This window comes from Juglans regia, chromosome 13 (genome assembly GCF_001411555.2).
Source record: "Juglans regia cultivar Chandler chromosome 13, Walnut 2.0, whole genome shotgun sequence".
Lineage (NCBI taxonomy): Eukaryota > Viridiplantae > Streptophyta > Magnoliopsida > Fagales > Juglandaceae > Juglans > Juglans regia.
Genome location: NC_049913.1, coordinates 36,946,597 through 37,018,685, shown reverse-complemented (window position 1 = coordinate 37,018,685; position 72,089 = coordinate 36,946,597). Strand labels below are relative to the sequence as shown.

Sequence of the window (72,089 nt, the reverse complement as noted above, 5' to 3'; positions counted from 1 at the left end):
GTGGGAAGCTGTGTATGAAACTCCTTATGCATTGAACTCGTTTTGTTGACCAACTTCAATGAGTTCGATTTGCCGTAAATATGGGCCAATTTTGTCTATTTTCAGTGGTAACTTTAATTATCAAATCAACGGATTTCGTTTTGATTTTTATTATGACTGAAGATATTTATGTTATTATCTTATCTCTATGCAATTTTTTTTATAAATAAAAACCAATGCTTTGTATTTAATCAGACTTGAGAATAACAAATATGTAACTCCCATGCATTGGACTCGTTTGCTGGGCAACTCCAATGAGTTCGTTTCCTGTAGATGCGAGCCAAATCACACCAAATCAACGTGTTTATGGGCAACCCAATCTCAATATCACACCCCTTACCAAACTATCCATGGTTTGGTTTTTGTCATTTTCAAGAGTGGAAGACTAGAACCGTCCTCAAAGACGACTGCATCAATAAATAAATGTGGAAGTTCGGAGTCAAGGACTGAAAGTCTTTCTCGTGGATGCTAGTAAATGGCGAAGATGATGAGAAGGAAACTCTCTGTTAAGTCTTTGGGATTGGTAGTATGAAGCGATTTTCCAATGCACAGATCATGTTTCAGATATCATGAGAGGGAAATTCTCTTGGCCTGTTTTTACAGGTCTTCCACATCCAAGTTCTGGGTCATCTACCGTATTAAACTGGAAAAGTTTTCCAATGCACAGATCATGTTCCGAACAAATGCGAATCCTTAACCAATATGAGTACTCCCAGCTAGCTATCCATTCATCTCTCTTGAAATCGTCACACCCATTCGGAATCGGACACTGTTTAAATGCAACCGAACTCTCGATATTTCTCTCCTAAAAATCTTTGATGCAATAATGAGTATGAAAATTACGATGGTCCTCCACACTACAGATTTTTTAAAAAAGTTGTGTGAAAATGGGCTTTGAGACCAACATCGAGGAGAGTAGCCTCTAAGCCCAAAAAGCCCCACTTTCCTCTCTTATTCGATTTTCCTGATGTTGCCTTGTCGTTTAACTTGACAGTCGGATATCTTCGAATTTTGGTACTAATCATCACATTGCTCATAAAAGGAAAGAAAATAACATCAAACAAAAGCATTGATACATGAGAGGGAATTCTTCGACTTCCTTCTTCTATAGAAAAATGATAGTTGTAGTGGTGAGTATATAACTGTTGTGTAATTATTTTAAAAAAAATTAAATAAATATAAAATTCACATAAAAAAAATTAATTTTTTAATAATAAATTTTATTCTTTTTCAAAACGACAGTACGACATTAGCACACGTCATAATTATTTATACGTAGCATTACTCTATTAAATATTCTCCGTCAAATTCTGCCAATGTAATGATCAATGCATAACCACATAAATCCATGTATAATTTACAATTTTTAGCACGTATTATTTACTTACTTTTAATGTCTTACATTTTAGTCATCATCGACTAACTACTCAGTATAATACACTGGCTTATTCGATCATTATCTTCGACTATAATCGAGAACCGCCGTCCGTAATGACATGGTCAACAGATTAATCAACAGGTCGGAAAAATGTCCCTAATAAAAATGTCAGCATATGATTCAAGTGTGATGGGTGGTTTAGATGAAGGGATTTATTATGCATCAATCTTTTTTACTCTCACATCATATATCTATAAATAAGATGTAGAGTTATTTTTTATAAGATATGAAAGATATTTTTAATAAAATGTAAAATATAAAATGATGAATAATGATTAATAAAAAGATTTTTTATTTAGAGTAAAGTCAATAATTTCGACACCAAAGTAAGTACGAAAATCTGTGACCCCTACCCTCCAAAAATGTACATCTCCAAAATTAAAGCTAAAGAAGCAAAAGTAACTGATTTGGAACCTCGAGAAACGAACACGGAAAGATGCACTTTATTCCTGCACCTTCACCATCACACTCCTTTTGCTTCCTAATTACCAATAACCCCCCCATTCCCACTTTCGCCAACTTTCTCTACACGGACCCACCACCGACGGCAATTTAGTCAATTTACTTTCATCTAATCCAAAGCAAATTATACAGTTTAAGAGAAGAGACGACCAGACTTTCGAGTCGTTTTATATTTAGCAAAACAAAAAAAAATGACATGGTAGGGCACGCGTGTCAGGACATCGTTCTATGTGTACGGAACCAATCTTCTACCATCAGACAAATCAGTCCTTTGTCGTGACGGAGGAGCGCTTTTGTCTTCATCCTCCACTCATTAAAATTTCACTTCCAACCCCACTGATTGATGGTCAACATATTGGACGGTCCTGATTTAATTGTTCTAGTAGAAAACAGTTGATCTAACTGCTCCGAACTCAGGGGCATCATGGTCATTCAGCTTACATCACCAGTTAACAGTAAATATGGGAAAGTACCACACGTTACCTGCCTTTCCAGTTCCTCCGTTCGATCAATCTCGGTCAGTCAACAGTATTATAGCAACCTCTTTTATTAACATTAAGGCCCTCAACTTCCCATTAATTACTCATTTAACACTCGCGCTCCCTCCAGGCTCCCTCCGTCTACTACTTTCTTTCCCCACTCGTTCTCTCACTCCCACTCCAGCTAGCCAACCCTTCGCAGCAGTTCATACCTCTGTCTCTGTCTCTGTCTCTGTCTCTCGAGTTGCGGACGACAATGGTGAAACCCGCCCTCTTTGTTCTACATTTCACTGCCTACCTCCTCATCCTTCTTTTCTTTCACTCGCAAGCTTACATGGATTCAGATAGGAAAGCTCTAATGGCATTCAAAGCCGCCTCTGACACTGCCAACAAGCTCACCACCTGGAACTCCACCTCTAGCCTATGCGACTGGTACGGCGTTTCCTGCCTCCACGACCGTGTCTCGAGGCTTGTTCTCGAGAACCTAGATCTCCGTGGTTCCTTTCATCCCCTAACCGCCCTGACTCGGCTCCGGGTTCTAAGCCTCAAGCGAAACCGCCTATCGGGTCCCATTCCCGACCTCTCCAACATCACGGGTCTCAAGCTTCTCTTCCTTTCCTACAATAACTTTTCCGGCGGCTTCCCGCAGTCCGTTCCGTCGCTTTTCCGGCTTTACCGCCTCGATCTATCATACAATAACTTGTCCGGCGACGTTCCGTTGGAGGTCAACGGTTTGACCCACCTTCTCACTCTCCGGCTCGAGGAGAACCAGTTTTCAGGTTCCATTTCCCGTCTGAGCCTCCCTAATCTACAAGACTTAAACGTCTCAGGTAATCACCTCTCCGGTGAAATACCGAAATCCTTCTCGGGTTTCCCAGAATCAGCTTTTTCTCAAAACCACGCTCTCTGTGGGTCACCATTGCTAAACTGCAAGAGCGTCACAACCAACCCGAAGATACCCGGATCCAACGGAGCCATAGCCTCGCCGTTAATGCCGGGTACTAACCCCACCACTGTAGTGGCATCATCGCCGAGTTCACTCCCTTCAAGCGCCACCCCGACCAGATCGGTTAGTATTCACCACTCCGGAACCTCCAAATTAAGCACGGTGGCTTTAATCGCCATAATCCTCGGCGATGTGTTTGTCCTGGCTGTGGTCTCTCTCATCCTCTACTGCTACTTTTGGCGAAGCTACGCGACCAAAATGCGGGAGGGCAAGAGGTCGAAGCTCCTGGAGAGCGAGAAGATCGTTTACTCATCGAGCCCCTACCCGGTACAGAACGGGTTCGACAGGGGTCGAATGGTGTTCTTCGAGGGTGTGAAGCGGTTCGAGCTGGAGGATCTTCTTCGTGCCTCGGCGGAGATGTTGGGGAAAGGTGGGTTCGGGACAGCGTACAAGGCGGTGCTGGATGATGGAAATGTGGTGGCGGTGAAGAGGCTGAAGGATGCAAGCGTGGGAGGGAAGAGAGAGTTTGAGCAGCACATGGAGGTGCTGGGACGGCTGAGGCATCCCAATATTGTTAGTCTGAGGGCTTACTACTTTGCTAGAGAGGAGAAGTTGCTGGTCTATGATTACATGCCTAATGGGAGCTTGTTTTGGCTTCTTCATGGTATGTTTTACTATTTCGCAATGTCATTATTTTTGCTTTGATATTTATTTATTTGTTAGTTCTGTTTGGTTGCCAAGAAAAAGTGAGGAAAATAATAATGGTTTAGAGCATTGTATCTCCCTAAAACAAAAAAATTGGATAGTTGAGCATTGGTTCGATTGAGTTGAGGTATATGATGTGCCTATTCGGTTCCAGCATTTTTGCTCGACATCAGTTTTCCTGCAGTTCTGGGCAACCAAGCATCAGGCTAATTTAGTATTTACTGTCCATCAATAACATCTGGTTCCATAGCAAGCATTAATTTGTCTAACCGTTGGTGATGGCGTGGTGGGTGTAGTTAGTTCGGGACCAGCAGATAATGCACATGTGGGGGCGGCATGGGAATCAAGAAGATCGTAATTGTTGGTCCCGTCTGTGTTTTAAATGGCTCTAATGGTAGAAATGCAAGGTTGGTTTGGGTGTGTTAGCTTGGTTTGGTCTCAACTGTGGGATCCACTCACTCTTTTCACAAAGGAAAAGTTATGCACCACCGCATAAATTACAAAGCTTAAATGCGATTTGGGAATTGGGATTACTGTACCAGCACATTCCGTGCTCTGCTCCTTGTCTTTGAATGGTCGTGTCTATATTTCACTTTTCTCGGCACTCTCGTGTCTTTATCTGCTTTTGCTTTTTGTTCTTATCTTGGCTGGGTTCTGTCACATTTATATGATAAAAAGTGGTGTTATTATATATTTTTACATCGAAATTATTGGCGACAGGTAACAGAGGACCTGGGCGAACCCCACTGGACTGGACCACTAGGCTAAAGATCGCAGCCGGAGCGTCTCGAGGCCTAACCTTTATTCACAACTCATGCAAGTCCCTGAGGCTCACCCACGGCAACGTCAAGTCCACCAACATCCTCCTCGACAGAACCGGCAACGCACGAGTTTCCGACTTCGGGCTCTCTGTCTTCGCCGCCCCCACCGTGGCGACCCCACGTTCCAACGGCTACCGCGCACCGGAATCGTTGGATGTTCGGAAACTCACCCAGAAATCCGACGTCTACTCTTTCGGTGTTCTTCTCCTTGAACTGCTCACCGGGAAGTGCCCTTCCGTGGTGGACAACGGTGGGCCAGGAGGAGGGTACGGAGGTGGGGTCGTTGACCTTCCGAGGTGGGTCCAGTCTGTGGTCAGAGAGGAATGGACGGCTGAGGTTTTCGATTTGGAGCTGATGAGGTACAAGGACATCGAGGAGGAGATGGTGGGGCTGTTGCAAATTGCCATGTCGTGTACCGCTGCTTCCCCCGATCAACGGCCCAAAATGAGCCAAGTCGTCAAGATGATCGAGGAGATACGTGGGGTCGAGATGTCGCCGTGCGACGACAACTTGGACTCTGTTTCGGAGTCCCCTTCAGTGTCCGAGGATGCCTGCGGAGCTAATCATGACTGAGTTTTTCTTTTCTTATAGAGGAAGAGTTAATATGCTATAAATCTACTACGTACCATTGAAGAGGCTGTAAATCATGGGTTTCGTTTTGATTTATTTTTTTTAAAGCTTCTAATTAAAGGAATTGGTAATGATTTCATACTGAGTTTGCGAGTGCTTCGGCTGCATGAAATAGCTCTTTCATCGTCACTGCTTTGATTATTGAAGCTGACGTTGTGTTTAGGAAGTTGTCAACTGCAATTTGTTTAATCATATGATAATGATATGTCTGGAATTCATGATTTGGCCCCAATTAGGAATTGTATGACTAGCTTAATTCTTGAATTATTTGGACGTTATTATGGCTGGGGCACTAATACAGTTACGGCATTGCTTGTTGGCCTGCAAATCTTCCCAGCTGCATTAGTTGTCGGAACTGATTCTCAGGTGTCGGATTGTCAAGTTTGTTGGATTGTTACTAAGGTGTTCTGTTTCTAAGAAAATCAGGATACCATCCTCTTGTTAACAAAAAGAACTGTCTAATTGGTAGGGGGTTTAGAGGAGGTGACCAAGGTAGGAGGTGGAGTACAACGGCACGCCAATTTCTTATTTGAGTGGTCATAAGTGGTATGTGTGGGTACTAGGGGTGTAAATTCAAATTGAAAAATCGGTCCGGACCAGATCGAATCGGATCAATTTTACCAGTTTTGAACCGGTTCGGTCTGGAACTGGATTTTAAAATATAAAAACCGGCCAGTTTTGATCTGGTTCTAGTTTCGAGATTTTTTGGACCGAACCGGATTGGTTGATTAAAAAAAATAAAAAATAATATTTTTATATATAAGTTTTATATAAAATATTTTATATATATTAAATATTAATATATAAAAGTTTTATATATAATGTATAATTATAAATTTTTATGTGAAATTTTATATATAATATATATATTCATATATGAAATAATTTCTTATTATAATTTATAAATTATTACATAAAATGTTAATATTAAATCACTAAAAGTTTATAACTAATACTAATATATAACTTATAACTATACTAATAGTATAATATTAATACTATTATATAGTCTAATATATTAATAAAAGTATAAAACAGTTTTTTTTAAATCAAAAATTTTTTTTAAACAAATTTTTAATAATAAATTGTGAAACTTACATTTTAAAAGAATCGAAAAATCGGACTAGACCGAACCGAAAACCGGAAGTATCGATTTATGAAGGTAACAAGTGCGTAATCAATTTTGAAAAATATAAAACTGGTATATACCGGTTCGGTCCTAAATTTTATCTAAAACCGAATCGAACCGAATCGATTACACCCCTAATGGGCACGGTAAGTTTCATTTGGGGTTGATTTTCTTTCTACTGTATAGATTGGTAAATGAGTTTTCAATTGATGAGGTCAAAAAAGTGAGACAATGCTTGAAAGACGGATTCAAGACAAACCATGGTTGAAAGGCAATGATGAATCCTTTGATAAAGGTGTCATCAAAGAAGGAAATAAAATAACTAGAAGATATTCTACGAAGTTTTTCAAATAAATCTTATATTTATTTATTTTTTTTAACACAATGCTTGTACACTCTGTAAATATCATTTTTCAAATCTATTACATTTGACTCTAATTTATGGAAAAATTTTAGTAGGTAGAGACAATCTATATACATGACACATAATTCCTAAACAAAGAAATTATAATAACGAATCATAAGAGATGTTCAAATCATTATTTCTCTTTTTAATGTACAAGTCATGAATTATGACTATGTAAATGGTGTTCCACCCAAATTGCGCCATTAAATCATTACAGTTGAATAAAGAATGGGTTTCGTAATTTCTAAACCTATTTGTTGAAGTGCATGAGCTTTGGAGCAAACCTCAAGAGCCTTTCGAGAGTACCAGGCAAAAATTTCCTGGCAAACAGAAAGCAAATATTCGTGGTGTTTCCTCTGTACTCGCACTTGCTTCCGCTCCTCAACATCTTCAAGCGCTCGACTGTCACATCTGTTCTATAAAACTTAGCTGGATGGGGGCCACCCTTTGACCAGTCTACCCAAGTCAAACTCCTGTTTGAATTCCTCTCCCAAAACTTGATGCTCACAAAAGTTGGCAAGTAATGTTCATCTGCATAACATGATGAACCGCTGCAAAGCTTCTGAAAAATTGAGAAATATTTTTGGTCTGAGACAACTTCAGTGGCTAGGTCTCGGTCCATCTCGAACCATTGCGACCCTTTTCTCCATTGCCGAAGTGTGATCTCGGGTCTCATACGAGGAATGTAGCGTCCTCGACCAACAATGCTGGGATCATCATAAGCCATGACATAGTTTTGGGTTGAGTTGAGAAGGTAGGAGTAAACAGTGGAGAAGTTGAAGAGAGGAATGCACGACTCCGAGAGAAGTATGAAACGTTGGTTTGAGATATCAAGAAGGGCGTTGGCTAGTAGCCGGCGCTCAGCCTCTATCATGTTCACCTTTCCCCATTGGACTTCCTGCAACGTCATATACAAAATAAGCGGATGAATGAGTTCATCAAGTCCATTTTTTATGTACAGTTCAATTCCATCAAGGATGTTGACAGACGTCGTTCTTAATGCGCACGTGGGTTTCGCCAGGCAAATGATAATGTACCACAGCTGAATAAAAAAGGTAACCCCTGTTCTGGTTGGTCATCACTATAAATCTTCAAGAAATGGATCAAAATGAGCAACTTTGGCCCACAAAGTACTTGGACAGTTTCAAAACCCTTCCCTCATTTTCTGTATCGCATTCTGGTAAATATCCAAACCAAATCGTAAAATCGAAAGAAACCATTTGATTTTATTTTCTATAAGCAAACTTCATTGTTGCTTGCAGGGCCTTAAAATCTGGTGCATGCTTTATCTGCACGAGATCTTCTGTTTTGTCGGCAGTGCCATTGGTTATTCATTAGCTAGCAGCCTAGCTAGGAACTCTAACCAAATAAGCATTCTATAATTTAATTGACACTACACTTCCATTTCTGTCCCTATCATATTTTGTTTAATTTGATATCATCTATCAATTCTCAATTTTGAAAGAAGGATAGAAATATTATGGATTGTAAGATTACATTTTAACTAAGAGTTTTGTTATGGATTAACTATTATTTATTTTCAAACCTCACACATGATAATTTTTTTTTTATAGGATGCGGGGCAGTGAATAGTAATTAGTGAGAAAAATTATTTACTAAACACTGAGTGATTTACTAGGTCAAAGTTGTATTTTGTACTCTTTTACACTTTTTTATAATTAATTAATGTAATTAGGATATTTTATTAAAAATAATTTCAGTTTTACATAACTATCTTCTATTTGAAATAGAATTAATTGTATAATCATCCAATTTTAAAGTTGCAAGTTAATTTCTTACTAAAATAATGCATGCATGTGTGATGTGTTCCTTTCATACACAAGATCAATTATATGGAAATTTTTTTATATATCAAGGCTTCTGAGAAATACTAAATGGCACCTCCACTAATTAATTTCAACTTTAAAATCATACATTTTTTTAATTTTTTATTTTCAGCATCCTAAGGTAAAAAAAAAAAAATCAAAGAAAAACTGTTTGAATTTTGTTTCCATTATATTCACAGCCGATATGCTTAAAATTTGAGAGAGATGGGAAATTGATCAGAGATAGATATAAAATAGGAAACAAATAATAATAAAAGTAAGAAAATAATTACCTTGCTAGGAATTCTTCGGCCATGAAACGCGGGACTTTCAGGATATGATCCGTTATAAGACGGATTTGAGTGCACGTAAATTGTGTAGAATCCTTCGTGCCCCTTGAAGAATTTCTCCCACAGTGGACCCAAAATAACAGGTCCCCTCGTCAAGAACATGAACGCAACCTTTGGAACTCTATCAAACGGATATTCTCGAATCCGAGGAACCATGGAAGCTCTCCAAAGCAGTTCCTCATCATCCATGTCGTGCATAGCACTAGGCGGCTTCAGGTACTCTTTCAGTCCTATGCGACCCGTCGATGTTCCTGCTGTCAAACTCGGCTCCAACAATTGCGATGATGGTAATGATGGCGGTAAATTTGCTGGAAACGACAACTGGAAGAATTGTAGACTAAATGAAACGCTTTGGAGGTAGAAACTGAGTATGACCCCAAACGTTAAACCACAACCAAAGAGGACGAAATAGGAGAGTATATAATGGGGATGTAACTGGGAATTAATTAAGAGCTTGGAAACTGAGTTTATTGGGTTCTGGTTTTGACCCTTCATCTCTGGATCGAGAGACAGTGTATTCTAGTTGTGAGATCAATTCCTTTTCTGATACAGAGTGTTTTTAGAAGCCAATTAACAAAAAATGAAATTCTATGATTGATGGTAAATAACTTCTAAGATCAGATACTATAAAAGATGAACATATATATGCAGAAGGGATCTCAACAAATATCAGCAGAAGAATTAGAAGGAAGAAAACAACCCCAAGAATATGGTAGACACAGTACCGCGCGCTGAATTTGTTGCGCAAGAAGGAAGATAACGTACGTGGTGAGATCAATCACTAGTGATTCAAATTAGATTGATCAGATCAAAAGGGAGAGAGTGAGAAAGAGAGAGGGAGATCAGAGAGATATTGGCGGAGATAGGATGTGGGGCGCCTTAAATCAATGCATGCTGCTGATGGCTTTGTGGTCGGGAGTCGGGACCATGGTTTAAGACCTCTTTTTTTTTTTTTTTGGTTCTCTAGCAATGCCCATTTATGAGCTGAGAATGCCAGTTTTGACAATCTTTTAATTTGCTGCGTTCCTAAATTATTATTTATGTAAAATAATATATACCCTAAGTACTCATATGGTAGTTATAAGTTGACTAATATATATATAAATATATATAAGAAAATATTTTAAGATTATGCGAAAGTAAATTTATAAATTAATTGTAGCTTGATCTAGTATATCAGATTATAAATTTACTTTATTTAAAAAATAGATCTAATAAATTCAATAAAATTACATTAATTTTTAAGTTTAGTTTGAGCATTGCTATTTATAAGTTCATACACCACACACTAAAATTTTTTTATTTTTTTAAAATTTTTTAAAGTTTTTTTAATTTTATTATTCTTAAAATAATTGAATTATTCTACTTAAAATTTATATACTATATATTTAATCAGAGAATAAAATTATAAAAAACATGATACGTGGCGAATGAGATTTAAGAATAAAATTTTTTAAAATGAAAATAAAACCAAACAGCTCGAAGTTATGTTCCTGTTTTGATGGGACCTGAACGGCATAGGCGACGTACGTTTCGTTTTATGTGGACTTTGAAATGTATAAAATCCAGTAAAGTCCGGTGAGTTAAAGAAATATAAGAGCTAGCCGCCACCAACGCTTTTGTTTCCGTGTCAAGTTGTGACATTCAAAATAATTGCAAACGCGGAGAAAAGTCCTACCATGTTGCAACGCAGAAACTGCGTGAATATCTATCTGAAACTGCATGCATGAATGCATGCATGATCTAAAATTCTTTTAATTTCTGTATAATTTTTATTTTTATTTTCTAAACTTCAATATATTCAAACATGATAACTCAATTAATGATTGGAAAAATGAAAGAAATTTCCACGTACGTGATCTTCACGTTAAACAAAGAGAGAATCCTCATCATTAATTACTTTTTGGTTCAAATTTTCCACGTCGAATCTGATTACGTGCATGGTACTCTCAACATAACAAAAGGTAGGTTATCATTTTTGCTGTCAAAGGGCATCCTCCAGAAGTAATTTACACGTGCCATTTAGTTCTAACTGAATTATTATAAGTACATTTCTTCATTTCATTGAAAATAAAACATTACAAAATAATAAGAAAAAGAAATTTAGTTAAAAAAAATATAAAAATACACCTCCATACTGATCACGTAATTTGATGATTAGTCAGATTACAGTACTTCTCTATAAGAGAAAATTAGTAAGAGAATATTTGTGAGTAAGTTCAACCAAGTATGTCTCATGATCATTGGATTAAAATAATAAAATCAAACTAAGTAATAAAAAAAAAAAGAGATATATAATATAGGTTCCAAGCTTAAATATCTTATAGTCAGTCTCCTTTGATGGCTTATTCATCCGGCCTTTTATATAAAGTTATAAATTAGGCTTCCCGTGTTCGTATAATGTTGACCTGCATCTTAACTCGATCAGTACGTAGTCAGTATGTTACAAAGTAAAAAGGTGGCTGCATGACCTGTTTTCTGGAATACTTTTATTAATTTTCTGCAAGCAGCAAGCAGCAAGCCACGTCTGCCTGCATGTTGAGATTTCTTCGTACCTAGGCCAACAGTCCCAAATTACGGACCCATGCCAAACAGTACTTATATATCAATAGAATAATCTATCTTATTTAAATAGTAAGATTTAATTTATAAATTTTAAATTTAAAAATTTATTTTTTAAATTAAATTATATCACATAAATATTTTATTAAGTATGTTCTGCATACCAATTTAATTTAAGCATAATTATTTTTTAGATAGAATATTGGTACTATCCATAAAAAATATTAATTTCTTTTAGTAAATAATTTTTCCACCTAAGTTTAAATTTAAATTTCGTCTAATCACATTTTTTTTCTCAAAAGAATAACTCCAATTTTATTAAAAATACATTTGCTTGTGATGGAGAAATACGTTTTACTACCGTCTTTCATTTCATAGAAGAATGTTAAAAAGAATTATTAATTTTTTTTTATACATATATATGCATAGTTACTCTTTGTTTTCTCTTCTTTAATTCTGTCTCCATTTCTTTCATTCTAACAAGAAGTTAATAGATTTGTTCTCTCGAGAAATTCAAAGAAGCAAACTGAATTAGGACATAGCACAAGAACTATATATATATATATATATATATATATATATATATATATATATATATATATATATATCATTGATAATAATTTCCTTTTTCGTTTTAAAAGCAATCATGGAGCTTCTTATTTTATAGCCAAGAGAACAGTGTCGCCGGTGTCCTCACTGTCGTGTAATATTTTTCCTTCCTTAAATAAGGTGGTGTTTAGAATTAGATTCCACGAATTACCCAAGGAGTAACGCCATTTTTTTTTGTGAGAAAATGACTGATTTTATTAAATTAACTCATCAACCAAAGAATGGATAAGTTCAATACACTCCTCAAAGATTTGAGGTGTAAAGCATCCCTTGCTAAGACATGGGCAACATTCTTATTAATGCCCCTAGGAACATGCCTAATAGACCACTTATGAACACCCTCCAACAAGTTTTTAATATCTCTAGTAATCAAGCCAACTGAGCTCCACTTCTCAATTGTACTATTGATAGCATTAACAACTGAGAGAACATCACCTTCTAGGATAACTTGTTGCATCCAAATTTCAATGATAGTAAAGTGGCTTTGAGTGCTGCTATAGATTCTCCTAACGGCTCATCTGGAAAGATCTCCCTAGATGATCTTAAAGTTGCTATCACTCAGCCTTCATAGTCTCGAACAATAACTTCTACTCCCACTTTGCAATGTATTTTATCAATAGATGCATCCTAGTTGATCTTATGCGTGTCAAGAGTATGAGCTTCCCATTTCTGAGCTTTACTTGTGCCATTCTCTGCTCGAGCCTCACTCTTCTTCATTGAATTTCTATAATCCTCCAATGCTTCATGAGACTAAAGAGCTAGCTTATCAGGGGGTGTGAATTTTCCATCAAAGACAAAGGAATTCCTTCTCCTCCATATCTGTTACGCAGTCACTGCAACTTCATCTAGAACCTCTTTTGACATAATTGAGAAAAAATCACATAGTAGATTCTGAAAAGAAGTCTCATCCACACTGCATTTTTCCTCCTAGAAAATGAACCCGAAAAATCCTGAGCAGATCTACAACTCCACAAAGCATGAATCACAAATTCAGGTTCTGTCAAACATAAAGGGCATTTAGAAGAATCCACCACCTTTCATTTGAAAAGGCTGAGCTTTGTGGGAAGAGACTCAAGACTAGCTCTCTAAAGAAAATTTTTGACAACATTTGGAACTTTATCTTCCATAACTTTGACCATATTTTTGTTTTTAGAATGTTGCTCGATGACTAGCCCTTTCTTCTTGCCATGAGTTCTCCTTGAAGGTGGTAAGCAATTTTAACTAAGAACTTACCATATGCAGTACACCTCCAAGCCAACCTATTTAGACTATTACAAACATTGATGGGAATTCTTGTTATAGTCTCATACTCAGATTCAGAGAATATGTCATTCAGTAAAGTCAGGTTCCAATGCTTGGTGCTGTCATCAATTAAGGCTTTCACCTTTGCATCCTCATCCAATAATCTCATTGGTGTTTGAATCCTGAAAGAGGTTGGTGTAGGGACCCATTTATAATGCCATATCCTCTCAGCTTCTCCATTCCCTGTTTTCCATATCAATCCTTCAGATAATAGATGTTTTCCTGCCATAATGCTCTTCCATATAAATGATGCATTATTACCCAGTTTAGAGTTGAGGAATCAGTCTAAGGGAAATAGTTTGCCTTAAGCACCATTGAGGCCATAGAGTTAGGATGCTGAATAAGTCTCCATCCCTAATTTGCTAATAAGGCCAGATTAGAATTTTCAAAGTCTTGAAAGCTAAAACCACCTATATTCTTAACTTTCCCTAACTGCTGCCACCAACTTAACCAGTGAATCTTTGATCTATCTACCCCTTTCCCCCACTAGAATTTATGCATGACTCCATTGATCTCCCTCAATAAGACTTTAGGAATTTTGAAAAGACTCATGCTATAGTTCAGAATAGCTTGAAACAGATTTGAGAATGATTTCCTTGTCAGCTTGTGATAAGAACTGAACCTTCCAGTTGCTCATTTTGCATTTGATCTTTTCCAAGATTGGCTTGAGAGCTTTGGATCTGTTCCTATCCACATAAAAGGGTAAACCTAGGTATTTCTCATTTGATTATGATGCTCTAACTCTTGTTGTAGCCAATATAAGTGCCTGCATTTCTGGTCTAGTGTTTTTGCTAAAAACAATATTGAGGTTTTCTCCAAATTCAACCTTTGACTTGATGCAGGTTCATATGTTTGAAGGAGCTGGAAGAGCCTAGTCCACTCCAGGGAATTAGCCTTGCAGAAGAGAAGGCTGTCATATGCAAGAAAAAATAAAAAATAAAAAAGATGATGATTAATATGTATTGATCTCCTTGCAATAGGTATCCTTGTGATAAATCCTTTTTCCTCAGCACTATTTAGTATTGAGCTAAGCACTTCATAATAAAGAATAAAAAAATAAGGGGAGAGAAGATTCCCTTGTCTAATTCCTCTTAAAGGCTTGAAGCTGCTTTGTGAAACCCCATTGATAAGAATGGAATAACTGACAGTGGTTACACACTGCATAATGAGTGCAATCCACCTTCTGTCAAAGCCCATCTTTTCCATGACAACTTCCAAAAAAAAAAAACTATTTCACTCTATCATATGTCTTGCTCATCTAGTTTGAGTGCCATATAGCCTTCCTTCCTACTCTCTCATTCGAGTTTGCATAGTGTGCAAGGCTTCACAGGCAACAATTATATTATCATAAATGAGCTTGTCTGGGATGAATGCACTTTGTGTTGGAGCTATCAGATGAGGAAGAATAAGTTTCAGTTTGTTAGCTAAAACATTTACAATAATTTTGTAAAATACATTGCAGAGTCTGATTGGGTGATAATCTGAGATCAACTTAGGCTTTTGCTTCTTGGGGATCAAGGTTATGAATGTCTCATTTAGTTCTTCAATGCCACTGGTTGAATTCAAAATGGCCTTTATTGCCTTAGTCACATCACTGCCAACTATGTTCCAATGGTCCTGATAAAAAGCAGCTGGGAACCCATCAAGTCCTAGGGAACTAAGGGAATTCATCTCAAAAATGGTAGTTGTAATCTCTTCAGTTGAGAATTCTTTAAGCAGTTGCCTATTCATATTATCAGTAACTAGCTTTCCAAGAAAGCAAGGCTGACTATGATTCCAGTAGGTTATGAAGTAGAGAAAAAAGATCCTGATAGAACAAATGGAAAAAGTTACTGATTTCTTCATTACTTCTTGCCCAAGAACCATCTCCATTTGAAATTGAGTGAATGGTATTTGACTACTCTCTCTGGTTAGCACATAGTCGAGATGAGCTTGATCCTTAAAACCTGGAGGTTGAGTTAAGAAAACCTTTTCTTGCATATCCCCCATGCAAGAAAGCGTTATTGACATCGAGCTATTTCAAAGATTGTCCATGAGAGAGGGCCAAAGCGAGAATCAACAGAATTGTTCTAGGTTTGACGATGGGACTAAATGTTTCATCATAATCAAGCCCCTGAAGTTGAATGAAGCCTTGGTCTACAAGGCAGGCCTCGTAACGTTCAATAGAATCGTCGACGTAAGTTTTGACTTTGAAAACCCATTTACAGGTGACAAGGTTCATGTTGGGTGAAGAGGCACAAGGGTCCAAGTTTGATTTGCATGGAGTGCATCGATCTCGTATTTCATGGCCTACTGACATTTGGGATCTTTTTGGGCTTGCTTGTATGTCTTGGGCTCAATTGGAGTGACAGCCATATCAGAAATAAAACACGTAGGTAAAGGATGACGTGTAGAAAAGGAACTTTGGGGCCGCTTGGTACCCTCTTGTGAGTGGATCACCATTGGGTGAGTCTGAAGTGTGCCAAGGCCATGTGTAAAGGAGGAAACATGACCATCTAAGACCAACATCGAATCATGGGGCTAGGTCGCAGGTGCTAAACTCAAGACATTTTGTTCCGCACGGACATGGGTTGGGCTCGAGCAAGTTGAAGCTACAGCAATTGGAGATGAAATTGACAGAAAAGCACCCTCAGACATGGATTGAAGATGATCATGTTGAAGGCCTTTCGAAAGAGGGCAAGTTTTGAACCACTGAAAGTTATATGGAGGATGCCCGGAAGAAAAATGAAATCTTTCTTCATTAAAAACATGTTTGGATATATAAATTGGTGCAATGTCCAAAGCCATGAATCTATAGGCTTTGTGGTGTGGAGAATAACCAATGAAGACACATGGGGTGGATTTAAAATCAAGCTTGGACCAACCAAATGGAGTGAGATATGGGTAACATGTACAACCAAACACTTTCAAAAAGTGTAAGGAGGAGGATGAAAAACCAATTCATATGGGATCGGCCATTGAGGGTGGGAGTGGGCAAAAGATTTATGAGAAACGCTATAGTTTGAAAAGTGGCAAACCAAAATTTATTTGGAAGCGAGGAATGTCATTACGGTAAGAGTAGTGTCAACGATGTGACGATGATGCCTCTTAGCAAAACCATTTTGTTCTAGAGTTTCACGACAAAACAATTGGTGAACAATGCCTTGGGAAACAAACTAATTTTTTAGAGTTTGATTTACAAATTCGCCGCCACCATCACTTTGAAATATTTTGACCTGAGCATGAGATTTGATTTTCCATCAATGTAAGAAATTTGGAAAAATTTTGAATGACATCTAATTTTCTAGCCAAAGGATAGAACCAAATATAGTGCAATTACTCATCAATAATTATTAAATAAAAATGAAATCCATCTTACGAGGAAATAGGCGCTAGGGGTGGGCAGCAGAGCCCCGCACCCCGCTGACCAGCCCCGTTCGCCCCGCCCCCACCCATGTGGGGCGGGGGTTTCGGCCCGCTCAAGCGGGGTTCGGGGGCCCCCGTCCGCACCCCAGGACAGTTGCAGAGGTGGGGGACGGAGGGGGTAAAGCCCAACTCCGCTTTTCCCCTGCCCCGCTAAATATATATATAATTAAAATTATATATATATATATAACCTATAAATAAAGTGAAATGAAGCCGTTTTATCATGGACAAAACATGACAAAACGGTGACGTTTCACTTTTAGTTAAGGTTCCCCCCCCTCCCCGCGTCTTTCTCCTTCAGCCCTTCTCGAACTCTCCTCTCTCGATCTCTCTGAGTCTCTCGCGCTCTCTCAGTCTCTCTTATTCGAACTATTCTCTCTCTTCATCTCGCAGACTGCACAAGTAGTACAAGTACGAGATTTCCACTTTCCAGTCACTCCACCATCAGTCCGTCGTTTACTTGTGCGAACTTAAAGTTATTTTTCACTTCGAATTTGCCGCCACTCAAATGTAAGAAATTCGAAACCGTAGATTTTTTTTTTTTAAGTTTTGGATTGGAGATTGGAGGAAGGTTGGGTTGAATCGGAGATGGAGGATGGGAATAATTGTGAATTTGTGTGCTGTGGAGAAATTTGTGCATGCGTTTCATTCGTGTATTTGTTTGTTTGTTTTTGTTTTTATTTTTTTTGTATAATTCGAATTCCGAAACCCATTCTTGAAATTTAGGGGTTTCAATTGAAACCCCTAAATTTTAGGGTTTCGGATTGAACCCCTAAATTGATTTAGGGGTTCAATCCGAAACCCTAAATTGAGTTAGGGGTTTCAATTGAAACCCCTATTTTTTTTAAAAAAAAAAGAAATAGATAAATTTGAAATTCATATTAAAAATATATATTTTTTAATAATAAATCTCGTTTTTAAATAGGATGTACGAGATTTGCATGTTATCAAACATTTCAAATAGGATGCAGTTTTTTCTTTTAATGAATTACCGTACTGCAATTGCATAATTTGCATGTTATCCAACATGCGTATATAATAAAAGATATTCGTTTGATCTGTTTTTTCATGCTCTACCAACATGAGTTTCTTCATTTTAAATAGCAAGTTAGAAATATTCGGAAAAAACATAATAATACACCCACAACTTTTTTATAATTATTTTACTATTTAAAGATCCATAAACTAATATGATTGTAGCACTTCATTAAAAAGTATTTTCAATCTTACATAATTACTCTTTATTTTAAATAGAATTACAAAATAGTTGTAAACTAGTTATAAGTTTATCTTTAATGGCCCAAAAAATGCATATTATAAAACAGTTATATATGAATATGACTTGTTTACGTGAAGAAAGATAAGTCTATTAAGTTTATTTAGAAACCAATGTTAATGGAAATAATAATGTGATTAAGTGCATGTTTGGAATTACAGTGGAAAATATAACTTATAACTTTGAGACTTATAACTTATTAAAAAATTATTAATTGTTTAGTATATGTTTAAAACACTTTCAAACATGTTACATTTGTTCTATTAAAATTTTTTAAGGTTATTGAAACATTTTTTAAGAGTCATAACACAACCTATGACACACGGTATTTAATTAGTGCACACCACGTGTTCCTGGGTTCCCAACCTATGACACACGGTATTTAATAAAAATGATGCTACTCATCATTCCATACCATACACTTTATATATATATATATATATATATATATATTTGTGCATGTGTTTTTTTAATTTTATTATTTTTAAACTAATTGAGTTGTTCTCATACTTGTTATAAGAAAAATAAAAAAAAAATAAAATAGGTGTAGTGTGTGAGGATGAATGGATGATAAGTGGGATTATTTATTTAATAATAAAGTAATACTACTCATCATCCATTTTAATATCATATTCTCATCATCCCATCTTGTTGTATTAAATTATTGGAAACTATTTATAATGTTTCACTTATAAACCAATCATTTAATGTCATATTAATAAATGTTGAGTAATTGAAACCCCTAAATTGAGTTAGGGGTTTGAGGTTTCGGATTGAATCCCTAAATTGATTTAGGGGTTCAATCTGAAACCCCTAAATTGTGCTTATAATTTTTTTATTGTGCTATGGAATCAGGAATGTCTTCTCAAATGGATTTCACTGATAGCTCTTCTACCCCTACCAGTACCCCTGCCCCTACCAGTACCCCTACCCCAGAACCTAACCCTATTCCAACCCCTAAGAGTGGGAGTACACCTTGCCCAGCCCCCAAGCCCACACAAAGCAAGAAAATTGTTTCTGTAGTTTGGTCTCATTTTACCAAATTAGAGGGTGGTGACCACAATAACCCACAAGCTAAATATAATTATTAAGGAAAATATATGAATGTCACTACAGGAAATATGGTACATCCTAGTTAAAGGTCCATTTAGAAAAACAATGCAAGAAGAGTCTAATATTAAGATCCTTACTGGAGAAGAGTCAATCTAGACTAGAAATTGGACTAAACAAAATGGCGGATAGGAGTAGTGGGGTCCAACGTTGAAGGGGTTTACAAAGTATAATGCTGATGAGTGTAGAAGGAAGTTAACTCGTATGGTTATCATAGACGAGCTACCTTTTCAGTTTGTGGATGGGAGAGGGTTCCAAGAATTGGAACATACGCTTCCTTCTCGCCACACTGTGACAAAGGATATTAAAAAGATGTACTGGAAAGATAAAGATGTTTTGAGGGTCCAATTGGCGAGTTTGGTAGTTTGCCTCACTACCGATACTTGGACTTCTATCCAAAATTTTAATTATATGTCTTTGACTGTCCATTTCATTGATTCTGATTGAATTCTTCATAAAAAGAGTATTAAGTTATGTCAAATAACTGATCACAAGGGTGAGACGATTGGGAAGGCCTTAGAGGCCTCAATAAATGAGTGGGGTTGACACGGGTTTTAACAGTTTCGATTGACAATGCCTCGTCTAATGATGTCAGCTTGGGGTATCTAAAGACTTATTTTAGAGAGACAAATAAGACATTATTGGGTGGTGAATATTTACATGTTAGATGTTATGCACATATCTTGAATCTAATTGTGACAGAGGGATTAAAAGATGTTAATAACTCGGTTGCACAAGTTAGACTGGCTGTGAAATTTGTGAGATCTTCTTCTTCTAGATTGGAGAAATTCAAGATTGCTTCGAAGACTGTGCGCATAACATCAAAGAAGGGTCTTTGTATTGATATTCCTACGAGATGGAACTCAACCTTCTTGATGTTGGAGGCAGCCCAAGAATATAAGGCAGCCTTTCAATTATTGGGTGATGAAGACATTCAATATGTCAAATACTTTGATGAGCACGGGGGTTTAGGAATGCCTAATGATGATGATTGGGAGGTAGTTGCTACATTTGTTGATTTTCTCGGGCTTTTTTACGATGTCACATTGAAGTTATCTGCTTCTTTGCACCCTACATCCCATGAATTTTGTCAACAAATATGTAAGGTGAAAGAAGAATTAGACATGTGTAGAGGTTCCAATCTAAGGATGAGGGGGACGACATTGACCATGAGTGTCAAATATGATAAGTATTGGGGAAATTTGACTAGACTAAATATTTTGTTATATGTGGCTACTATTCTTGATCCCCGTCTAAAAATTTCAGGCATGTTATATGGTTTGAGACTTGCGTATGATCAAGAATGGACTGATCTTATTGGTGAGATGGCCCGAGATACCCTTTATAGATTTTATGATGAGTTTAATACAATTAAGGATGTTACTGCATCAACTACACCTACACCTACACCTACCCTAACACCTCCTCCAGACACCGGGGCAACAAAGAAGTGTAGATTGGCATGGACTAAGACCCTCGCACATAATCTCACACTAGTCCATCAATCTACGGAGGTGGTTTCAGAGTTAAACAATTATTTGTCAACGGATCTTATTCAAAATGATGATGATTTTGACATATTAAGATTGTGAAAGGCATCATCAAAGAAATATCTCATCCTTTTTTAGATTGCCCGTTGTATGTTGGTCATCCCTATTAGCATCGTTGCCTCGGACTTTGCCTTTAGTACTGGAGGGCACATATTAGATCATTTCCATAATTCATTGTCTCATACAACTGTGGAGGCATTGATATGCACATAGAGTTAGACGATGTGAAATGATATTTATGTTCCAGATATTTTAGATCTTAAAGAGACCGACAAAGAGGGTGGGATCAATCTGGATCTGGACCATTTGGTAATTATTGTTTTTATTTTATAATTTTGATTTATTTATATTCATTTCAATTTCATCAGTATTAATTTTAGTATTGATTGTTGTAACAACACATGAGACGACTCAAACAATGTCTACCTCCATTGCGCCTTAAAAGAGTCAAAGACTACCCATCCGATTGCCCCAAATGTCACAGTCAAAGACCCAAACAGCTCGCCTCTTTTTTTAAATTATTAATTTCTTAGAATATTGAAATTTGAATCAGATGTATGTATTATGTATTTGCTTTGTAATTTTGTAATTGTTTAGACTTTCCATTTTATTTTTGTAATAGCTTAGTTATTATTATTATTTATTAGTTTATTAGGTAGTAGACTTGTAGGCTATAGTAGTACTTCATTAGAGTCTTAATTATATAAAATTGTATATGTATATATTATTTTTACAAAAATGCTATATACAACCGTGCAAGGGAACCTCCGCGGCATCGTCTCCCACGTGGCATTATTGGAACGTCGTCGTTTGCCACAAGCTTGAAGATAGAAGGGATCGTACTCTTTTTCTTCAGTCTTTTTTTGTCTTCTTCTTCACTCTCTCTTTCTTACTCCTCTTCTACATCCTCGTGCTCCTCCGAAAATTCGTGGATCAGATTCAAATAATAAGTCACCTTGCCATCTCCCACCACGAAGACCCACGCCTCACGACTTTGCATCATTGGAAGCCAAAAACCGTAGAAACCACTCCTCCTCAACCCACGTGAAAACTACCTTAGAGCTGCCGTACCTTTTCAAGCTCATCACCGCCCCTATGTGGAGTCCAGCAACCCATGTTCAGGGGCTCCAGCAACCAAGTCGCTACTTAGCTCCTCCACACCGTTGCCATCCTGCACCAAGAGCCCTCCATGCACGTATGTGCGCAGCATTCATGGCACCTCACACCACCACCGCACTTGAGAAACCACACAACCACAGGGCACCACAGCAACCCATGTTTCACGGCTCCTCCATGATGTGGTAAGCCTCCACAGCACTAGAGAACCGCTGCCTTTTTCCCCCCACAGAACCCCAACGTCAAGCGGTTGTTGTTGAAACACCAACGTCGAAAGTCAGTTCCTTTGCGTCCAACCGCCAGCCCTTGGCCACCTGGCCGTAACCACCAAACCTCACTGCCCACCCTGCCCCTCAACCACTCATGGTGCCACCATCGTAAACCAGCCGTAAATCCACAAGTAGAGCCACTGTTGATCATCATGCCAAAGGCTCTGTTTTCACCATACTGAAACAGAGCACCCCATTCTCCTAGCTCTTGATTCCGTTAGGTGCCACCAGCCTCGGCAAGATGAAGTCTAGCTCGCTGGCGTATTCACCTCAGCTGCCCAGCTCCACCCGAGTGCCCCCTGCACGCCTCCTTACCTCTCGGTAAGCCCACGTCGAACTCCCCCATTGTCGCTCTTCGTCTCTCCTTCATGCAGTGCTCTCTCTCTAATCACTCTCTCTCCCTCTCCCTCTTAGTGCTCCGTTGTCGCAAGCACCATCGTCCACCGCACCCATCCCTATCGTGGCTCCTTCGCTCTAGGTGAGTGGTGGAGTTTTGGCCCGAGTCGCACGTTGGCTCCTCCCGTAAGCCACATTGAATGGGAAAGGGGGAACAAAGGAAATTAAAATGAAGTAAAAATAAAATGATGCCGTTTTTATTTGCCACGTGGGAGACGATGCCGCGGGGGTTCCCCTGCGCGGTTGTATATAGCATTTCTGTTATTTTTATTCATGTAACTTTTATTCTTTTTTAAACTCTTTTTTTTTTTTTTTGAAAAAAACAATTCTATTTTTATGGTTGTTTCTGGGCCATTCTAGGCCCAATTCAGCGACTTCTAGGCCATTTGGTCAAAAATGGCCCAGAAACCGCTTCTGTGCCTTTGGCCCAGTAGGGTGCAGGAGCGGACAGATGACCCCCTCCACCTGCACCCCGTTATCCGAGACGGGGTCCCCCGCCCCCGCATTCCGGGGCGGGGTGGGGGCTTCCCCGCACCGTAGGGGGCGGGTAGCACCCCTAATAGGCGCAAGGCCCCACACGTCAGTATGGATGGTGTGAAGAAAAGAGGAAGCATGGACATTGCAAGTATGGAAAGGTAATTTAGTTCATTTTCCTAAAATGCACAAAACACACAATTTTTATTAAAAATTGGAAGATATTGCAACAAAGGTTGGAGGACCCGAAAATCTAGGTGCTCGAGTCAAGCATGCTATCAATGTCCTAGCCATAAAACTGACAGGAGATGCAATGGTGGACTTGGAAGGGGTATAAGCTATCCTCAACAAGCCCTTTAAGCAGTACTTGGTTTGTCCTCAGATCCTTGATGAGAAAGCCCCATTGGAACATAATACAATAGTTATTGTCAGTGATAAACTGAGATACCGAAAGTAATTTCTTTTGGATATCAAGAACAACTCATTTGTTTTTGTAAATAAGTTGGGATTAAAGTTAAAAGTTGAATAAAATATTATTATAATATATTTTTTTAATTTTTTAAATTTGAAAAAGTTGATTAGTTTATTTTATTTTGTGTGGAAATTTAGGAAAGTTGTAATGATTAAATGAGATAAGTTAATAAGAGTTGTAAAAACAAACGAGGCCAGTGTATTTTTCAAGACAAGATTTGTATGAGGTACGCAGGAATTTTCAACACTGGAGATAGAAATATGAGAGCCATTGCCGACCATAACCATTTCATTCTCTTTGTAAGGTAGAATACCTTGTTTCTCAGTTTGAGTGGGAGGCATATGTTGATTTGCACTCATGTCTGGGTACCATGCCTCATTAATAGTGTCGCCGACTTGAACTGCTAGAAATGCTTGGTACTGCTCAGCTTCCTCATCAAAAGCACAAGAATTATCCCCTTTACGGTTCAGACCACCGCATCGAAAATAGGTAATGTGAGAAACTTGACCACCATGAGCAGAGCTACGGGCACTGCTACCACGATTTTGAGGTTGCTGACCATGTCCAGCAGAGATCCTATCTTGAGACTTTCCTCCCCAACAAACTCCTTTGAAATGAGAGGAAGGTTGAGAACCACGAGTGCGATATTGTTGTTTGCATCGTGCTTTAGATGCAAAGGCACGATTTGTATAGAGGGCAAGTCACGAGCCAAGGAAATGTGAAGATCAAAATCTTGCAATGTGCTAATAACATTTTCAAGAGATGGGGAATGTGTCTCTGGCATTGATTGGGTCAAATTCAGAACCTAAATCTCGTAGCAAGCAGATTATGAAATCTTCATCCTCTATTGGTTTCCCAGCAACATGAAGGGAAAGGGCGAAAGCTTTGGCCTTGTGTAGATAGTCTTCCATTGAAGACACGCCTTTGGTGAGTGCCTGCAACTCGCTATGCATTTGCTGAACACGATCTCTTGTATGTCGACCATACAAAGTTTCGAGAAACTCTCATGCCTCATAAGCCGTTTCACAATTTATCACTTGAGAGAGTGGAATATCAGAAAGAGAACTATTGATCCATCTGAGAATTAATTGATCAAGACGCAGCCATCTTGCTACCATCGGGTTTGGGCTTAGAACACCATTGTCACCAAGAATGGTGGAGGTGAGGCAAGGCACTTCATTTGTAACATAGTCAAGGAGGCCATGTCCTTGAAAAAGTGGAACCACCCGAGCTTTCCAAAGAAGGTAGTTTGTGGGAGCTAATTTCATGAAAATATCGGGCAGATCAGACTTTGTTGAAAACAAATCTTGGGAAGAGATTTTGTCCACAAGAGGAATCGAAGAGGTAGAAGAAGACGCCATTCAGTCTAAAACCTCATGTTGCTCTTGATACCATGTAAGTGAGAAAAGCCCGCTATGTGCATGGCTGGTATATTGACATTGAAAAAATCTACACAACCTCCTACTATTCACACAACCTTCACACACCACACACTGCATATTTTTTAATTTTTATTATTTTTTTCTTTCATCAAATATTTAATATATGAATAATGAGTAGAAAAATTAAATTAGTTTAAAAAGAATAAGCTCAAAAAAAAATTTTAAATATTAAAAAATTAAAAAAAAATGGTGTGTGGAGGTTGAGGAAGTTGTGTAGCATTGCTAAGACATTATATATAAGATTTACATAGACTTATGGACATTTGTGGTGCTAGCTGACTGAGAAATATACATGGAATGTACAACTACTAGTTATGTATAACGGATATGTAAAATTACAAAAAGTGAGAACAATGGAAAAACATAGACGGAGACGTAGGGCTTGATTCATGGAAATTGTCTCTTCAGGTATTACAGCGAGAGGATAACGGATGATTAAAGGTTTTTTTGTTTAAACCTTATTGTTATTGGCGGGCGTCATTGATTTTAATGGACATTTTGTCCATGATTTTCTTCTTAACCTAGTTGGTACTTGTCACTATACTTCCTATATACTTGGGCTATATCTCACTTTTTTTGAATGAAAGCTTCTACCTACCGAAAAGATTAGTAAATTGAAATCCACTGGAAATAGGATTAAAAACAAGCTCTCAATTTTTCTCTAGTTCTCAGCAACGACTTTCATGGAGATGGCAAAGGAGGTTGAAGAGAAGCTCCCAAGTTCCCTCTGTTGCCTCTCCCCTCAATTCAAATAAACTGTCATTTCCTTAGTTTTAAATCACATCATTGCTTTATGTATCTTCCATGAGAAAGACTGCTCTAGCCCTCTGTTATTCTCAAATTGTTACTACCATCCTATTATCAATAAACCAAACCTACTCCTCAATTGATGCATCCTTAAAGCTGAGACGTGACATTCTCATGGACATATATTCATTGGTTATATCTCTTGCATGAGAGAGACTCCTCTAGTCCTCCATTAGTCTCAAATTGTTAAGTCCCGTCCTATTATCAAATAAACCAAACCTAGTCCTCAATTGATGCATCCAAACAAGAAAAAGAGAACAAAAATTAAAAAAAAAAATCCTTCAAGGGACGTGACATTCTCGTGCACATATTCATTGGTTTGACAATTACAGAATTTGACTGTCATAACTAAGGCTCACACCAGGAAGACCAATTACACTAAGAATTTCAATACAAAATAAAAGGAAAAGGACTAATCACTTGTAGATACTTAACTTATCTTACGTAAGAAATTGTCATGGAGTTCCAAATTGTCTGACCTTCTTCTGGTCTCATTTGGAATTAAATTTATTAGCCGAGTACAACACAGCAAATATAGCAACAATACCAGAAATAAGTAATGTCCATGACCTTAACTTCTGATAATTTAGCCGGAAAATATACCTAATATATTCCCAAACCCATCCGCAAAGGAACCACGGCCAAGTTTTGTGGAACTTCTGGACAGAAAACGCCTACATGGAGCAATGCAGCAGGCTTATTGGCACTAATAGAAATTAACCACCACTAACACAAACAAATATTTGATCAAAGAAAACAAAATGGACATGGATCTACAATGTTCTAAACTACCATTGAAGTATTATTTTCTGGGGTCCATATAGTTCCATATTAATTTGTCTTCCATTTTAACAAGGAATATAAAAAGCTTTATAAATCAAGCGGAATGGTCCAAACCTAAGATAAGGTAGTTGATGAGTGGGCCATAAGAAGCTATCCTCACTTGGGTTCCAATTTACCCACTTTCTCCGCAAATGAAGACAAACTTCCATTAAAAGTTTCTAAAGAGAAGCCCTGCACACTCTCAAATGAATTGTGGAAATTCATTCAAATAGAGAACGTCACAGAAATATATGCATGCTTGCAGGTGTAATCATTTCGAACATTCATTGTGAAAATCCAAAGGGCACTTCAATCAAACTATTCCACCATATGGCTTTTATTATCTAAAAATTGCCTAAGAGACATGGTACAATTGCAACGGAATGGATCAGGGAAAAAATTGGAGAACAATCAACGATGTAGCTAATGCAAAGTTGCAGGCCAGAAAATAAGTTTTTTGTTTTTTTAATTTAAGTAGACTAGGAGGTAGATTAACGAGTTCTGTGCTATTCCCAGATTGCCCAATTAAAAAGTAGGCACGTGTACCATATTGTAATAATTGTATTTGTTCTTTTGCATAAAACCAAACAAAATGAAGGAAATAAAGCAAATGAATGTTACCCATTCTAAGAAAACTAACCAACTGAAACATGTCTGTGCAAGCTAATATGTTGAGATATAGCAATGGAATATGTTACCTCTGGTAACTTATCTTGCTGGGCCAGATGATCCACATGAAGCCTCACATTTGATCCAGCAGCAATCCATGCACTGCGATCAACGTCAGAGTATACATCTGAAATTATGTCGAACAATGTTTCTGCTCCATTTTCAATCGCTTTCAAGATGGAAGTCTCTCTCCTTCTGCGGTTCCTGAATATTGGAAAAAATCATTTTCAGACTTGGTAGACACCATTGCTATGACCAGCTCGTGGCCCCAATGAATAAAAAATAAAGAAATTATTTTTTTATTCATACTTGAGATATCCACAAAGCATGTGCTTTGGCCAAAGGTTAACTCTCCCATGCATGGGAATCAAAGCATGAGGGGAAAGCTCCAAAAAATTGTAAGTTGTCTGGAAGTATTGCTGCATAACAAAGAATTTTCAGCATAAATTGCATTAACCTGAATAGTAACGCCACGAAATTGATTTCCTACCCATGGAATTTGCAATTATATATCCGCTTCATAAGTTTTAGAACAAATAGGAAGGTTGAGGTCAAGGCCTTCACCATTTTTCACAAGCCTTGTCTCAGTGTCAATAAGGAGACGCAAGAGCTGCACTAAAGTGCTGCTGCTTGACGCAGTGTAATCGAAACATATAGAATCTCAGCCATGCTAATTATAATTATGGGCATCACATAACCAAAATGAATGCCAGCAGCTTCCAGAGTGCAAAAGTACAAAGAAATTAAAAGCATAGTTTAAAATATCTCATAAGGAAACATCTAATAAACTCTTCCTTCAAGACTAACATAATCAAACTTGGCAATTGGTTTTCATTCATCATGGCATAATATTTAAATTTGATTGCAAAACGTGCAATTTTAGCCAAATTCACGCCTAGGCAGGCAAGCCACCTCTGGTTGCCTCCTACTACCCTGTTTATCAAGCAAATTAAAAAAAAAAAAGAAACACTGAAAGCCAGTGTATACAAAAAGCATGGCATAATATTTAAATTTGATTGCAAAACGTGCAATTTTAGCCAAATTCCCGCCTAGGCAGGCAAGCCACCTCTGGTTGCCTCCTACTACCCTGTTTATCAAGCAAATAAAAAAAAAACACTAAAAGCCAGTGTATACAAAAAGCATATTAGTAAATATTAGTATTCCATGATTGAAAGAAAAAAGTAATTAAATACCAGCATTAGAAATTTCACATAAACTTACACTCATATTTCCACCAGAAAAAAAGTCCAAGAGAGAACTTCCTTGACTGAAAGAAAGCAAAAATCAATTAACAGAGCAGTTTTTAGTTTTTATAAGAGAAGACCAAAAACAAAACCGAAATCGATGAGTAATGATTGAGTTCAGGAGAGGAAGCTACTACCAAGGCTTCAAGTTTGCCACCAGCCAAGACCAAGGCTTCATTCACAATCCCAACAAACTAAAAACTAAAAACACAGAATGAAAAGAACAAAAAAGTTGTCTATATCCAACAAGCTCCTACTAACAGTTTCCTAGTAAACGTCATACGATATTGGGGCCTTTGAATTGACATGCAGTTCAACTTGACTAATTTGAAAATTTGTCTCAGGATGTAAGAAAACAAAAAATCAAGCATATTTTCTTTGGAATGTAACAGACTAACTAATAAAGCATCTTTTCTTCACACGCAAGAAGTACATATTCCTATGAAAACAGCATTGCATGCATTTGAATGTTCTAAAACCATGTCACAATAGTTCACCTTGTACTAAACCAAACAGATTGTAAATTGGTGGAAAAATCACACATCAGGCATGTGCCAAGATGAATTTAATGTAATTAGCTTAAAAACTATCTGCATTACATGACATGTAATACCCCGCATTTGATTCTGAGTCAGAATGCAATCTGGAAAATAACAATCATGTTAATCCATGAGCCAAACAACCCCCTCCCTCCCAAAGAATAAAACATAGTAATTACAGATCTTAGCATTTTGGTAAATACACACCAAACCATGTTTACCCAGTCAGGCGGATTTCTTTTTAAAACTATTTAGAAAACCTGGATGATAATATAAACGAGATCTTTCATAAAAATATGCCAATCAAATTACATGTAAAGATGCTAGTTCTTACCCAACGCAATGATCACCGACAATCAATGAGTTAGTACTCACATGAAGCAGCCCCATGTGGCCATCTGTATGTCCCTGTAATAAGAAGATTTTTCCTTTTCAGATACAATATAGAATGCTTATTGGATATGGTGAATGAAATTTCTAAATTTTATGTAAATAAACAAGGGGTATAGATTCGCAAAAGAAAAAAAAAATAAAGAGGCGTGAAACTGTAAAAGAAATCTTCATCTTTATTTCTTAGATAACTCTGACTCATAAGTGCGTGATGGCAAGCTCTATCCCCACCCCCATCCCCACCCCTTTTATACATACAGTGCGAACTGTTTTTAGATGTCTCTGGACATGTTTCGGTATTTTTACAATCTGATGTCTTTGCCACCATAACAATTTTCTGCAGTCAAATAACCAGTTGACTGACAATTAGGAACCATTTGAGTTAGAGACAAAAGCAACAGTTTGATCAAGGAGGCACTACCAAGAACATCAACATCAAGAACTGACCAGTCTCCTTATATACCGAGTAAACAACCTAGTAGGCAAGTGGTCCTAATTTTGTGCCTGTAACCTCAAGGACTTTCTGTGCTTAGCGTCATAAGCTCAAATTTACAAGATCTGTGACCAATAATTTTCAAGGTTCTTAACAGTCTGGGAGAGACAATGTAAGATATAGATATCAATCCCTCGTGCCAGCAAGCCCAGCGCGGTGAGGGGTTGGGATCATCCAAGATGGAAATGTCTCCTCTCATTTCCTTCAGACTAGATTTAGACAAGTTAGATGGACATGTGACCTTTCGATCTTGCTCAAACATCATGAATGCTGGATAAAAGGTATGGAGAAAATATTGAAAACCTTTTATATCATTCTCTAAATCATTCATGAGTGAATCATGACCATTCAATGATGATCAATTTCACATGAAATCAATATTTTATTCACAACAATTGAGTCCAAAACTCGCATAACTCAATTAATCTATTCTCAGAAAAGTACAGCTCCAATCAGGGGTTTCTTAGAATTAGAACCTCAACTACAATTATGATTGACACCACAATTAAAAGATTTCACTATTTGTTGGATTATCACGAGGATAAAACTTTCAAGCTTTCTCATGCTAGGAGTAAGTCTGAAAATTTCAATTTTGTTTATTGTGAAAGCGCATGGTGGAATCAAACTTCTTCCATGCAAGGGAAAATTACAAAAATTCATCCATTGATCAGCAGAGAGCTTGAAAGAACATTTGGAGCAAGAACTTGCCAGTTTGTAACAGCTGACACCAAAAAAGACCATTATCAATTAAAAAAATTTGCATATGAGAAATACCGGTGCAAAAACGACACTTAATCGCTGACCACCAATGCAAATGTCTTCTGCTCCAGAAACTGAGGTATAGCCAAGGGACCAGTCACCTGTCATCATAAAGTATTGGTTAAAGTTTCATAGACTTGGCAAAATCAATCTCTAATGATTAACGGGTGAATCAGTTAAGGGTATTAACGCCGAAGACTTTTCAAGAAGTAAAAATCTACAAGATGGGTGGCACTTCTCCCCCTAGGTAGGGATGTACGTCCTTAACCCCTACAAATGTGTATTTGTGGAACTAGGGATTTCTTCTATCATTTCAGAAAGAGAATCGAGTTTACAAATGGACCTTAACGTGAAGGAAACAGAGACTCCAGCATACATTTTCTTACCTAATAGAATGACAACTCATATTTGACATTCTTAAGATTAATAGAAACATCAACAATTTCTAACCAGTATAAACTGCATCCAGGTTGTAATGCAAAAGAGCAAAAGAACATGAAGATAAGTTGGTTAAATACAGCATTTTCAAGCTAGTCACATACAGTCATAAAATACAAGGATTACAAGAGCTATGAAATAAAGTCAAAAGCACTACCTTAGATTCGTTTCTTTTGGTTTTGTTAGACAAGCTTCAGCTCCCTGGAGATAATGGATAAAAAAAAATTTAACTAGACGATCTTTCAGAACCACTTTCTTAAAGTTCATTCTTCATGGGCAATGTGAGAAGCTTTACATGATGCATGCTCCAAAGAGTGTTCTTTGTTCATAGTTTACTGACCAACTAACCTAAAAATAACTAGGGGTAGTTAGAGCTTTTAAGGTATTATAAGCAATGGATGAGACAAAGCCCCGGGACCTAATAGTTACTCAATGCAAGTGTTGGGACCTACTAGTTACCCAATAACAAAAAAGCTAGTTACTCAATGCAAGTTGATCTGAAAGGGTATTATGGAGAAATAGGAACACTGATTGGCTAGATATGCTGATTGGTTGAAAGTATTCTCACAAACTTGCCCACTTAATTTATGTCCCTATTCCCCCCTCCCTATGGGTGTTGCTAATCGTGTTGAGAAGCTAAAAAGGGAGGAGCTGAGATTCCCCCTAGTGAATTGATCCAAGGTATGCACTCCAATCTCTGAAGATAGCCTAGTTATTAGAAGATTGGTTACATGGCTTTGTTGATGAAGTGGCACTGCCACTATGACAATTAGAGAGGAAGGAGGTGATTGAACTGAAGAATGGGGGTGGGTGGAGTTCAAACAAGGTGAAATGGAGTTGTAGGGTCTGCTTATGGAAGAACATTCCAAGAGATTGGGAGAATTTATCGGTACATCAAATATGTGGTGGGAAATGAAACCAAGATAAAATTCCAGGGCTTTCCAAAACCCTAGAATTTAGGGAGAGCCTTTTAGAAGGGCTTTTCCAAACCAATTCAGCATTTTAGGGACATGAATGCCTCGATGACGGATAATTTATAGCTCTCAAATGCCTCATATTACTGGCAAGTGGAGTTCGCTTGAACAGGCCAAGATTGGGAGATTAGCTTCTTTACCTCCATTTATGCTAGGTTGTATATTTTGCATCAGATTGAACGGGGAAGACGTATGCACTGGAGCATATCGAAAATAAGGGTGTTTCAAGTCAAACCATTTTATAAAGCACTAGTCTCCACAACAGAATTTCTTCACATGAAACTCCAAATCTCTCAAGAGCCATTTTCTTTGTGGTATGTGCAAGAAGATATTTAATTGGACAAATTAAAGGAGTGGTATGTGCAAGAAGGATGGGAAATCCATGCATCATCTTTTATTACATTGCTAGGTAGCTATCACTCTATGGCAAGCTATTTTCAATCTGTTTAGGTCGAGTTAGGTGATGCCAAGAAGGTGGCAGATCTTTTGGCATGTTGGGATGTGGATCCCCATACACTTGATGTGTTGCATACGGAAGGAAGGAAATGACCAAAGTTTTGAAAACACCGAATACCTCAAGGCTTTCTTTTTAAGGGCACTCTATCAATTGGTGGCGTCCAACCTCAGGGCTTCCCTTGTCCTGGATATGTCTTCAAATTTCGCCCATTACTTTCCCTCCACAAGCACCACATTAAGCAAACCAGGGTCATTTTCCATAATGTTTCCCTGTGTGGACTCTCCAACCGCCTTTCCAAGCACACCAACACATCCACTTTCCAAGCCCATATAGGTTAAGCACCACTTTCCACAAAGAAGTGGCTACCTCGCAATGGAGTGAGAGTTGATCCATCGCCATCCCTCTTGCCCATGCAGCACCACGACCACCATAATATGTCTCTTTCTCAAATCATCTAGGGTAAGAATCTTAGCCAATGCAGTCGTCCAAACAAAGAAGGCCGCTCTTCATGGAGCCTTGCTTATCCCAGTAGTCTTCCATGGAAACAGCATGTCATCATGGGGAATTAAAGCATTATAGAATGAATTAGCAAACAACCCTCGCCTGGATATGCTCCACCACAGTTTATCGGCATCACATTCTCTCTTTTTGAACACATACAACTGAGCATAAAAGGATGTAAAGCAATCCGCCTGCCAATCTTGTGCCATGTGTGCAACTCTACTTCCATTGAATAGAGCCATTGAGGAGCTTTAAATAATCTTCCACTAGTGCTTCCTTCACCTCTACCAAGGCCGAATAGGTCCTGGAAAGCCTCTTTGAGGGGCTGATCTTTGCACCACACATCATGCTGAAACTTTATCCTATATCCATCACCCAAATAAATCTAATAAAGTGAGAGAACTCCCCCCACAAATTTTGGTTGTTCTTCCATACCCAACCCATAGCTCCCATTCACCTCATTCGGAATCCATCCACCCCACATACTGGCATATTCTGTCCATCTACATTCTCCAGAGACTATTCCGTTCATTATCATACCGCCATAGCCACTTTCCCACAAGAGTTCTATTGAAAAGTAGTCAATCTTCTGATGCCTAGACTTCCTTTTCAGGTTAGGGAGTAAACCTCATAAGAAATCCTACTTTTACTACACTTTTAGCAAAACCATTTTTTTTTTATAAGTAAGAAGCAATTGTATTGATAAAGATAGGCATAGCCCAAGTACACCGGAGGTATACATATGAGTATATACCAAATTAAGAACTAGAAATTGTTACAAGGAAATCATGGAAGCTGAGACCATTTAACTCTAAAGCAATGGCCCACATAAATAAAGTCTTCCGAAAAAAACTCCTAAACTCCTCAGAGGAGCGTTCATGATCCTCAAAGAATCTATCATTCCTTTCACTCCAAATACACCAGAAAATACAAATAGGCGCCATCTTCCACACCGCTGCAATCTGTGGTGTCCCTGTGATCCCTCTCCAGCTAGCTAGTAGTTCCACCACCATTCCCGGCATGACCTATGCGACTCCCAATCTGCTGAAAAAGCAAGTCCATATGTCTCTTGCAAAATCACAATGCAATAGTAAATGATCTACCATTTCTCCACTATTTCTGCACATACAGCACCAATCCGTAATTATGAGTCCACGCCTTATTAGGTTGTCCATGGTTAGTATCTTCCCTAAAGCTGCGGTCCAAACAAAGAACGCAGCCTTGGGAGGTGCTTTACTCCTCCATATGTTCTTCCAAGGAAAATAGGGCCTATCTTGAGCTATAAGAATATCATAGAAAGTGCGTACCGAAAATTTCCCGTTCTTGGAAGTCCTTCATTCCATCATGTCGTCAGCTGGAACCACAACAGTGATGTTATATAGTAAGCTGAAAAAATCCACCAGATCACTCACTTCCCAATCTTGTGCCTCCCTAGTGAGATTAATGTTCCACTCCTATGACCTTGTCTAACTACCCTCACATTAGCCACCATAGCTTCATTTTCTCTTGCAATTCTGAAAATTTTAGGATAAGCATTTTTAAAAGCCTTATCTCCCACCCACACATCATTCCAAAAGCTGATTCTACTGCCCTCTCCCAAACACAGCCTAGTATTATTCGAGAAGGCCCCTCACCCTTGCCTTATGTGCTTCCACAACCCAACACCATAAGCCCCCCTTCCCTCATTAGAACACCAACCCCCCTTGCACACTCATACTTCGCATCAATTACCCATTTCCATAAGGCTTCCCTCTCATAATTATAACGCCACAACCATTTTCCTAATAGAGCCTTATTAAAGGATCTAAAATTACGAACTTCCAACCCACCAGCACTCAAGGGAGTACACACTTTACCCCATCCAACTAAGTGAAATTTAAACTCATCCCCTAGTCCACTCCACAAAAAGTCATGTTGGAGTTTCTCAATTCTGGATGCAATGCTTACCAGGAGGGGAAATAAAGACAAGAAATATGTGGGAAGGTTAGATAGCGTGGTCTTGATAAGTGTGATCTTCCCCCCTTTCGATAACTATAACCTTTTCCACCCGGCCAGCCTAAGCTCTAATTTCTCTAACACCTCCTCCCAAATTGTCTTGCCTTTAAAAGTTGCACCCAACGGGAGACCAAGATACTTCAACGGCAACGAGGAGACCACACATCCCAATAAGCTGGCCAACCCACTAAGATTTCTCACACCGCACCCACCGCAACCATCTCCGTTTTAGCAAGATTGATCTTTAACCCGTATACCGCTTCAAAACAAAGTAAGATAGCTTTTAGAGATTGAATATGTCCTGCATTATCCTCACAAAACAGCAACGTATCATCAACAAACAAAAGATGAGAAATAGTGATGGAGCCATGGTTAGAAGCCCCTGCTGAAAAACCTGAGAAAACCCCCCCTCTACAGCCGCCGACACCATTCTACTAAGTGCCTCCATCACGAGGACAAATAAGAGTGGTGAAAGTGGATCGCCTTGTCGTAGTCCCCACGAACTATTAAAGAAGCCCACCAGATCACCATTTACCCAAATCAAGAAACAAGCCGTCGACACACAATGCCTCATCCACCCCTTCCATCTTTCCCCAAATCCACATCGACCTAACAATTAAAACAGAAAATTCCAGTTGACGTGGTCATAGGCCTTCTCCATGTCCAGCTTACATAAAATACCTGGTACCCCCAACTTAAGCCTGCTGTCTAGGCATTCATTGGTTATAAGAACTGAATCTAGTATTTGTCTACCTCTCACAAAGGCATTTTGAGATGTAGAAATAATCTTATCCATTATTGTGCTCATCCTGTTGGCAAGTACCTTGGCTATTATCTTGTAAATGTTGCCCACAAGACTAATCGGCCTGAAATCTTGCACCTCTATGGCACTCACATTTTTATGGATAAGTGCAATAAAAGTAGCATTTAAACTTTTCTCGAATTTTCCAAACGAGAAAAATTCCTGAAACACTTGCATGACATCTCCTCCCACCACCTCCTAATAAGTCTGAAAAAATGTCATAGTAAAGCCGTCTGGACCCTGCGCTTTGTCCTTGTTTATTTTTCTGATGTCTAGTCGTACCTCTTCCTCTTCAAATGGTCTCTCCAACCAAGTCATGTTGTTTTGATCAATGGCCTCAAAAACTAGACCATCCACTTTTGGCCTCCATTCATAAGGTTCCGTCAACAATCGTTCAAAATGTACAGCAACATGATTTTTAATTACGGCTTGATCCGAGGATATACCTCCATCTATAGTCATGGACTCTATGGCATTAAATCTCCTATGTGAGTTTGCAACTGAATGAAAGAACTTTGTACATCTATCCCCCTTCTTGAGCCATAAAGCTCTTGATTTTTGCCTCCACGAGATCTCCTCCATTAATATCAACCTTTCTAACTCGGATAATACATGGCCTTTGCGTTCATTCTCATCTTCAACACCCTCCACATTTTGTAATTCTTGTATGAGATTTTTTTTTTTTTTTTGTAATATTACATTTCCAAAAGTCTGTTCATTCCATGTCTTTAAATCCACTTTCAAAACTTTCAATTTTCCAGCCAATATCTTGCTTGGAGTGCCCTCTAGTTGATATGAATTCCACCATTGCCTAACCAATTCCACAAACCCTTCCGTCTTTAACCACATATTCTCCAATTTAAAAGGTCTTCTCCCCCCTAGAATTCCTCCACAATCTAACATTATAGGAAAGTGATCAAAACATACTCTTGGAAGTCTCTTCTGACATAAATCTAGAAATTGCATTTCCCAAGAGGGAGATACGAGGAATCTGTCCAGCCTTAACCAAGCTTGGTTATTAGACCACGTATAATCACCTCCCATCAGAGGAAGGTCCATAAGTTCTAGCTCAAATATTAGATCAAAGAATTCCACCATTGCATGATTATGTCTCTCCTCCCCAGATCTTTCGCTGGGAAACCTTGTCACATTAAAGTCTCCACCAATGCACCAAGGAACCACCCACCAAGAACATAAACCAGCCAGCTCATCCCAAAGCAAGCGTCTTTCGCAATTTAAGTTAGGTCATACACCCCAACAAAGGCCCATACAAAATCCTCTACAGAATTTTTAAAAGAACACCCCACTGAGTATTCTCCCACAAATTCTTCAATATTCTCCACCACCCTCTTGTCCCACATAACCAATATACCACTCGAAGCCCCCTGCGAAGGTAAGTATGTCCATCCTACATACTAACAACTCCAAATACTCCATATGGTTCTTCTTGTAATAAGCTTTAACTTCGTTTCTTGCAAACAAATAATGTACATCTTCCATTGTCTTAACAAGGATCTTATTCGGAGGCGTTTGTTAATCTCATTCAACCCCCTTACATTCCATATCAGAATTTTTGGGTTCATTTAACAACCATACCAACCCTCCCTTTATTCCTACCACGACTTGCACTCCCCTCCTTACTGTCATAATTAATAGACCAATCCAGCCTGCCTCAACGGTTATTAGCAATGCCCTAAACTAATCTGCATATCCCACACACGAAATCCCCACACAACTTTGTAGTTCTTCCACCTTTTTCATAACCCAGTCTGCAGGTAAATGATGCATAATTCTTATCGGAGAGGGATCCTCCCTTGCAGGCTCTCCAACCTCGGGTTCAGAGTTGAACAGAACTAAAGAGCCTTTACCTTCCACCTCTCCCTACTCCTTCTCCTTCACATTCTCCAATGCTCACATATCTTCAGTAGCAGACCATTTCTCACCCTCCCTCAGCATGTTCTGTGTTGGTCCGACATTCTGTGACTCTCCAGTGATCTGCGGCTCATGTGTTGTTTCACCAGCGTTATCCCTTCCTTCACCTCCTACCTTACTCTCCAAAAATTCCCCCTTTTTCCATTTCTGGTGCCTGCAAAGCCACCACAAACTCTATCGGATTGCTATTTTCTCCTTCTTCTTCCTCCAGCAACGACATCGGCTCCGACGCGCCACCAGATGACTCCCCAAGGGCCGGCGAAACTATCTGTGTAAGTGGTGGCTCCGTCATGTGCATTGGCGCAGTCATGCGAGGCCCTCCTGATACATCGATACCATTTCGGCTTTTAGGTTTCCAAACCCGATTCGGGCCTTCTGCCACATCCGAGCCTTCCAACAGCCCAACTCCCTTCCCCTAAAACACCCTTCCAACGGGCCTTGAACTTGACCCAAGCCCACCCCAGTAGGATTTAATACTCCGCACTGTTTTGATCCCTGCCCCTACCCTCCACTCCGCACCGTTTCATCCCCTCCTCTTTATCCACCTATATATACCGAATTACGCCAGACATCTACCTCCACAACTATCCCACTTGAGCCTACATCTCTGCCAGCACCCGAAGTAATTCTTCCTTATTTGGGCAAACAATTATCTTACCATCGCCCCCTATAGGCTGTGCCTCTACAAAGATGGCGACTTCACGCATGCTAGGGCTAGCAACAGGCATCGGTCTAGGTTTCTGTAGAGCCTCCTTATACGACCGCGACGAAGGTTGAGCTGCCAACGTCGCTACCATCTTCATTGACCCCTTCCCCTTTCTACCTTCAGGAATGATAATGCAGTTGCGCCGGCCCCCCTATTTGTATTCCACCAGAGCCATGAAAACCCCTTGTGTATTAGAACTTCTCTGAGCTATGAAGCCCCTGTCACCTTCTTTGTGGGCTGAATAAAATCCCTTTCTCCCTAACTTCAAGCAATCCTCCAATGCTTTTGTGAACCACTATGCCATGGCTAACTCCAAATGAAGGTTCTTTACCCACTTCCATCCCCTCTCAGTAATATGCACCCATCTTCCCTTCCTTACTACCTCAAAGTTCTTAAAATCAATACTAGCAACATTCAACGTACCCATATCCTTCCCCACACTTTCAAAAATCACACACTCAGTCTCGCATGAACCACTTCACCAACCAGAGGTGAAGTGTACAGAGAGACAATAGGTGAGGAGAGAGAAGTGTAGTTTACCCACTTTAGCAAAACTAAATTCTAATAAGGCAAACAGTTCAGATTAGAAAGTAAAGGTAACAACGTCGTACATCAGTGTTCCACAGATAACGAACCAATAGCGCAAAATGACCTAAAATAAGAACCATGGGCCACAATAGAGCTGCCCATGTCCAGCAATTCTCAAGTTTACAAAATACCTTAACACAAGAAATTAATGAAATTCCAAATATAACAAAACCAGCACATACCATAAGTATAAAAACAGCGCCAAAGTAAAACTTGAAAGTAGGTAGACTATTAAAGACCTCAAATCAGGCCCCACATCAAGTATAGACCATGTAAAGATCCTATACTGTAGATTTCTTAGATGCTTTTTTGGTTGTTTTCTTCTTGCATCACCTAAAACCAAAACTTTAAAAGAACCTTTTTGACATAGTTAGCTCTCTCACTGTGACTTTTTAAGAAGATTGAGTGAAAAGTCATTTCATCTTTGTCCTTCCTGTAATGAGATAGGAAGGAGCCCTTAGGCCCTCCATTAAGTGAATGCAAAAATTTCTTTCTTATCTGTCAACATTCTATTGCAGAAATGTCTTTCGATTAGTGCGTCCAACATGAAAGGAATTGGGAAGAAAAAGTAATGACAGGAAAAGCGCAAGAAAACCCAATCAAGAAAAGTGCAATGGAGCATTGCAGTCACAGCAAACACAATTTGGTTGTTCCATCAAATTCCATTATAGGGATACAAGTAGTATCTACTTCAAGTATTATTTAATTCAAGCTAGTTTGAGTTTGCCTGTGCTTTTGAACGTACAACTTGCTACATACAACTAGATTCAAATATAACCTTGCTCAACGATATTGGGGTTAGCATCTTTTAATATATGAAGTTCAATAGATGGAATCAGGTATTGGAGCTCAAAGGTGGATACAGCTATCTTTAAGTTGGGAGACTATGTAGCATCTTTACTGCAAATCCAGACAGCTCAAAAAAGTTTTATGCAGCACGTGGACACAATCTTTTCAGGAACCATCATGTTTGGACGTGGTAGCCATGCAGTTTAAGATGCTATCAAAACTGGTCACAAACTTAATATGTCTAAATCATGTGTAAAGATAGAAAGCTAAGAAATATTTAACAATTTTATTTTGAGACAATCAGTAGTCTCAACCATAAGACACAGAATTATTTAACAATTGTAACCTTTTCCAAGGCGTCGCATTGTATTTTCATGTGCCAATAGGGTCGCATCAGGATTGCACTTTTGGATGATTGAAAGACCTGAAATCAACCATATCAGCGAATTACTACTAGTATAGCATCTGGTTTGAACCAAATACACTAATCAAACCCAATAGTAGAACTTCTGAATGCAGATTTCCAGCAAAAAGCAAACTGGTAATGAATAATAGTCTCAACAAGAGAGAACTTTTGGGGTGTGTTGCGTTGTGGAAGTGTCCTTCAGTACTCGCCCCCTTCCTTCTTTTGACAAGTTAATTTATCCTAACCTCCTATTTAGATTTTCTGCTGCCTTTTTTTCTGTTTCTTCTTTTACAAGAAAAGCAAAGATTTCTTGTTTTTATATGCTTAATTATTTCTGTATCTTCACCTGTCTACCATCCCCTGGCTTGGGCTTCTAAATTTTATTCTGCATTATTTCTAGCAGAATTGAAGAATTTGATAGTCATTTGCCAATTTCCAATATTAAACATGCCAAACTATTCAGGTCCTTAACATGTTATTATTGTGTATCTTCCCTTTTTGTGAATTCACTATTGTAATTTAATGCGAAAAAAAATTACTTTTGCTGTCAGTTATATTCCTTGGAATGTAAACTTACCTTCTACATGATCCCGATGGTGATGGGTAACAAAGACAATGATCTTTCGTGGCAAAGCAGCAACTATTTTTTGGAGCTGATCATGTAAATGAAATTTTTATCAAGTTCATTAAAAACTCATGCAAAAAGAATATAACTTTAATTTAAAGTACCATCGGCAGTACAGGTAACTGAATATCATTTCATAGGCAAGTACAAGGACATATATCAAAGACTAACTGAATTTTTTTTTTTCTTATACATATTTCTATGAAATGCCATGAATTTTAAGCACTTTTTTGGTTGGCTAGTTCAGTGGGTCTCTTGTATACTTCCTGTGTACTAGGGTTACACTCTTTCGTATGAATAAAATTTTAATTTATAAAAAAATATTTCTAAGAAAGGCTGGAACAGTGGTGATGATATACATTAACAAAACAATGTGCAATTTAACAGCTATCAATATGAAAAGGCTGGAGTGAAGAGCAACATAGAACTGACATTTTTGTTATGTTGAACCACTACAAAATGAAAAGTTAAGCATTAGAAAAATCCTTAGAATGCATGGAAAGAACAAAGAAGTTGGTTCCTGGTTTCTTGTTACATAGCCCTCACAGCTGAGTTTCGTAAAATAGGATCCTTCCCAGGAGAATCCTACACCCAAGTTTACGACTACAAGCCAAATAAAATGGTGAAGGCCAAACAGCTCCAGGGAAAGCCACGTGACCGATTATTGAAAAGGTCAGATATACTCTGTCAAAGACTGACATTGCCAAGACCCCACTGGAGGCTCCAAATATCCCAACAGGAGAGAGAAATCAGATGGCATCCAGTTCATGTGAGGCCCCAAAACAACAGAAAAAGGTCCCTAGGCATCATCGAGAAGTTGTGCTAGAATGTCATTATTTTCAATAAAAACAAACGTCCACTGATTGAAAGGGAAAATGTAATCTATCATACATCAGAAACAAGGAAAGAATATCATCAATATCAAAAGCCCAGTTATCACATCAAACAAAAGAAAGAAATCCCCTATGGAAATGAATGGCTCTATAGATGGGGCTCTATGAATGCTCTATAGATGGGGCTCTATGGAAGCCCAACACAAGAAGAGCTTTACTGGATGAAAAAAAAGGAACAATTTCTCACAGACCCTTGCTTTTCTAAGGTATTTACATGTTTAAGGGAGCAAGTCAAAAGCCAAGAAAGAAACTTACCAAAGTTACTCGTTTTCTAAAATGTTCCCATTGCAAAAGAGTTCAACATTTCCAAGAAAGAAAGAAAGGAGCTACTTGGAAGCCCAACACGAGAAGAGCTTTACTAGATGAAAAAACAGGAACAATTTCTCAGAGATCCTTGCTTTTCTAAGGTATTCAAGTGTTTAAGGGAACAGGTCAAAAGTCAAGAAAGAAACTTACCAAAGTTACTCATTTTCTAAAATTTTCCCATTGCAAAAGAGTGCAACATTTCCGAGAAAGAAAGAAAAGCTAGCCTCTCAGGACAGGCAAAATAGTGGAATTCTGCCGAGGAAAGATAGAAAAGAAAACAGCATTCTTGCTTTCATATATGGGAAACAACAGGTGCAAGAGTACCCTCAAGATTTTTTTCGCTTTTTATAAGTTAAAAAGTAACATAAGTTCTACCTTCCCTTTCTTATTTTTACAGTCAAATGTATACAAGTAGGTACTTTACAAAAATCTAAAAGGCCTAAGGTTGTAATTGATGATGAACCACACAACCAGAAGTAGAGCTGCGATTCAACCTTTAAGAGTTCACTAAACTAGTAGATGATATGGGAGAGTAATGAATTCAAGCAGATTTAATGCTTGAAATCATCTGTCATAAGGCAGTTGACTAATGTCTAAGCATAACAAAATGATAATCATACCTCTTTATGGAATTCAGACCGACATCCTGGATCCACTATCAATGCATCCCCACAAGCAACAAAACTATTTTTCTCACTTTCATTTGAAACATTTTCAGGGGCAAATACGATCAAGTTTGTTGTATGAAAAGGCTTTGCTGTCTTACTTCCAATAGGTATAACTTTAACTCCAGGAGGGTACTCCTGCAAGGGGGAATAACCACAAACTAATAATAGTAACAATAATAACAATAACAATAACAATAATAATAAAATGATGCATGTCAGCAACTACACAGAGAAGTCCCCCTGGCGTTTGAAAAGAAGTCTGATTCAAGAAACAACTATTTAACTAGTACTCGTACTGAGAATTTGTTTCTTCAGCATCAACTTCAGAGTGAGTGAAGCAACTGTGTCGAAAACTTCAAATAAAGCTTTAGTCAAGCAATCGCAGATTAAACTTTTAATATATTTACTTCTACCTTACAGTCAGTGACACAGTGTACCTTTTTTTTTTTAAGAATCTGCTGGAATATAGATGTCTAAGCACTGAAATTTTTTGTCTTTTCTTTTTTCTCATCTTCTCCTTATAGGCCATTATATTCATTCCAATGACCAATAAAAGTCAAGTTCTCATCACCACTTCCAGATGATCCCTGAACTTATAAGGCCTAAGATATTTGAAACCACATCTTCCCTTGCAGCTTAATGTGGTACATTTGCTCCATCAAGATTCAATGCTACATGGAAGAAGGCAAACCTGATACCGTAAGATGGGTGGGACTATCCGATCTGCAGGTTGCATCGAATCATTTATCAGACCAACAACTACCAGAGGTCCCACGCGATTGCTACTTGGTTTCACTTCCAGAAGCCAGCTCAGACATATTTCGACTGACATCCACTTGCACAACTCTGCTTGAATAGGATTCAGATATTCACATCAAGGAAGTAGGCAATAACATCAGATCACCAAGCTATATGCTAACTTGCCTCTTCTCAAGGTAAGCAATACAAGTCTGTCAGAAAAGTATGATATGATAACATGGAATAGATGATGTCATTTATCATTTGATGTCTTGTCTACACATCAATACTCGGCAACCAGATTTCTTAATTTCCCCAGGAAATGCTCCCAATTAAGATGAAGATAAAAAGAAAAAAGAAAGAATCAAAGGCCTACACTGTTGGAAGTCTACAACTAAATGTAATCTTAATGACCATCTTCAAATCATCATGCATCAATACTAAGGTGATGCATGCATTGTCTTTTTAATCGGCACTATGACCAAAGACGTGTCCATTAAAATTATGGAGACTTTTGCTCTTTCTACCATGTCTTTTACTTCTTGTAACAGATGAATTCATAGAATTCATTACATGTAGGAGGAAGACAAAGAGCCCTCTTGATGTGTATTCTTTGGCATACTAGATTAGAATCTCTAGGCACTCTCTACATGAATGCACCAACAAGGTGTGAAGTATGTGGGTGACTCCCTCAGAAGTTTTGATTTTTTACTATTTGATAGGTGATCAAAAACTTTATTGAATAACGCGAAGGCTAAAAACTTTTTATTTTTATCTGCAACATAGCTTGGGGCAAATTATTTTATTCACTATAATTTACAATGCTCTATGGCTTTACCAAAGCAAGCCAAAGACCTTTGATTTGCTAGCTCATTAAGAACACAAGCACTTAAAAGAAATAAACAGTTTCTTGACGCGTTTAAAGCAAGACCGAAGAAAAAATTCCCCATCTTCATCAAAGCAACCCCATACAGAATACAAAAACAATAACCAAAACAACAGAACTTTTCTTATACATAAGCAAAGATGCTTATTTGAACGCAAAAGTAGTAGCCCCAGTATACAAGAAATACACAGAGTAACATCTAACCAGAAAACCAATACCAAAAAAAATATATCAAGCAGGCATTAGCAAACCTTGTAGATTTTTCCCAGCCACCAATTGTCCTGTAATAAACACATTATGAACCGGCAAACCTGGTCCAAACTCAGGTTCCTCCACATACTTCCAGAATTTCCATTCAGCCCCATCAGTTGCCACAAGCCCCACTTGATCCAATGCCTACAAAACCATGTACTTTCAAACCGGAACTCAGTACTAATATAAATGCAAAAAATCCCACATTTTATTACACCATAATTTATTGAGAAGAAAAAAAAAAAAGAAAGAGAAACCACGTTGTAAAAAAAATACCCGGTCCAGAGCAGAATCGATATCAAGTTTCCTCAGATTGATCTTCTCCGAACACGATTCGGCGCCTACCACGACAATCTGGGACTCGGATTCTCCCTCCAAAAGGTTCAGCCGAGTGGAGGGGAGGTCCCAGAGCTCGGAATCCACGAAGGAATCGTACTCTTCGTCGCCAAATCTATTCGGGCGCGTCTGTTTGACGAGGAGGAATTCCGCGTGGTTTAGCGGGTTCTTGAGGATCACCGTGAGGTTGTGAATTGTCGCCATTGAAAGGGGAAGAATGGGAATGGAGGAGGTATGGAAGGTTAGGGGTAGGTGGAGAGGAAAGGGGTTGTAATTGTTCCTTCTCAACTGTCAGTCCAGAGAAGTAAACATGGGCGCGGCCGAGCGGCCCTGAGAGGACCTTTAACAATAACTATAAAATCCTTAACGGCTAATATTGCTTCAATTAAATACTACGTCTCAACTTCCAACGAATCAATAAGAACTGTCTGCACTGCAAGAAACAAGATGGCCAATCACCATGATTTTAGAGAAAATCTTGCAACATAAAACATTGGATTTTCTTCAACAACAATTGTTGGCCTAGCTGCTTCAACAACTCAACTGACAAAAGGAAATCTCATCATTTATGTCGAATAAATGCTTTACCTACTTTTCTTTTGTGGGCATTCTGCATTCATTGTTTCGACCAAACAAGTAGGACATGTACCTAGTAAATTAGTCATTCATGATCCAATATTGTCAAATTTATGGGAGCCCTCTAGATCTGTTCGGTTGCGCCAGATGCATTGTAATTTAGTGGTTGTTCGGGAATATAAATGATTTCATCTCGCCTAATCTAAATTTTTTTTTTTAATATTATTTAAATATAAATATTTTTAATTTCAAATCTTTAATCTTTTTATTTAATCATTATAATTTTTTAAAATTTTTAAACAAATACAAAAAATAATAACTTTTTCAAATACCAAAAAATTATATTAAAAAATTAGATTCTAACAATATTTTAATTTTATAATATTTTTATTCAATTTATTCTCTCTCATTTTTCAAAACTTAATAAAATATTTTAACTCAAATTATTTTAATATTATTTATAAATTATTTTATTATTATTCACATAATCATCGCTCCATCTCATTCATGAAGCATCATTATCGTTTTAGGATGATAAATAGAGAGATTCGTCCTCTTTTTTCAATAATTTTAGCAAGGAAGTGGATATTAGATAGAGTCTTGTTCTGCTCTTGAAGAATAGAAAGAAAACTGGTCAAAAATAGATTCTATAGTAAGATGAGATGTGATAATTTTATATAAAAATAAAAATTTGAATAATCTTCGAATGCCCTTTCTGCGTGTCCTCTTTTGCCCTACTCAAATGGGAATCACTACTTTGCTTGCCCTTGAACGACTACTTGTAAAGCATTGAGGGCTTGCTTCTGGGGCAATTAGCAATTCTGTGAGGTCCACTACAAATCATTAGAATATTATTTTTTAATATTATTATTATTTTAGATTTAAAAAAATTATAATGATGAGATGAGATGAGATAAAATCATTTATATATCCAAATTGGACTGAGAGGTGGTAGATCAGAATGTGTAAAGATATTGGGTCGACATATGAATGTTTTTTATTCGGGCAACAAAGCAATATGGGGCTAGGGGCGTAAATCGGTCGGTCCGGTCCAGTCCGGGGGTGATGGACCAAAACTTTCAATCCATCATTTTTCCCAGACCGGTAGCACCAGTCTGTCCATTCAGTCCAACCTAAATATTTTTTATTTTTTCTTCTTTTTTTCAAATAAATTAATAAAAAAATATTTAAATTACTAAATTAAAATTAAGTAAATTATTAATATGTATTATGTAACTAATTCATTAAAAACAATATTTAATATGGTCAATGATAATAAATTAGATAAAAATTACATCATTAACTTATATAATTATTTTATAAAAATAATATATTAAATTATTAAAAATTAAAATAGATATAGGAGTTCAGTCTGATCTGGTCCAAAATTTATAGATGTCGAAAACAGACCGAATTTTCTCGATCCATAATTAATTATGAGATCGAGACTAACCGGTTTGGAGTTCGGTCCGGTCCGAACTCCATACACCCCTAATGGGGCATCTTATGTCAACATATATAGAGAGGCAAAGAATGGAGGACGTGGAAAAAGAGGCTAAAAACTGTAGGCTGGTTTAGATAGTGAAAATATTTCATCTCATCTTATTTCATATCATCATTACAGTATTTTTAAATTTTTATACAAAATATAATAAATAATTCAACTTTTTCAAATCTCAAAACAATAATAATATTAAAAAAATAATATTCTTATAACAATATTTTATTTTATTTTTAACTTTTATCTAAAACTATATCATCTCTTACCACTATTTAGACTGCGAACTAAGTTTGGGTAGCGAAGATATCTCAATACTTTTCAAGTATTCTCGTACGGATGAAAATACTCTACATGTCAAACACAGGGAACCATCTTCGTACCAAAGTCTCTCCAAAAATCACTATAATATTTATCACTATTATATATAAATAAAAAAATAAAATCACTATAATATTTATCACTATTATATATAAATAATAAATAAAATTATCATTAAAAAAAATCAATCATTGATGGGACCCACACCTTTTTTAATTATCTATTTAAAAGTCAACAACCCAACATATTTCATACATCCAAACAACTCAAAATACTCTCAATAGGACCCCCAAACTCATTTCAATCTCTACTCATAACTATTCATAAACATTCTCAACACTTCTTAGATATTCTCACTATCCAAACATAAATTTGAGGTGGGAACGTGTGGTATAAAAATCCTGTGCAAGCTGTCATTTGAAGCTTATGCGAAATGTGAATCTTTTTTTTTTTTTAATGAAAATTTAAACTATTGTTGGATTATGTCCACAGTATTGCTCCTAGCAACAAACGCTCCAAAAAACGTTTTACGAAATGCATGCGATGTCGAATACCAATGCCATAAAAAGACTTGAGGATGTCGAGAAGGAAAATCTTCTACAACAACAGAGATTCTAATTATACTGCAACAAGTACCACTTTTATTTTAGAGTGAGTGTGGTCGAAAAAAGTATAATCTTAGTGAGAAAAATTGTTTGCTATCAATTTGGTCCGTGGGAGACTCGTGTCGTATAATTGATGAAATAAAAGTTTTTTCTACCAAAAAAATTATTCATGGGAAAAAAATATTTATACTCACAACAACATTGGCGGATAAAACACCCAAAATTTTGTGACAAATAGATATAGATATTGTCTTCTATTGTGGGAACCACGCTCTAAAGTGATCAAATATAGCTCTACTTATGAACAATAATCGTGGCAATTATACTTGTTTCCATGTCCAAATTTCGTGGAAATTAACCAAAAGTCATTAAATAAATATTTATCACCAACTTCACTCTTCTTAAAATGTATTTTTCCCACAAAACCTGCTTATAGAAACTGCTAGTTTTCTCACAAAATTTTACAATCAAACTACTATAATATCACTGTATTGAAGCTACAAAATACCAACTTACCGTCAGAAAAATATCAGTATACAACATTGCTCAACTAAACAACAAAATCTCATTCACTTAATAAAACCAACACTTGAAGAACTTTAACAAAAAATTCAAAAATGTAAATTATATATATCATAACAGTTTTACATATTTTTCCACTGGCCAGTCAATCAAGGTATGCTACTTTACTGCAATGTTTGCAAATAGGGGAATACATGAGGGAAGCCAACATGGTCAATAATGTTCATAACAAAATTCTTGTGCCTAACTACATATATACATATTTTCGGTTCTAGACACATTACTTAAAACACAAATTACTGCTGCTCTTGTGTTCTCCAATTCATGTAGTAATCCATGAATTGGTTACTAATAATCTTCATTCATACTTAGTTGCAAAACCTCTTAGTCCAGAAATATTAGGGACTCGTAATTATCTGAAAAAACCAACAGGCCAGTGGGGACATATGCTTATAGGGCAGTAGGGACATATGCTTAGCAACTCTAATCCTCTCTATGTATATGTAACTAAGAATATATAAGAGCTTATGGCCTCTTACGTATCATCACCTGCTTTCTAATTTGAATATGAAAAAGAGAATTCACAGAAAAATGTATGTAAGTTGGTTTACACTTCTTATAAAGATAAGTGAGAAAGGGTAAAAGGAAGAAATGCTTGAAAACAAAATAGGATTTACCTTCCCTGGTATGTGATAGATGGAGGAAGAGTCTTGGCAAGACATTTCATTAATCAACTTCCAAGAATACATCAAGATGACCCATTTTTATCAGTACAATTCCAAGATACAAAGACAACGTATGAACATTAAAACATGGGAATGAATAGCCATGAAAACTAACTTCACACATAAATCAATTCTGACGCTTAAAACGTGAAAATATGGGAAGGAATAGCCATTCTAACCTGTTTATCCAAAGCATAAACATTATAAAAGCTTATACTAACTCTATTCAAAAGAATGAAATATACTTGAATGATTTGGAGCAAACAAATGCTATTTCAGCAAACTTGACTTCAATAATAATAGCAGCAACCTCGAAAGTTTGATGATAATAATATACTAATTGCAACAACTATAGAAATTTATAAAGGATTACACATAATATATGAATTCACTATGGTAGGAACTAAAGTTAGTATAAGATTACACATAATATGGTGATAATACAACACTAATAGTAGCAACTACAAGAAATTATAAAGGATTTCACACAATATATGAATTTATTTCAACTAAAGAGAAAATAAAGCATCAATACACAAATACAGCATCAGTCCTTTACCCCCTGTTTGGTTACCAAGAAAATTAAGCAATAATAAATAAAGGCTCCTCTTAACTATAGCCACTTCACTTATGCTATGGTTAAGCTTGGTATCTTATTTTTACATTACACATGTCACTGCACAACTCAACAATATATAAAGCAACACTAACTACTACATAGTATCATTTTAATAGAATCAATTCCTGAAAATTAAAGATATTAAGCATCACCTTTTCAATGACATCAAGAGCAAGGCACCCTTGCCTTGACACCTCATTTACGGAGGTAGAAATTAAGCTAGTTACATGCTCAAAACCTTTTTGCTCATCTACTGATGTGCCCATGAAATTCCATAGCTCTACCATTGTCCTCCCAAGATTATGCAACTTCAGTAAAACAAAATGCATAAGGGAAAGAAACCCTTGTTCCTGTAAGAATTTGCCTTGCAAATCAAGATGCTGGCTAAGATATAGTAAATGAGGATAATCAACATTGTTAATTAGTTACCTAGACATTTGTTTTTGAACTCAGGCTGAGGAAGAGAGAGGTGATGTTCCTAAATCGATCCAATGCTATATGAATGATACTGGTGCCAGTGAAGAAGATGCTCGTGAGCACATAAGATCTTTGATTGATACAATGTGGAAAAAGTTAAATGAAGAACGCACAGCCAATATTAGTTCTCCCTTTCCGGAAACATTTGTTGAGAATGCAATGAACCTTGCAAGTATGGCTCAATGCATGTACCAGCACGGAGATGGGCATGGTGTTGAATACCGTGAAACTAAAGACCGCGTGTTAGCATTACTGATTCATCCCATTTCCGTACACCGATGAAGTCTAGTGCTGAACCCAAATTTTCTTGTTTGGATCCAAAGAAATAAACAATACATATATGTACTTTTTTTCTATAGTTCATTATTTCTACTTTTTAAAATAATTTCTTTATTTAGAAAATAAAAAATTATGTAAAATTAAACTGGACACACGTGCAGGTCACACTATCCTTTCCTAGTATATAAATAATACTGGGCTTGTTCCTTCAAAATTATCGTTAAGGTATTGTATTTTATTTTTTATTTTTTCTTAATAATTAAAGTGGTTGTAGCGTACTTATATTTTTCTAACTCCTAACAAAAATACATGATGAACAAGTTACATCGTAATTTGGTTGTTTTACCGAAATCTTGATATTACGAGCAAAACAAATTGATCTCTCAATTAATATTATTTGAGATCAATGCATTGAACCTTGCTAGTATATTGAGATGAGGCCACAACAAGAAAATGGGCAATTTTCAACAATTTTAAGATCGTTGCAAAAAAAATTGCCGCAAGAAAAACACAATGCTTGGTGTGAGCCGAAGAGGCACAAAACGTGAGCCGAACCGACCCGTTTGAAGACCCACTTGGATGGGTGCAATGCTTCAAAATATATTCATTAGAAATGGTGAATAATAGGTTTTGAACTAGTGACCTCCTTTCTCCAAGGGAGGTGTCCAACTACTTCATGACTAGGCATATCCCTTTGGTTTTTAAGTGAAATAACATGACTTTTAAACCAGTAACTGCCAGTTGAAAAGTTACAAGTTAATAGTTTTAACAATGCATGAAATTAGCCAAAGGGGTGCGTGGGCTAGTCCCGAAGAGGCACAATGCTTGGGGCCAAAGAGGTACCACGCATAGGCCGAACAAACACAATGCTTGGTGTAAGTCGAAGAGGCACAAAACGTGGGCCGAACCGGCCCGTTTGAAGACCCACTTGGATGGGTGCAATGCTTCAAAATATATTCATAAAAAATGGTGAATAGTGAGTTTTGAACTAGTGACCTTTCTCCAAGGGAGGTGTCCAACCACTTCATGACCAGGCATATCCCTTTGGTCTTTAAGTGAAATAACATGACCTTTAAACCAGTAACTACCAGTTGAAAAGTCACAAGTTAATAGTTGTAATCTTCCACATGGTGACACTTAATTCTCTATAAATAGAGGATGAGACCCACAAATTTTATTAATTCCATTCTCCTATATTTTTAGTCACTTACACAATTTTGTAGAGAAACTCTAAAGGAAAAATTTCATAATTGCTATCTGCAATTGGTGACTTTGTTGTATTTTGGAGGTAAATTGCTTGTAACTCGGTAGCAAACTCTTTCGAGTGAGGGCAATTATCACTTTAAAGATAATGTTCTACACACCTCAAAGTCAAATTTATTTTCAAATTACTGTATCCACAAATTTTTTTCTTCAACAAAGATAAAAACGTTGTCACTAAAACTAATAACCCACGAGAAATTAATATTTCTGGTAAGACTATTTGTGACATGGAAAAGTCATCGCATAAAATCTTTTTTTTGTTTGCCTAAAAAATATTTTTTCCTACAAAGTTTTATTTACCAACGTGATCTCATGGTAAAAGACTAGTTTTTTTTTTTTTTTCCACTAACAGTTTTTGTATCATTAGCTAATTATTTACCACCAATGTATATCTTGGAAAAAAAAAAATCATGTGAAAAGATTATATTTGTTGTAGTGTTAGCCAACATCATGCCTACAGGCCAGTGCCTAGGTGAGAGAAGATAAAAATAAAATAAATAGATCCCACCGGGTCAAAATAAGATAAGAAGGGATTTTGATCTTTTACCTCAAAATACAAAGAAAGGTTGAAGAAGCTTTCATATCAGCTCCATGACCCACTTAATAAAGAAATATTCATCCCCCCATTGGAGATCCCGCCCGACAAGCAAGCCTAATTACTCTATTTTCTCTTCAAGAGGCGACTTGGACTTTAAGAGAATCAATTGATAAATTAATTATAATAAAGATGCATGTGATCATGTCCTTATTCGAGAAATTCTACATGCTCCATGCATCAATATCGGAGACTTGACTTGTATCATATTCTATATATCCACGAAAGAAGAAATTAGAGAGATATTAATAAAAGTAAACTAAAGCATGTCAAGTAACACGTACACAAATAATATAGATAATGAAGATGCGATATGCTCCATGTCTGCACCATAGACTTAATTCGTGCCGTATTCATTTATTCAACAAAAGAAGAAAGAAATAAAAATTGAAGTAAATAAAAGCACGTCATGTAACATATTGGATCTGAAATAAATTCATGGTCTTAAAATATTGCAGGAGTTGTTGAGAGAGCAGGTAGCCAAGGTCAACAACATAAATTTATTTAAAATCCAACGTAATTCATGACATTATCTTTTCTGTTTTTTCGTTTTTGTTCTCTTATGAAATAAAACAATATATAATAATGATATAAACATTTAGCATTAGCTCGCCGTCGATGATTACTCATGTAGCTGGTTGTCTGTGGAAAAACAGGAAGGTTGCTCAACGAATAATTGGCACTACAGGCGCGGATCGAGGGCATTAAACTGTTCCTAGCTAGCTATCTGTTGGTATCATTTGATTAGGATTGTGCTGATGATTTGTTGCCTTGTATAAATTTGTTTGCAAATTATTCTTATGATATTGATTCTGTTTCGTATATAATCTTAATAGGCTGGTACTTGGGACTTTGATCATTGCACTTTAATGGAGACTTTAGGAACTAATCTTTTTCTGCAGGATTAACCGGATCCACGAAGAAAAGAAAATCCTATTCAAAATCCAATGGCCAGGTACGTAAAAAAATTGTGAAAATCATATAAGGTTATCATGTTAATGGGGAAGTGGGGTATATACGTTATGTTGGCAGGTGGATAGCTGCTTCTCAACAAAACTTCGCACCGGCGACAGCAGGGGAAAGTTTTGGTGAAGATGATGTACTTGGATTTTCTCCATCATTTTGTGATCCGGAGAACCAAGTATTTGGGTGTGAGCATTACAAAAGAAACTGCAAGATCCGTGCAGCTTGCTGCGGCAAGTTGTATGCATGCAGGTTTTGCCATGATAAAAGCAGTGACCATTCGATGGATAGGTAACTTTGTGGCATACATGCACACTCATTATCGGGTACTTGCATCTAGATCGGTGGATTCTTGCTTTAACTTTTGTTTTTTTATTTGCAGGAAAGCTACTGCTGAAATGATGTGTATGCGCTGCCTGCAAATTCAGCCTGTCGGACCTGTTTGCTCGACTCCCTCCTGTGGTGGACTCTCAATGGCAAAGTACTATTGCAGTATTTGCAAGTTTTTTGATGATGAAAGGTACATAACTACATATTTCTGTTTGAGATATATCCTGCGTTGGTGATATCCCGTACTGAATATTGATTGATGTGTGTAAGTATCTGGGGGAGTGAATTTCTTACTGATGCTAGTCTTTTATTATTATTATTGATCTTTCCTCCTATGTTATTTCAGGGCAGTTTATCATTGCCCTTTCTGCAATATATGCCGTTTAGGGAAGGGTCTTGGAGCAGACTATTTCCACTGCATGACATGCAATTGTTGCCTCTCAATGAAGGTGGTGGATCATTACTGCGTGGAGAATTGTATGAAAACGACATGTCCTGTCTGTTCTGAATTCATGTTCACATCCTCGACGAGTGTCAGAATTCTTCCTTGTGGCCATTGTATACATGCAGCTTGCTTCAAGGTTTGCATTCTATTCTTTGCTTTGCTTCCTGCTGTTCTTTTAGGCTCTTGCCCAAATTTGAGAAATACTTTAACATTATACAAAAATAAATTTATAACTAACATAGTTTGATACAGTACTTCAAATTATAAAATTATTTTCATTATAAAATAAATCTAACAAATCATATAAATTTATTTTTATATAATTTCTTTACCTCCGGAGCAGTACTTCTCCCAAATTTTGCATTCAACTTTAGAACAGTTTGTGGATCGAGTACCTAATTCATACCCTATTCTGTTCTTTACCCTTTCTGACAGGAGTACACTCGCAGCCGCAGCACCTGCCCAAGCTGTATCGAACCTGTAGGAGATGTGGGTGTAAGTGATATATATTTCTATTATTTGAAGCTTTCCGGGTGGCATATATAAATATATTATTTTCTTGTAAATATTATTATCGCATATATATATATATATATATATATATTTGTTTTCTTTCTTTGACTAATCCCTTGATATATATGAATAATATATTTATAATATACGATCTGCTTGATTTTGGTTATTGAATTGCATAATGCATATATTTTCCAGACCAAACCAAAACCTCCAAATAACGGAGATCAAGAAAAGAAACCCATCGGTGATTCCCGATTATGAATTATGATGCTAGCTGTCAGCACTTGTGAGATCTGCAAGCTAGAGTCGATTTATATATAATAAGAAGAAAGCGATGCAGAAGCAGCAGCAGCAGCAGCTACGACAGAGACAGAAAAACACCTGGAAATCACGTCGTCAAGAGAACAAGATCAGTCGTTTTGTTTCAGAAATAAATAACTACAAAAACCCAGTCTTTTTGACAGGAAAAAGAAAAAGTATTGTTTTTATTTTCAGAACATGCAATAATGCTTTAACGCATATAATAAGGATACCGGCCGGGGGTTTTCATTCCATACCCACCGGAAGGGGTTTTTATTGAGTTAATATATCATGTGAAATGCATATTAATAATTATTAATACTACGTACGTACTCCGATATTCTCTTTTCTTGAATTCATCTTTTAGATTATTAATTAATGAATGGTATGATCATGTTTTCTAGCTGTCTAGAAAATTTGAAAGGAGTAGGAAAATAAAGATCAACAGTTTCATTTCACCCCTAATGTGAATGCCCGAGTTTGTTCCGTATATGAGAGAGCTTGTTAGATCTATTAAAAAGTCACCGAATAAAAGTTTATAAATTGAAATAGTTTGATGTAATATTTTCTTTATAGTAGAAATATATTTAGCATAAGTATCACCATGCCAGTTTGTTTGTATTATAATTTTCTATTGTTTAATCCAAACATCACTAGCTAATTTTAGCTGTTTAGAATCTATTGTAAAATCATCACTTGTACCAAAAGTTTAAGCTGATGCGAATACGTAGATTGTATTATTTATTTTATATCTTAATACTCTCACTCACATATGAGCCAGACTCCACCTCAATATGTGGCCCAACACGTAAAATATTTAATTAAATGAGATAAAATGTAGAATCAGGATTTGAACTCAAGATCTCTACTCTAATACCATGTGAAATCATCAGTTGTTCTAAAAGCTTAATGGGCTAGGCTTTTACCAGCTTAAATATTGGAAGAGGAATTGCTAGCTGAGACTACACATTCGTTAAAAAGCATTTAGAATTATAAGGCCCTATGGATGGTGCATGGGATGGTGATGAGATCGATGGTTCTAATTTGCACCTTGCAGCCAAATTTTCAAGGCAAAAAGCTACATACACACGCACATTAATTTCCTCCTGTTAAGTTAAATTCACTTGGTCCATGGTTGTACAAAACTACAGCCATTTAGGACAAGGGTTAATTTCATAGAGTGGGGCTATTATGTCGTCCTACTCTTATCGTTGGGCATATATTTTTTTTTTCACATTTTTTAATACATTTAAATATTTTCAAAAAATAAAAAAAAATATACCAATATCAATACATTTAAAATTACTTCTTTAATCACTAAATAAAAATAAATAAATTTTTTTTCTACCAAGCGGTCAAATAGAACGGTACAAATTGAAGGATAAAATAGTGTTTTTCAATTTCACAAGACCATTGGCTGCCTTGTTTCTCTAATTTTTCATTATATATCCTTTACACCCACGCGGGCGCACACTGCATGTTAATTGATCAACATATATATATATATATATATACACTAGCGGTGACTAACGTGCAAAGCACGTTTGCCATGTCCGCTTAATTGAAAAAATAAATAAATAATAATTTTTAATATTAAAATAATTAAAATTATTATTTATTCATATTTATTATTTATTATAGAATTTAAATTATATTCAAAATTTAAATTAATTAGATAGTTTTTTTCTATTAAAAATATTCAGTAAAACTTCATCATTTATTTAATGATGATAAAATAATATTTTATAAATTAAAGTTGATTTTAAGTGTATGATATAATATTATTATCTTAAAAATATTCAGTAAAACTTTATCTTTTACTTAATAATAAAAAATTAATATTTTATAAAATAAAATTAATTTTAACTTTATGGTAGAATATTTATATTTTAATTATTTGTTTTATATTAGTTTAAATCAATATTTAAATTAATGTTTAAATTTCTATTATTAGATCAAATCTAAGAATTTAAAATGAAGGATTGAGATTAATTTTTTAAAAATATTTAATAAAATCTTATCATTTATTTAATTTATTTCAATATTTTTAATTAAATTAATATTTATTTATATATAAATCAGTATTTTAATCTTTTATTGTTAAATCATTTTGAAAATCTCAAAACAATAATTAGGATTTTAATGGTTATTAATGTGTCGCTGTATATAAGTTAAAAAGTAAATTTTGCATATAATATAATAGGGAAATACTTAATTAATTAGATACAAATAAATTAGATAAAAGTAAACTCACAAGTTGATATGATTTAATTAGGTAGGCTAGATTGTAAAATTACTTTTATTATAAAGTAAATATAACAGATCCAATAAAACCATGCACATCCATTTTTAGATTTATTTTTGTGTATATATATAGCAGTTCTCTTCATCATTTTCACACACTATATTTTTTTTTTTGGACGAAATACTCCGGCCATTAATACGTTTTAATTTCTTTTCACGCTTTCGGTTTCCTCACTTTCCCCATTAATACGTTTTAATTTCTTTTCACGCTTTCAGTTTCCTCACTTTCCCCCCCCCCTCTCTCGCCCCGTACGCGTGACTCCCAGCCGAATCTTCCTCTGCCCAGCCCGACGCCGCCGTGCGTCGGTGAGCCTCACCGCCTCTTCCACCGGCACCACCTCACTCCGGCGAGTCCCCCCACACCGGTCTCCCTCTCTCACGCTCTCTCTTCGTCTCTCTCGGTTGTGCGCAGCCCCGAATGGGTTTGATGTTGGTGCGCCGCCGTACGCCATCCTCCGGCGCCACCACCTCCACGGTAGCCTCCTCTCCCACCGGCCATCCCCCTCCAGCGAGCTCGGCCTCCATCTCCGTGCCGTTTACTCCCACGAAATCTACCTCTCTCTTGCACGGGTTCTCCACACCCACGGCGGAGATCCACCTCCTCTGGCCACCGCACCACCACCGGGACCTCCTTTCGCCACCGACCATCTCTCGTAGCCGTCCTCATGCCCAGCCGAGCCACCATGGATGCTCACCTTCCCTCACGGACGCCCACTTCCCCTTCGGCCACCTCCACCGTAATTTATGGTATTTTTTTTTGTGATTTTGTGGTGATTTTGTTAATTTGCGGTATTTTGTGAAGATTTTATGATGATTTTGTGGTTTTACCGTGTATTTTTGTGATGGTTTTGCTGTAATTTTGCATCTGTGGATTTGCTTCGAGGATGCCGAGAGGGACGAGATGCGATTTGCTGAAGATTTTACCGTGTTATTACTGTTTGGTGAAGAATTTATGATGATTTTGTACTTTTATCGTGTAATTTTGTGATGGTTTTGTTGTGATTTTACTTCGAATTTGCATCTGTGGTTTTGCTTCGAGGATGCGATTCGCGTTATGTGATTTTGCCGTGGTTTTGGTTTTGGACGGTACTATTCACTACTGTTCATCTTTATACACACTTTTAAGTAATAGGAAGATATATATATTTATAAAGATATATATTCAGTCCTCGATAGATCATATCGATAAAGCAAAGGTGTCAGAGATCAAAAAGGTGAAGAATGCAAATGCAAATGCATTCCAGATGCATCAATAAAAGGTAAGCTGGTTGATCATGATGTGCTTCCCTAATTTGGGGTACCCGGCCCCCAGTACTTAGGCTTGCCTAGCTAGCTTTGCTAAAAGTCACTCATGACCCAACGGCCATCTCCCTCAGTCCCCACTAGTGCACTCTAAAGTGGCATGCATGCTGGCCTTGGCCAAGATGTACGTGCACTATTTTCATCATGTCATGTGGTCGACACTTCAACACCACGCGTGTTTCATCTGGAAAATCAACTTTCATTTCGTCCCACAAAAAACAAGAACATATCCGCTAATTATCTAAAGAGCCCAGTAGTACTGCTGGCTAGCTAGCTTGACATAACAATACATGCATGCCTGCCTGATCCTATATATAACTTGAATAGCCTTTATTATTTGGTTTTTAAGGTAAGAAGAATTGATTGATCAGAATGTCATGTAAATTTAAAACAAATTTATAAATCAAGACTTAATAAATCGAACATTTTATCTATCACCAAGGGCTAGCTAGCTAGTTCGCAATACTAAAATTGACTGATATTTTATATACATATATTATATCATGTCACTACAAGAAAAACGAACTTTTATGATTAATTTATTACAACCAAAAAACTATTCGTAATTAATTTTAGTTGTAAATAATTATTTTGTTGAAATTAACTAGTCGTAAATAAACAGTTTTCTTGTAATGTGTATGTATGTATGTATAATTAAAAAGATGGTATATAGACGAGTTTCAGATGAGAAATTCTTGCAGATCTTTTATGTATAATGATTTCAAGAAATTTTAGATGAGAAAGTCACTAATTACGCTTTCTTTAGTTCATTACACATTATTAGAGCCGGACATCACGCCTTTTTTTATTTTAATTTCTAAAACAAATTAAACTTTTCCATGTAACGCCTTCATTTTTTTTTTTTTATACATGAGAAGGGAGATTCGATCCTTAGTTCTCCTAGTGAGAAACCAAAGTGTTATCAATTGATCCTAAGGATATATGATCTTGACTAACGCCTTGAATCTTGATCCAATATATATATATATAGAAGAAAACAAAATAAACAAGTCCAATTAACACAAATTATCAACATTAATTATAATTTATAATTTGTAATTTTGTCTGTTATAAATATTTAATCGAGTCAATAACAAATATTTTGATGGCCAATATTATTCCTTCTCCTCTCATGCATGCATGGCCGCCGCGGGGTGCTGCAATTAATTTTCAATTAACATATATATCCTTAAAACTGAACATTACTAGAGCAGGCTTTTCTGGGGAGACCTAGCTAGCCTGCTGGCTGCATGCAGGCGGCCGGATCGATCGAGCAGGTAAGGAAGAACCGGATCAAATTTGGTCGTTCAATATATTAAATAACAGAGACTAATTATTATGTGTACTTAATTAGCATAAGGAAACATATATGATCGATGCATCATCATGTACGTGCTGTAATTGTTTTTTATATTGTTATTGCTTGCATAATTTTCTATTGAAATATATATACTTTTGTTCTTTCTTCGCGTACATATATATAATATATAGATTATTTGCATATATTCTACACGTGCACGTACATCTAGTAGCTATGTATATATATGCCCATGCAATAACTTATAGATTTGGAGAACCATGACTCGTGCATATATATATAGAGATGAAATTAATTAATTTAAAAATCAAAGTGCAATATGCGATCATTAAATTATATATGAAAATGACAGGACCCTACGTACGTACTTTAAGCAAAATTATAAGCGGGAAATATCATGCAACTGTTCGATCAGGTGGAATATTATCCATTATTAATTATTGGTGTCATATATGCGTTTCATAATTGGAGAAATAATGCAGCAGACAGTGCACAAAGGCAGAATGGATTTCCTCAATTGTATTCCACTTGTATGGCTGTATATGTATACACGGTAAAAAGGATTCTAAGTTTGTTACAAAGAACCGTAGGGAGCAACCAACATAGTGCCTCTTATACGGTGCAATTCTGGAATGTACTTCAAACTTTGATTTATTTTCTTGCTTATGTAAAACTAATGGTAAATCAGAGTTATTCATTCTAATACGCCTCCTCGAGTTCAAGGGTGTATCTACAACATTGAGGCTCGACTTAAAACGTAAAAATTATCAAAAACAAGAGGTTTAGTCAGCACATCAGCTATTTGATCTTGAGAGCTAATGAAGCAGACTTTGAGCGAATTTGCAGCAACTCAGTCTCTAACAAAATGATAGTCAATGTCCATGTGTTTTGTCCTTGAATGATAAACAGGATTTGCTGAGAGGTAGGTAGCACCAAGGTTGTCACACCATAAAATTGGAGGTTGATGTAAAGGAATTCCCAGCTCATATAGAATGGTATGCAACCAAATAAGCTCAGTTGTAGAAGAGGCGATGGACTTGTATTCTACTTCAGTTGATGATCTAGCCGCAGTTGGCTGTTTCTTGGAACTCCAAGAGATGAGATGTTTGCCTAAGAAGATACAAAAACCGCCTGTTGATCTACAATCATCAGGACACCCACCCCAATCGGAGTCAGAGTAAGCTTGCAGTGTAAGACTTGATTTTGAGGCAAAAAATAATCCATGATTTATCGTGGATTTCAGATACCTCAAGATGCGTTTTACTGCACTCCAGTGAGGAATTTTAGGTGTATGCATGAATTGACATACTTTATTGACAGCAAATGAGATGTCAGGTGTTGTAATGGACAAATACTGTAATCCTCCTACGATGCTTCTGTAAAACGTCACATCTTCAAACTCAAAGGAGTCATATTTGGACAATTTTAAAGAGGCAGACATGGGGGAAGACATGGGTTTGGCGTGAAGCATCTTGCTTCGAGTGAGCAGATTGTTAATGTATTTACGTTGGGATAAAACAAGACCATCACTAGTGTAGTCCACCTCAATGCCTAGTAAAAATGAGAGACAACCAAGATCTTTTATAGGAAATGCATGGCCTAGCTCACGTATTAAAGATGTAATGGCAAACTGAGTAGATGATGTGATGACAATATCATCTACGTAGACTGACAAATAAATCTGAGTTGTGTTGTGGGTGAGAATAAAAAGTGATGGATCTGCTCTAGATGCAACAAAGCCATAATCAAGTAACCATGTACTTAGCTATGCAAACCAAGCCCGTGGAGATTGCTTGAGGCCATAAATGGCTTTCTGAAGTTTACAGACATGATGAGGCCGAGTCGAGTCAACAAAGTCCTGAGGCTGCTGCATGTAAACATCATCTGTAAGTATTCCATGTAAGAAGGCATTTTGGATGTCAATTTGGTGTAAATGCCACCCACAAGATACAACAATTGAAAGCACCAAACGGATTGTAGATGGCTTAACCACTGGGCTAAAAGTTTCCTGAAAATCAATTCCAAGCTGTTGATGAAACCCTTTGGCAACTAAACGTGCATTTCTCCTTTCAAAAGAGCCATCAGCATGAGGTTTGGTGCGATATACCCATCGACATCCAAGGACATTGGAGTGAGGAACTGGTGGCACAAGAGTCCAGGTACAATTCTGAACTAGAGAAAAATATTATTTAGCCATGGCATGATTCCATTCAGAGAATTTTACAGCTTGAGTGAAACTTGAAGGTTCATCAGGAACTTGTGCAGAGGCTATGAGACAGTGTCGAGTAGGATAAGGTGTAGTACCATCAACAAACCTTCAAGGACAAGAGGAATTTGTGTGTGCACATGTGATTATGGGAGATCTTGGTGGAACAAGACTAGGTGAGAGGGAGGAAGAAACAGCGGGTGTGGAGGATTTGGGAGGCATAGAAACAGAGAGTTGAGAGGAAGAAGACAGAGATATTTGTGTGGTAGGTGAAGTTGGTGAAAAAGGTGTTGGACCTAGGCCTAGAAGAAATGGACTGGAGTGTTGAGTAGACGGGCTTGAGTGAGGGCCCAAAGATGGTGTGGGAAGAATAGGTAGCGTGGCCTTATCAGAATTTTGATGGGAATTCTAGGCTGAATTTTGATGAGAGGAAGAGGTGGATTTGGATTGAATTTTGGAAAATGGAAAAGAAGATTCATTAAAAATAACATCACGAGAAATGTAGAGTCGTTTGTTTTTTAGATCCATGCACTTGTATCGTTTATGGGCTGAACTGTACCCCAAAAATATACATGAAGTGGATCAAAAATTTAACTTGTGAGAAGTGTATGGTCGAAGGTTGGGCCAACACTCACAACCAAATACTTTGAGAAATGTATAGTCTAGGTCAGATTTGTATACCATTGAGTAAGGGGATTTATTTTTTAGAATGGATGGTGGAAGTAAATTTATTAAATAGATCGCCGTTTCAAAAGCCTCGGCCCAATAATTGAGAGGGAGAGAGGAATGGGTCAAAAGCCCAATTTCAACTATGTGATGGTGCTTCCTTTCCACAAGCCCATTTTGTTGATGAGTGTGAGGACATGAAAAGCAATGGGTTATACCAAGTTGTTTACACATAGTGGTGAGAGGTTTAAACTCACCACCAACATCCGTTTGAAGAGTTAAAAACTTGGTATTAAATAATCTTTCAATGAATGGTAAAAATGTTGTGAAAATTTGAAGCACATCCGATTTTAGCTTAAGTGGAAAAAGCCATGTAAAGCGAGTGTAATAATCAACGAAAGAGAGATAATATTTATAACCACTGTGAGAGACATAATGGGCAGGCCCCAAACATCGGCAGACAATAATTCCCAAGGCCTAGTGTAATGGGCCGGACTTGCACGAAAAGGGAGTTGATGACACTTTGCTAAGGGACAATTTGAACATTAAAAACAGAGTCTGTGGGGATAAGGGGCAAACACTTGGTGTTCAATACACAAGACACTAAGGCTAACGATGGATGCCCAAGCCGTCGATGCCATTGATCAAGAGTGGTGCATTCGCCAAGATGAGCGGAAAGACCAGATGAAGATGAAGGCACAGCAGAAGGGAAGATGTAGAGACCGTTATGAGTTGGCCCGGTGAGGAGGAGTTTCTCCGTCTCCTTGTCCTTCACAGAAAAGTGATTGTCATGAAACTCAAAATAACAATGGTTATCGATGCATAATTTAAGAACGGAAACAAGATTTTTGATAATTGAAGGCACATGAAGCAAATTGTGAAGAATAAAAGAAGAAGAATAGCAGTTTAGAGAAGAGTCACCGAAGGCTTGAATAGGTAGTCTAGCGCCATCACCTACTCTGATTGTCTCACCACCTGTATAAGGTTTAGATGATAAATTCAAGTTAGAAAAGTCATTTGTGATATGATGGGTAGCTGCTGAATTCGGATACCACACAGAATCTGAAGGAGAGCTTTGGGCAGTATAATGGACAGAGAGATTTTGGAGTGCTTCCATTTTATAAGAGTGATTGAATCGATGGCGACATTGAAGAGTAATGTGACCAGTTTTCTGGCACACTTGACAAGTGGGACTCTGGGTATTGAATGGTTGAGAGAAATTTTGAGTTGCAGGAGGACGACCACTACGACCATTGTAAGGGTAGCGACCTCTACTACGACCTTGACGTCCACCCCTTGAGAAATTTCGACCTCGTTGATTTGAGGAAGAGAAATTTGCAGAAGGCTCAAATGGAGAAGGAGTAGATCTGTTATTATGGGAAAGTCTGGTTTCATGTATAAGGAGAAGCTGGTAGAGTTCATGAGACGAAATGGGGTCAGACCGAGTGGTGACAGACGTCATAAAGGACTCATATGAAGGACCTAAGCCATTGAGTAGGTAGGTGACAAGATCTTTATCTGAGATAGGTGCCCCATTGGAAGCAAGAGAATCAGAAAGTTGACAGACTTTCCCAAAATAGTCAGAAATATTTTGATCACCTCTGAATTACGGGTGTAACCGGTCCGGTTCGGTCCGATTTTGGACAAAATTTAAGATTTTGGACAAAATTTAAGACCGAACGGGGATGTACCGATTTTGTATTTTTCTAAATCAATTACGCACCGGTTACCCTCCTAAACCAGTATCTTCTGTTTTACCAATTTTCGATATGGTCAGGTCCAATTTTCTGATTTTTTAAAATGTAAATTTGTCATTAAAAAATAAAAATCTGTTAATAAAAAAAACTGCTTCAAAAAATCTATTCTAAAAATCTGTTCCTATTATAAAACCTGTACTACTAAAAAAATCTGTTTTAGTAAAAAGATTTGTTTTAGTAAAAAAATTAGTATTAGTTATAAATTTATATATTAGTATAGCTATATAATATATTAGACATATAATAGTATTAATATTATACTATTAGTATAGTTATATATTAGTATTAGTCATAAACTTATATATTAGTATAGCTATATAATATATTAGATTATATATAATATAATTTAATATATATATATATATTATATGTTTAAAACATATGATCAATTAAACTTTTATTTTCAAGATTAAACTTTTATTTTATAAATTAATTATAATAACATTATCTTATATATAATTATATTAATAACATATGATCAAACAAATTACAAATGTTCATATTTAAAATCAACATTTTATGTTATAATTTATAAATTATAATATGAAATTATTTCATATATGATATATATCATATATAAAAGTTTCACATATAATTATATATTATATATAAAGCTTATATATTAAATATTAATTTTTATATTTTTTTCCCCCAACCGGTCCGGTCCCGTAAATCGTAGAACCGAAACTGGACCGGTTCCAGTTGGTTTGCATAATTCAAGAACTGGTTTCGGACCGGACCGGTTCGGTTCGAAATCGGTCCAACCCGTCTGGTCTAACCGGTCTGGTCCGATTTTCTAGTTTCCCGATTTAAATTTACACTCGTACTCTGGATAAATTTGTAAGCTGAAAGCAGATTTGAAAATCTTTTGCCTGAGAGTGGGAGGAAAAGATGGAAGAAAGAGTAGTCCATAAGTGATGAGCAGTAGTAGAAGAAATAACACGAGTCAGAATAGATTCAGAGAGAGAGGAAAAAAGAATACTGAGAACCAGTTGATCAGTAAGTCTCCAAGAGAGGAAAGCTGGGTTGATTTTTGGATTTTCAGTGAAGGAAGCAGGAAGAAATTGGAGAGAGGTGGGAGATGAGCCATCAACAAAAGAGAAGTGGTCTTGACCACGCAGATATGCAGAGGTCTGGACCTTCCATAAAAGTTAGTTTTCATTGGTTAGTTTAGTGGTGACTATATGTGATAAGGAAGAGGTGATGGTGGAGGAGGAATGAGGGGTAGGAGGAAGAGGAAGAGATGGAGGAAGAGTGAGGGAAGATGACTCAGCCTTATAAATTTACACACGCATATATTAGATGATCATTTGGTTTTTGGGTTTTTGCAGTGAACTCACCGGCGATGACTTAGGTTACGTTTGGATGTTGAGCTGAATTCAATTGAATTGAGTTCTTTATGAATAGTAGTGAGTTGAGTAGTAGAGAGAGTTATATGAAACTTATCTAAACTGAGTTTAAAGTGTGTTTGAATATTAAGATGAGTTTAGTACCTTTTATGAGAAATTGAAAAAGGTTGTGGGTCCCACGTATAAAAATGTTTTAAGTTGAAAAATGTTGTGGTCCCATGTGTAAAAAAAATTTGAGTTGGGATGAGTTTAATAATTTGAAAGTTGAGTATTTGAATATTAGACACAATTTAAAATTAGACTGAATTCAACTGAGTTCAACTAAATTTGAAAATCAAACGTAGCCAATGCATATATTAGTCGAATATGTACGCGTTTCGACGTTCAATTGACATGGCACAGAAATCAGATTATCCACTTGTTTTGATGTGCACCTAGATTAATGTACGTACAAATGGTCGCTACGTTATATATCAACCACCTTAAATATTCAGCACGCCTCATTTGAGGTAGCTCTTCCGATCACTTAGGTTTTATGTCCTAATTTTTTCCCTCTTGTTATATCGACTAAATATTCAACATTTCAAGAGACGGTGCATGGCGTACGTACGTGCATGAGTGGTGCATGCATGCGACTCTTATACGTTAGTGTCGGTAGATATATATATATATATACTAGTTGTGGAGTTACGTGCAATGCACGTTTTCCTAGTGAGTAATATCCACAAAATATAAAAATAATATGACTTTTTAAATAAAATTAATTAATCAATACTTTAATGCACAGAAGCAGAAAAATAAATTTTAACAAACATCATAATAATAACAAAACGTTACAGTAATATGAGTAATATGAAAATTAAAAGATTTTGGATATTCTAACAATAGTTTTCATAGCAAAATATATGAATTGTAGAATTCAACCACACTACTTAATGACCTAGAGAGCACTGAAAAAATACAGAGTCTTTTATTTCTATATTGCTCTCACATTTTTTTCATTATTAAAGTAAATCTCTTCTATTTTGAAAACTCTAAAAATATTATAATAGTAGAAATTTATTTTATCTAAATGATTTTAGTTAATTAAAAATATTATGAGATTTAAATTATATTAAAAACTATAATTATTTATATGGTTTTACTCTCTTAAAAATATTTAACAAAACTCTATTATTTATTTAATAATGAAATATTAGTATTTTATAAATTAAAGTTGAATTTATATTTTAATTATCTATTTTAACTTAGGTTATTTTTAATGTTTTAACCTCTACTGTTGGATCATTTCTGGAGATTCAAGATGAAAAGTTGAGATTTTAAGTCTCAAACCCTAACTTTTTTCCTCATTTTTCCCTCTTCCCTCTCTCTCCTCCCTCTTTCCAGCCGCACGCCCCTCTCCCTCTCAATCTCTTTTCTCCTCGACTCCTCCCAGTGCCATAGACCGCCACTACCATGCCACCACCAAGCCCAATCATTGGCGACGTTTCCCACGCCGATCTCATCCCAAAAGACATTTCTCTCTCCCCCCACAACAGGCCAAAGCTTGTAGCCCTCTCTCTTCCTCTACACGCACGGGTTTCTCCCCTTAGCGCTGTCGTTATCCACCCCTACGGCTCCGCACCGCACTGCACCACCATCACTAACTCGCTGATCTCGTCCCCACATACCTCTCTCTCTTCCCCCACAACAGTTCGAAGCCCGTAGCCCTCTCTCTTCCTCTACACGCATGGGTTTCTCCCCATAGCGCCGTCGTTAGCCACCCCTACGGCTCCGCACCGCACCACCACCACCAGCCCGCTGATCTCGTCCCCACATACCTCTCTCTTTCCCCCCGCAATAGGTTGAAGCCCGTAGCCCTCTCTCTTCCTCTACACACACGGGTTTCTCCCCGTAGCGCCGCCACTAGCCACCCCTACAGCACCACACCACCACCACCAGCCTCGTCTTTCGCCGAAGACTCCTCCACTTCCTCCTTTCTTCCGGCCGACAACCCCTGATTTTGTGATTTTTGCGGTGATTTTATGATTTTGTGGTGATTTTGCTATAAGGATGTAGAGAGGGACGCGGATGCAGAGAGGGATGTAAGTGGAAGAAGAAAAGTGAAAAATAAATTTACTGTTCATACTGTTCACGTTGATAGCCGTTTTTAAGTATAAGAGGATATATGGCTAAATTAATTTGGAGAAGTACTATGATAATTATTATTATAAGCAGCCCAACAGATGTAAAACTTTAAAAACATTGCTTTTATCTTGATCTTAATTATTTTTATATAAAAATTCTACGTGCATGCAATTACTTTTATATACTACTTGCACATTTTATTAATATGATTGACTGTGTCACTTTTTTTAATACAAAATAATTGTTTTAGCCAAAATCAAAAACAAAAACTTACTATCCCACCGAAATGATCACGGTGAGTACTCCATGTGCACAAAAACAGCATATATATATATATATATATATATATATAAAATTAACAGTAGTTCTTTAAGATAAAATAAGGTTAGGGCATAGAATTCTGCGTGTCACTTCATCACAATGCAACCCAAAGCACCATAATTATATACAGCCAAAAGCTAGCACCATTATAAATTAACAATATGACCAGCACTGAATCAATGATGATCCTTCTTCGGAGATTCTGCAAAACTGGCACACCACTCCACCACTAGAATTAAAATAATTCTCCCACAATATATATATATATATATAGGCTATTTGTTTTTCCTCCAAACACCCCCAGAAAAAGTAAACCGGAAAATGAAGAAATTAATGTATTGAACTATGGAAAATTTTTACTTATTATGAATGATAAGAATAATTATTTTTACACGTGTATTGTAAAGATAAGTACTTGATATATATTTTTATATATAGTCATAAAACATACTCCCAACCAGCCTGTAAATTAAGCCCACGACATTGGACATGATTTCCGCGGAGTTGATTAACGTCGACTATCGATGTTTTCAATGTTTCTTGTATGCCTACTTTAAAGTTGAGAGACTTGACAAATTGACAAGATAGATTTGTCTGGTCTCTCAACCACCACGGCGATCGATGAGCAGCTTAACATGATGATGTGAAGCTGACATTATTGGCCAGTGACTCATCCACCACGATACATCATCATGATCATATGGTCTTTTTCAGTAATGGATATATACACACATATATGTATATATATCTAATGCAACCATTTGTATGTGACACTTGTCGTTTTTCTAGTAACTGAGTACCATCGATTTCAATATTGGTCATAAACCCCAACCATATCATGATCATCGATTCATCATCATGACCCATTTACAAATGAATATAAAGATCATTAATAGTTCTTTTCAAAAAAAAAAAAAAATCATCAATAGTTTATTAATAAGTACTGCATAATAAGAAAAGACTCTTGTTTATTTTGAGAAAACATTTTATCTCATCTTAATTAATCATTATAATTTTTTTAATTTTTAATATAAAATAAAATAAATAACTCAACTTTTTCAAATTTTAAAACAAAAATAATATTAAAAAATATATTCTAACAATATTTTATTTAACTTTTTAATTTTAATTTTAATCTCATCTCATCTCATTTCCGAAAACAAACGAGGTTAAATTACTCTTACTTTTTTTTTTTTTTCTTTCCCTTATATCGATATTTTCAATCCAATAGTTCACAGCAACGTTTATGACTTTATGTGTATGCAATTGATCATGTTTTAAACTTTAAAGTGCGAATCAAATAATGGAAAAATTAACCTAGCTAGCTAATTATAAATGGGTAAGTGTCATGACATGCAGTAGTGTTGGCATATATTCTAGTGTTTTTACGTGCTACTAATTCTCGCGAACTCCATATATAATACGACAGTTTGTGGCTAATGAACGACCGAACCCCTCGGTCAAGTCTCAAGATCACAAAATTCAGTGAGCTTTTCGTGGTCCTGCGGGCGGGGCTAGCTAGCTAGCTGGCTTCAGAATATATAATGCTACGTACACAGGTAATTAAAAGGCGGCTTTAACTACGTGCGGCATTTGGAATATCATTTCTCGATGATCTAAAGCCGAATCTGTTCTAAAGCCGAATAATACAGATCATACGAGTACGTACATACTTGTGATGCCACGAGCACCTCGCATGCCGCCCAACGTTCGGCTCGCCCCTTGCACGTCCGTTTCATGATGTGCTTTTTTCACGGCCTTAATTCCCCATTTTACAACACAAAATATATGAAAATTGTAATATTTTAATAAAAAAAATATTAAATTTACTTAAAAAAAATTTATACAAAATTTACTTATTCACGTGTCGGTTAATGATATGTTGAAAATCATAAAATTTAAAATTTAAATTTTACAAAAAAATTAACAAAATAAATATTATAAATAAAACTATAAATACATAAAATACCACTCTATTCTAATACTTTCTGGCTTGTAATTAAATGATTTTTACTTTTAATTATATATAGTTATTATATATTATCCCTCGTTCCAATTCCATCACTCACAGTACTCATGTTTGTTCATCAACCATGATTACCTTTTTTTTCATACAAAATAATAGGATGGATATATAATGTCGTATCAACACGTACGATAGTTATCATCTTTTATATCATTTGAAATTATAAAAAATTTATTTATTATTTATTTCTATTTATTTGATGTCAAGGATGATAAAATGATGCATAATCAAAGGGATAATTAGTAAAAGAAATTTCCATTTCTTATATTGTGATTAATTAAATTGTGATTGAAAAAAAAAAAAAAAAAAGGAGTTGATCCAAAAGTTATTTATCAATCATTATTATTCTTGGTCCTTAATGCCACTGCGCGCGCGCGCGCGTTCTGTAATGACATGTCCAAAGTGAGCAAAGCTTCAAAGGGGCTGATCTCCTGATGACCGCATCGCTTTCGTACGTTGTAGTCTGAATGAAGTACACGTCATCAGCTTGAATCAATCCATCGGCACTCGGTAGATGCTTGCGTGGACAAAGCGACAACCCAGAAGCTCCCAGGACGTTCGTGGGGGCGACTACATTCATGTGCTATACGCACGTGTCACGCTCTTGCTGCTGCTCCGACGTTTCTTGGATAACTCACGGCACTGTCGCCTAATCGCGAGCATCCGACATGAGTCTATTTATAATAAAAATAATTTTATAATTTATAAATATATATTTATTATAAAACCTATTTATAAAGAATATAAATTTTATATAATTATATATTATATAAAATAAATGAACAAAATGACGACGGAATGATTAAGAAATAAATAATTATAATTATAAAAAAAATTTATTAAATGATGTAATTTTTTATAATATATTAAATTAATTTTATAATTTAATATATCACATCAAATTTATAATCTCATTATTTTAAAAAATAATAAATAAAGAATGAGCAAATCAATAATTAAAAGAAAAGAAATGCTTAGCTTAATAATAATAAATAAATAAAACTATGGGCATTTTCTTTTCTTTTAGTTAAGGAAAATGCTAGAGCTCCCGCTGGGGCTCCCGCTGGAGCTCTAGTATATTTTTTATGTGTATTTTTTAATTTTTTTTTTATGTAGATGTTTTTAATGATTTTAAATATTTTTAAAAAATAAAAAAATTTATAATATTATTAAATAATACTTACTTAATCACGAAGTAAAATATAAAATATTTTTATATGATTTTTTATTTTACTTCGTGATTAAGGAAGTATTTTTTAATAATTTTTTTTTTACTTCTTGATTAAGAAAGTGTTTTTAATAATGTTCTAAATTTATTTTATTTTTTAAAAAATATTAAAAACTATTAAAAAAAATTATATAAAAAATAACTTAAAAAAAAAACACATATAAAAATACACTACAGTCCCAACGGGAGCTCCCAGCGGGAGCCCAGCGGGGGCTGTAGCAC

The 72,089-nt window shown here is 36.6% G+C and overlaps 4 protein-coding genes across 7 annotated transcripts; 2 read left to right on the top strand and 2 right to left on the bottom strand.

The window, feature by feature from the left end:
- The first annotated feature begins 2,514 nt into the window (after positions 1-2,514).
- LOC109018821 (probable leucine-rich repeat receptor-like protein kinase At1g68400) lies at positions 2,515-5,605 on the top strand. The gene is made up of 2 exons (XM_019001005.2): positions 2,515-4,028; positions 4,790-5,605. The coding sequence occupies exons 1-2, from the start codon at positions 2,675-2,677 to the stop codon at positions 5,461-5,463; spliced, it is 2,028 nt and encodes a 675-aa protein (XP_018856550.1). The 5' UTR covers positions 2,515-2,674; the 3' UTR covers positions 5,464-5,605.
- A 1,487-nt stretch (positions 5,606-7,092) lies between these two features.
- LOC109018817 (glycosyltransferase BC10-like) lies at positions 7,093-10,148 on the bottom strand. Its single transcript, XM_019001002.2, has 2 exons — positions 9,175-10,148; positions 7,093-7,953 (listed from the first exon to the last, which is right to left on the bottom strand). The coding sequence occupies exons 1-2, from the start codon at positions 9,724-9,726 to the stop codon at positions 7,306-7,308; spliced, it is 1,200 nt and encodes a 399-aa protein (XP_018856547.1). The 5' UTR covers positions 9,727-10,148; the 3' UTR covers positions 7,093-7,305.
- A 16,140-nt stretch (positions 10,149-26,288) lies between these two features.
- On the bottom strand, positions 26,289-45,958 carry LOC109011987. 2 transcript variants are annotated; one of them, XM_035684213.1, is made up of 13 exons: positions 45,170-45,958; positions 44,893-45,037; positions 43,709-43,863; positions 42,970-43,152; positions 41,103-41,178; positions 40,466-40,543; positions 30,953-31,038; positions 29,630-29,703; positions 28,734-28,779; positions 27,822-27,931; positions 27,542-27,716; positions 26,919-27,035; positions 26,289-26,695 (listed from the first exon to the last, which is right to left on the bottom strand). In XM_035684213.1, the coding sequence occupies exons 1-12, from the start codon at positions 45,431-45,433 to the stop codon at positions 26,961-26,963; spliced, it is 1,467 nt and encodes a 488-aa protein (XP_035540106.1). In that variant the 5' UTR covers positions 45,434-45,958; the 3' UTR covers positions 26,289-26,695; positions 26,919-26,960. The 2 variants fall into 2 exon arrangements, with proteins under 2 accessions (XP_035540106.1, XP_035540105.1); XM_035684212.1 differs by lacking the exon at positions 26,919-27,035 and having other exon boundaries at positions 45,170-45,954.
- Positions 45,959-53,315: 7,357 nt separating this feature from the next.
- On the top strand, positions 53,316-55,614 carry LOC109011991 (zinc finger protein BRUTUS-like). Of its 3 annotated transcripts, none has more exons than XM_018993408.2 (7): positions 53,316-53,438; positions 53,612-53,664; positions 53,742-53,963; positions 54,055-54,192; positions 54,349-54,583; positions 54,883-54,942; positions 55,159-55,614. In XM_018993408.2, exons 2-7 carry the CDS (start codon positions 53,657-53,659, stop codon positions 55,222-55,224), a joined length of 729 nt encoding a protein of 242 aa, XP_018848953.1. In that variant the 5' UTR covers positions 53,316-53,438; positions 53,612-53,656; the 3' UTR covers positions 55,225-55,614. The 3 variants fall into 3 exon arrangements, with proteins under 3 accessions (XP_018848953.1, XP_018848955.1, XP_018848954.1); XM_018993410.2 differs by having other exon boundaries at positions 53,316-53,442; positions 55,159-55,551; XM_018993409.2 differs by having other exon boundaries at positions 53,333-53,442; positions 53,546-53,664; positions 55,159-55,551.
- Positions 55,615-72,089: the final 16,475 nt, after the last annotated feature.

Excerpts from the sequence above, each read along its gene's own strand:
- LOC109011991 (XM_018993408.2), top strand. Across the intron at positions 53,964-54,054 it reads AGTGACCATTCGATGGATAG|GAAAGCTACTGCTGAAATGA; the intron begins GTAACTTTGTGG and ends TTTTATTTGCAG. Across the intron at positions 54,193-54,348 it reads AAGTTTTTTGATGATGAAAG|GGCAGTTTATCATTGCCCTT; the intron begins GTACATAACTAC and ends ATGTTATTTCAG.
- LOC109018817 (XM_019001002.2), bottom strand. The coding sequence starts at position 9,726 with ATGAAGGGTCAAAACCAGAACCCAATAAACTCAGTTTCCAAGCTCTTA. Across the intron at positions 7,954-9,174 it reads GCCGAAGAATTCCTAGCAAG|GAAGTCCAATGGGGAAAGGT; the intron begins GTAATTATTTTC and ends ATGACGTTGCAG.
- LOC109011987 (XM_035684212.1), bottom strand. The coding sequence starts at position 45,433 with ATGGCGACAATTCACAACCTCACGGTGATCCTCAAGAACCCGCTAAAC. Across the intron at positions 43,864-44,892 it reads GGCTGGGAAAAATCTACAAG|AGTTGTGCAAGTGGATGTCA; the intron begins GTTTGCTAATGC and ends CTATTCAAGCAG. Across the intron at positions 41,179-42,969 it reads GGTCTGAATTCCATAAAGAG|CTCCAAAAAATAGTTGCTGC; the intron begins GTATGATTATCA and ends TTACATGATCAG.
- LOC109018821 (XM_019001005.2), top strand. The coding sequence starts at position 2,675 with ATGGTGAAACCCGCCCTCTTTGTTCTACATTTCACTGCCTACCTCCTC. Across the intron at positions 4,029-4,789 it reads CTTGTTTTGGCTTCTTCATG|GTAACAGAGGACCTGGGCGA; the intron begins GTATGTTTTACT and ends TATTGGCGACAG.